This window comes from Ischnura elegans, chromosome 3, assembly GCF_921293095.1.
Source record: "Ischnura elegans chromosome 3, ioIscEleg1.1, whole genome shotgun sequence".
In the NCBI taxonomy this organism is placed as follows: Eukaryota; Metazoa; Arthropoda; class Insecta; order Odonata; family Coenagrionidae; genus Ischnura; species Ischnura elegans.
The window spans coordinates 58,600,277-58,672,365 of record NC_060248.1 but is presented as its reverse complement, the minus strand read 5'-3'; the positions used below and the strand labels follow the sequence as shown (position 1 = coordinate 58,672,365).

General features: G+C 36.9%; 1 protein-coding gene across 1 annotated transcript; it reads right to left on the bottom strand.

Moving 5' to 3' along the window:
• Positions 1–18,707: 18,707 nt before the first annotated feature.
• Positions 18,708–70,222, bottom strand: LOC124155860 (pancreatic lipase-related protein 2-like). Its single transcript, XM_046530013.1, has 7 exons — positions 68,898–70,222; positions 46,142–46,283; positions 44,520–44,683; positions 39,372–39,710; positions 25,766–25,957; positions 22,520–22,697; positions 18,708–19,984 (listed from the first exon to the last, which is right to left on the bottom strand). Exons 1-7 carry the CDS (start codon positions 68,938–68,940, stop codon positions 19,879–19,881), a joined length of 1,164 nt encoding a protein of 387 aa, XP_046385969.1. The 5' UTR covers positions 68,941–70,222; the 3' UTR covers positions 18,708–19,878.
• Between the last annotated feature and the right edge of the window lie 1,867 nt (positions 70,223–72,089).

Genomic DNA, 72,089 nt, shown 5'->3' with positions numbered 1-72,089 from the left:
AAGCCCTCTTCGCCTGAGCTTTTCTGCTGTCTATTTCTTTCTATATATTCAATTCCAAATTACGTTTTTAAGTTTCAATAAAAACTTCTATTAAACTAGTGACTTAGCTTCGATTTAATATTTCCGTGATATTGGAAGCTTACTAGTCTATCTAGGTTTTCGCAGGTTTTTCACGCCCCCCTTCTTGTGTGGGCGTTTTCCTGCAGTGGGTTTTTTCCAATAAGGACGACAGTCAATATCCTTAGGTTTTTCCCACGTTCACTAACATCTTTTTACACTTGGTCAATAGTAACTTTGTTAAATTATAATGCTAATTGTTGATTGAAAATGGAACTTCTACTTATTTTTATGTAATTTCTCTGCATTTAATTTCATGAGCAACTAGACAATGTATTTAACTGCATATATTTACTGTTTGACGAGGGGTTAGATGGAAGATGGGACTTTCTAGTCCCAATCTCGCCCAATAAAGACGTATTATTATTATTATTATTATTATCTTCCTGTTACTGGGCTTTGGGCTTCTACGTGGCATTATTTGTTTTTCGTATTTTCAGGCTTTAATTTGATGAAAGTTTTTCATAGGTTCAAATTATAGGCAAAATTAAAAGCTTACTTGTGCTATTTCACACTTTCGTTGTTGTTGAGATGGAGAACGATAGTTAGATTAACGGTTTTTCGGAAAAAAGATTACCTGGGCAACCAAGTTCTCTGTCTCGTTTTGAAGCATGGAGAAATTTTAAGTGGAGTAACAATGCAAGCAGTGGTGTCATGGTGCCGGAACGCACCGGAAAGCCGCTCCGGCACTAGTTAACAAAAGGCATAATAGTCAAATACACTTCAATTTTGTTGCATCAAAATTTCTGACATATACATTTGTAACCAGAACGAAATTTGTTTCCATAAAATGTGAATAATAACTTGTAATAATAAAACAGAGTAATGCTTCACTTCTAAAAAAAAGTTCAGGAAAGCGCGTAACGGCAGTGCTAATTTTTCCATGACGTCACTGGTAAGAACCATCTTTTGCTCCCACTTGTAGTTTCGAAATCTATTTTTTTTCGCATCAGCTGCATTATTTTGCATTCTTTACTTTCAGCTTTTGCTTACTGTAATTGTACGTTTTCTCACAATTGAATTCACTTCAAACCTTCGTGAGAAAGGCGGTGGATGAGTGCGTTCTCTCCTTTTGCGAGGCATTCATTTTTTTACCATTTTTTCTCACCTGGTGAACAATTTTTCTCACTAGTCATATGTGAATGGGATCTAAATTTCTTTCGTTATATCTTACTTTGTGAGGTAAATGCGGTATTCATCAAAATGACGCTGCTGGTGGATTTATTCCTTGGGCAATTCGCTTGCTTTCATCTTTGGCCTTTAGACATAAGATAATGCAGCTAATAATTTAGCTTTAAATAAAAAAATGCAGGATAATGCTGCTAATGAGCTAGATATATGACCATGAAAGTGGCAAATTAAAAACAAGTCATCATCAACATTAGTTAATAATCCTTAGATTGGTTTCACGCAGCTCTGTATTCCGCTCTCCTATCCGCTAAACTATTCGCATCGAAGTATTTCTTCTCCTTTGCATTATTTATAACTTGTCCTACGTGACTTATTCGGGGCTGTCCCTTGCCTTCTTCCCTTACACCTTTCTTTCTAAGATTGTTTTCGTCAAGCCATCATGCCTCATAATGTTGCTTACTAAATTGTCCCGTCTTCTATTTATGGATTTATTTTTAGAAGACTTCTCTTTTTTCCCACTCTTCTTAGCACCTCTTCATTACTTCAGTCGATCCATTTTATCTTCATCATTCTCTGGTAGCACCGCATTTCTATCACTTCCACTCTTGACTTCTCGGCTGCTGTCACGTCCAAGCCTAGCTTCCATTGAGAAACATGCTGCATGTGTAGCATCTGATGAATTGTTTCCTTACTTTTATGCTTGAATTCTCAACTGCAAGAAGTTTCCCCTTTTGTAGAAAGACCTCTTCGCCTGAGCTTTTCTGCTGTCTATTTCTTTCTTGCTCCGTCCGCCGTTGGGAATTCGGCTTCTTAGATAAAAAAAAACGCTTTCACCTCTTCAGGCTTTTGTTTTCCTAGCTTATTGTTTGTCCTAGCCACCTATCTTTTGCTGCCTACTAATATCTTAGTCTTCTTTTTGTTGATTTTCAGATGATATCTGGCCAATGTCCATCCCTTATTTGTCTTCTTCTTCAAATCATTCTTTGTAAAAACAATTGTGTTATTATTTTAGTTTCTTAGCGTAAACTGATATTAACGCTGAAGGACACTGGTTATGGAGTAAATGATTTATAAGACTTCAACTTACAAGTAGATCAATTGACACTTTCATCATAATTGACTGTGAAAATTTAAAGAAAATCACATAAGGAAAGTATGGTTGCTAAGAGTACATAAATAAATATGTTCGGTCGCCAAAGAAGGAGGACACAACGCCAGCGAATAAGAAGTAAACATAGAACACAACTGAACGTTACAAATAACAAACCCCCCTGTAATTGCAGATGTTTATGATTAACAATAAATTACATAAGTAATCTTCATATTAACGACTCTGAGAAAAATTAACATAGTATGAATTTAGTCAGAAAACATGCCGTGAATAGTAAATTATTTCCTGAACGTTTCCATCAACTGATTTACCAGTAATATTGAAATGACACTATTAAAAATTACATGAAAATAATTATTACACCATGCTCAACTCATAACTCCCTCCTCTTCGTAAGACATCGAACTCTGATGTGATTTGTAACACTTTCCCTCTCGTTCTCTGTGAAATGACGCGGCGCAAGCTTGAATGAAAAAAAACCTCGGATTCCAAGACCTTGACTTTGATCCATGAGTGTGCCCGATAAACTCGTCATCTATGCACAAATAGATTAAATGGATGGGGTGAAATATTGTCGTGATCCGCCTTGCGTGCTGCAAAAATCACTCATACTTTCTTATCACCTTATGACTCATGTATGTGGGTATCAATAAGTCATAGTATCTTTCTCGAAGCATTACGCTGGTACGGCATCATGAGTTGGCGTGTTTATAGAATTGATACATACCATATAGTGTTCATATTGTATAATAGGAAATGATAACTATAAAAATGTTTAACTCTAAACAATAAATAGTTATAGACAGTAGCGTAACGATGGGGGAATGAGGGAGATTTTTCCCCCAACCAAAGCCTCAGGGAAATAAAAAAATATTTAAAACTATTGTCTACTTTTGATATATAACAACATAATAATGATTGTAATGTAAATGATATGAAATATATTTCCAGGATGTCATTTTTCAAAATATTTTGCCCCCTCGGAATTCGGACCTCCGTTGCGTGGGGGAGGGGGTCGCCCCGACGGGGCCCCCAACCCTTCCCCAAGGCATATTCCTCGTTACGCCACTGGTTTTAGAAATGAGCAAATAAAGAAAAGTTTTGTTTAAATTTTAGGTTATTTTGTTCCACAGTACATAGAGTAATTATGAGCTATCAACCATGTTTTTACGTTTATTATATCGCGAAAAAATGTGACGACGAAATATTTATGTAAGAGAAATCCGCCATTCTTAAAATTGCCGTCATTTTTTTCGATTTTGACCTTATTTTCGAAAAAAACGCTTTAAATGGCATTTTTCATTTGTGAAGGCAAATATTTTTTCCAATTTTAATCAAGATCGGTGAGGTCAATGGTAAACTCCACTCGGAAGTGGCGTGATGTGATATATCGCAGAGAATGTAGTCTATTTCATTACTATTGGAATGCATTGTCTGAAAAGAAATCTCACTGTTATGGAGTCATATTTATGTATCGTGTGTAATCCTCAATTCTAAGTTGCGCTTTCACCTATCAATATCATTATAGCAAACGCATTATTTTTTGAAGCTTATGTTTCGCGTTTGAAGCCTATATATTTCATGCATATGCTGAGATGTCGTGACTTCATTCAGCCATTCTTTGTTTTTTATTTACTTTATTTAACTATTATCACTCGTTTTTCATCTTCCAATTACAGTCCTTATTTAATGAGTGTGTACCTAATAGCAATTCAATCACTTATATCACATGAACGCCAGGAGGTCAAATTTCCTAATGCAGCGAAACTTAACGATGATCTATAAGCAGTGACAAGGACTCTAATTTATTAGCTAATTGCACATGCTTACCGACTCACAGACATAAACATATTAATGAGTAATAATGCCTATGTGGAAATAGCTACGTTGAATGCATATTTGTGGAGGATTGTCGGAAGTAAGCATTTTGATGGCGACATAATTTCACCCGCAGGGCCAAATTCATTATCTTCAGATCTCCTCTTATAAGGTAAAAGAGCTGTTTTTAATTCGCAGTGATGCGTAATTTCTTATCTTCTTTCCAGTAGAAATATCCATCTTATTTTTCTGACTGCATCTTGGTAATTTGAATTTGTTTTTAAATCTATAACACGTACTCAATGCTCGTTAACTGTATTTTTATTGCCAGCAATGTGTTTTGAGAGCCAATGGGTTCCCGCCTAAAACATCTCCACGCACGTACCCTCGAATTCCAAGAGAAACTTAGTACCTATGTCGTTATTCTATTTTAAGTCAACAGTGTTTTCAGCTAATGCTCTGTCACTCCTTCAACCCAAAGGTTGGTTTGGATTTTTGAAGATAGAGGTCACAGCCGAACAAGACATAAGTGGAAAGTTTTTTAATTCTAACGTACGTTACCGAAAGTCTTAAATTTTATATTTTTCTGTCTATCATCAACCGTCTTCTGGAACTTATCACAATCCTATAATGCGAACTGGAAAACTGATGCTTATTATAAAGGCCGGATGTAAAGACTACAGCTTTCAGTTAAGATCTACGAATGGAAAAAAAATTTAGGTGAGCTTTACTGTATTGCGAAATGTCGAATTGAGGGGACATATTTTCCTATAATTCAAGCTAATACCATTTTTTTACAAATAAATATTCCTGAATGGTTTTCGAATTATTTTGGAGTAACCTGAGTCTTAATTTTAAAATCGAGCCGACGTTTCTCCTCCCTTACCATAGATCTCTTCAGCCTCAGCATAGATTCTGAAGTTATTGTGCCTCAAAATTTACGCAGGGTCAACTGCTTTATGATTTTCTTTTATTGTATTGCATATTTACTGTTGTATCTTATTGTCTCTAAAACGATGTGAAACCCCGATGATGTTCATTGTGAATTCCTGGAGAACAAAGCCATTTCTGTTGAAGCATTCGTACAATTTCTTTTTCGCGTATTTGGATTGTGTCGTAAGGAACGAAGTGAGATTTTCTGCAGGTAGCCATGAGGATTATAAAGATGGATGAAGGGGCACAAAATGCATGACCTCTTGGCCTCGAAATGACGTCGGTAGTTTCGCGGTGGTAATCGCTCTTACCGCTGGTAAAAATTAAAACTCTGTGAAGGTTGAGTCCGTTGAGTCATTGCGCTCTCGTTGAAAAACGTCATTATCGCGCATTCACGTGTACTCTAGGCGGTGAATTATTGCTAGAAAGCTGTCATAATCTAAATTATGAAGACAAAATGGTATTTGCATAAGCCTTCGCAACGTTTCTATCTAAGGTTTTACTCAGAAAACCATTTCTCAAGACCTTGCCTTCAAAGACTATTAATATTTTTCAATTTATGTTACCCAGTTTTCGTAGGAGTTCTTGTATGAACACTGATTGCACATAGGGTCGTTTATTCCAGCCTCAGGACGCCTTTTAAATTCTGTGCTCTGAGACATGAGAAGCGGAACAGCACAGATCCATCTATCATGACAAAATCTTTGAGAATCTGCTGGATAAACAGAGTCAAAGGCGTTCATTATTTATATTAGACTCTGGCCCTCATATTAGATGCGACCGGGAATAATGTGATTAGAGGACTTTATTTAATCTCCTCAGGTTCTGGAGTTGAGGATAAATATAAGGAATTGCGTTCTACGTTACTGGGCAGTGAACAAAATCCTAGGTCACAAATATTGCTGCGGTAGAATTTCGAAAATATTACGGGAAATGAAAAAGTCGAGTCAATTATAGCCTTTAAAGCAGTCTCGATTTAAATGCTCTCTGCTACTTTCATTTGTTAATTCAAACTTTTATAGTAACTAAGATTTTCACTCGACAATGAAATCTTGAATGCTATTGAAAGTCTATAATATCCCTTTCTTTAAAAGGCCAAGAATTATTAGTTACGCCCATCATTAATCGCTTTCTGTTAGAGTAACTTCCATCTTTTCTAGTTATCTGGTACCTCTAACAAACATCTAGGATTCTTTATCGCACAGATCTAACAATCCCCTTCAGAAGACCAGAGCTTAGAATAGAGAGACCTTTCGAGAGCTGAAGCTATTCTCTTATGGACTTGGATCTGAGATAAATCTCAAAATTATACGCCAGAAGACACGATTGTTTTATATCAGTATTGTATTTAAACATTGCTGTGTCACACCATCAGAATGAACCCAAATGATCCCCCCTGTAGCACTCCGTGAAATCGAAATTAATCTTTGAATAACAAGTAACAGTCACTTCAGCAAAGTGTCCAATTGGGTATATGCCGATCTCCCCGTTTTAAAATATTTCTGAATTAGCTACTGAATCCCTGTTCGCACACATATATTGTACCTTAATGGCATTTGGTTATCACAACAGTTCGAGCCACTAACATCACAAGGCCGTTATCTAAACATTTTAAAACCAACTGCCGACCTCTGACGTAAGTGACTGATTCCTACAAATGTTCGGGTTGAACGAGACGAGATACGACACAAAAGTCATACTTCGACCTGAGGACGCCTGATGGAATTCCGGCGGAACTCTTGTCACCCTATGACAAAAATCGCGGCGATAATCCGAAAAAATGGAGAGATCAACGAAAATAGTCATAGAATTGACCCCCTCTAAAATCGTTTGAAACTGTAGGACAAATTGTGGAAACAATAAATTTCCTATTTTTTTAATCTATATGACTCTGCTGCCAACTGCATCTACTTTTAGGGGGGCATTCGGGGGTCAAAAAATCTCATTTTAATTCCATTGTTCGAATATAGACCGCGTAATGCGCTGAGAAACCAAATTTCAGACCGATCTGGAACACTTTTAATTTTGGCAAAATAGTGGAATTTCACTATTTCGATAATTATTTATTTATTTATTTCCATTACCCCTTAAACAGCACATTTACGGCCTTTACAGTGGAGAGTTAACAATTAACAACGAAGGACATTGACACACGCCCATACCCTGAGTAAGGGTAAGGGTAACTTACCCAGGCGGGACTCGTACCAGCGACCTTCGGTTTGGCAGTCGAGGACTTTACCCCGCCGCCACCGAGACCGTATCACAGTAGCGGAGGGAGATTCGGCGCGGCATTGCCTTATATAATTGAACAAAGATTTTGGGAACTGGTAGAGTGATCTGTGAAGTCCGCCCGTCTTTTCCGGGGCAGAGCCCCCCAACGCATGAAAGCGAGAAAATGCATAACATTCGCCATCATTTTGTAATGTTACTCTGGAAATTTTTTAATTAATTTCTTTTCCATCGTTCGTTTACTATAGTGTTCAATTTTTTTGCTGGTATATTTTGTATTGTGGTCCGTGGTCCACTAGCCAATTGACGTGGAAGAAAACCCGAGACAAATGCAGATATAAAACAATCTCCGCGTTAACCTTCGTTTTAATACTCGTAACAAATACTGCCGTGACAACCTGATCACCTCTCCACCGGTGATGGTGCTGCCCTCATCGGCCATTCGATTCGCGAATTCCGTGATGCAGCAAATGGTGGAGATGCGCACGGTGGCCTCGCTTGTCTCATTCAAGGCCTCGATTAAAAACACCTTCCAGAGAGAGATATATAGTTTAGCAACATCATTGCGAGCCCTGCCCTGTGCGGTCCACTCATTTTTACCATTCTCCCATTCTATTCCTCTTGGAGTCCAAGGCCATTGATATGGGACGATCACGATGATACCTTCTGGCTGCTTGCAAATCCGAGGGCGTGGACAGAGAATCATGTTGATTGTTTCGTATTTTAATATTCTATTATAATAATAATTAATATAATGTGTATAAATACAATGAATATTGAATATTATATATCAAATGTAATGATATCATGGCACTTTTTCCATCTTCGGGGTGAAGCCGCATCGAGTTGTCACTGATCACATACCTGGTCGGCGTTTCGGAGGCGATGCAGCACTTCTTCTTCTGGGTACACCAAGCGTCAACAAACCACAAGCCAACTTAACTAGATCGAGAGATTGCAGTGATTCATTTGAACCGCGGAAACGTACCCTTTAGAATAAGAATATTATATTTAATAAATTTAATATGACATTATCATATTTTAAAGGGGCAGAATTTAGCTTTTACAAAATTCGGATGTTCATTATAGCGCAAATAACCGTGGTATAATTACACATTGTTTTCCACCGATCTAAATTTTGGCAGGGTTATTATCATTATAAGTTTCAAAAGTAACATTGGCTCTGCCTTGATAATGCCATTTAGATGGCTAAGTCTGCTTAGCATTTTGTATTTCAAATGATCCATACGTGATTTTTTTTCAAAGTAGTCAACTTAAAATTGATTTGATCTAATAATTAGTCAAAGACTTTGTGATGCAGTGAAACAGTTCAATAGACTTATTATTCGCGTCGTGTTGTTGAATCCTTCACAGTGTTCAGTATATTACAAATATTTGGGTGAAATGACGGAACTGAGGTAAGACTTAACCGGTTGGCCAACTTCGACGAATGCCTCATCGGTGGAAATGAATCTTCCGAGTATTTCGCAAGTGTATTTATCTATTCTTGATATTATTACGCACCAGTAAGCTTCGAATTTGTCGATTTAATCGTGAGTCAAAAAACTCCTATATAGATAGTTGATTATAAGTCTTTACATTGCTCAGTGTTCTAAGGATACTATTAATAGCTATACATAACGTTCAACGAATGTTATATCACTCATTGTCTGTGATTTAAAACTGAAGGTAGATTGGACAAGTGATGTTAGAGTTCACCTCTAAATAGGCCTCGGCCGGATGAAATTCCACGTCATTCACTCAGTGATTCAACCAGAAGGTTGGTTTTGTTTGGTGAGGGTAGAGTTCATCTCTAACTAAGCCTCGACCGGGTGAAATTCCGCGTCATTCCCTCAGTGATTCAGCCAGAAGGCTGGTTTGGTTAGGTGAGGGTAGAGCTCACTCCATACCAGGCCACAGACGTGTGAATATCACACATTCAAGATAGGGCGGCCGAGGTTTTTATTCGGGGGTGTCCGATGGCTTCACCCGGCCATGTTGGGTCAATTATCCTGAGAGTATTGTGGCTATGGCTTCGCTAATTTTTTGCTAGGCCCATGCGTTCCAAACAAAAATAGCTTATAGGACGAAGGTTTTTGACGGGAAACGGAGTTTTCTTTAGCCTATCAATAAATTAATTTCCGCTCAATTCCTTCAAATTTGAACACATGCATCGATACATTTGGCCATATTGTACCAATAAATATCTTTCGATTGCTTTCAATTCCTGAAAAATATTTCGGTATTTCAACCTTTGGAAGAGCTAATTCCTAATTGATCTGGGTTTCGAAAAGTTAAGTTTCATGTTAAGTGTCAAGAAGGTTTACTCTATCTTCACTCGTCAAATGATGTTTTTTCCTGTCGCCAGATCCGCAGTTTTCCATTGGATAATTGCCGAGGAAAAAGTGACGTTTCATTATTCACTGGTTCTCGTAATACGATATGTATACTGTTTCGCATTGCATTTGCTTAACTAATTATGTTTGCTTAATGTTTATCATTCATTTCAACGATTGGGACACGGTTTTTCCCTCGTCGTAGACAAATCCTTCGTTTAATTTCCATTTATAAATGTGATGGAGTTAAATATTTTGACTGTTAGAAAGATTATCGGTGGCTGAAAGTTTCTAAGGTGTTTTGAATGCGTAGGTACATGGAGTTTCCAATACATTACCTACACATTCACTATACTATAGTATAGTATATATACTATACTATAGTATAAATAGTTCAAGTTAATATCGATAAACACAGAGACACACAAAAGAAACACTTACATTGAATAAATAAACTCGTCGAAGCTATCGAAGCACTTCAGGCTTCTTCGTCAGCTGAAGTATGAATGGTGAGGAAAGGAGAGGGTTGGAAGAGGGAGAAGAGGGGTAAGGGGAGAGGTGTATGGGGAGGGGGAGTTAGGAATAGGGGTTATAGTATATGTATAGAGCTGTAATGATCGGTGATGGAAAGTATTTAAAATATTAAACTGTTGTCTTTGTCCAATCGAATGTGAAAGGTTATGTGTTTGCCTTGAGAGTGCAAAACTAAGTCAGCTATTTACATTCTTAGGATAAATTTATAATGACAATTCTCATTTCAACCTTGTAATCATGCATACATTTATTTTTGATCATTTTCAAGACAAGCATATTTTACTTGAAACCGTTATATTGTCTCAAAATTAACACCTCATATCTGGAAATAATTTCTGGAATCATTAATATCGATATTGAAATACTATCGGAATTAAAGATAACCCAAGTAATTTATTCATTTATTTATTTGTTCATGGTGTGTTTTTTAATGATCTTAGAATTAATGAGGCTCACATTTATAGTGGTAAAATTAATTATTTGGTGCTAGATTTCCATTAAATAATGTATTTTTGAATGCTCCGGTAATCAGCACCATCTTGCTCACTCAAGATGAGATTTAGATTGGGATTAAAGGGAATAATAAGGAAGTTAATACATGCATTTAACTTATGTATTTTCAACTAGAAATTATTTTCTGCCTTTGGGGAAATATGAATTCTTCCCGTACTAATTGAATTTATTTCAGACGTTCATAAGAAAGGCAGTGAATGAGTACTCTTGCAAGGCCTTCATTTCTTTAAAAAAATTTTCTCAGGTGTTGGCAAATTTTTTCCAGTAGCTCTAGTCAATTTCTTTTGTGGTCTTACTTTGTGAAGCAAGCGTTTGTCATCAAAATGACGTTGCTGGTGGATGTATTCTTTGGGGTAAATCGAGAATTTTAACCTCGGCTTCTCGACGCCATACGTAGGAGCGGCAAATTAAAAACAATTCATCATCGTCATTGGTCAATAATCCTTAGATTGGTTTGACGCAGCTCTCCATTCCTCTCTCCTATCCGCTAGCCTTTTCATAGTGACGTATCATAAGGGAGATATAATAGAGCTCACATCGGCTTCTGCGCGTGGCACCAAGATTGAAATCGCGAAGATCCAGATCTCGCGAAGGATCTGATGGGTCTCATTGGCTAGCTACAACAATACCTTTAGCATAATGCTGTTTGTTTCGAGTGGAAATTTTATTTCCCTTTTGTCAAATGCTCTCCAAAAAGAAAGCGCATCAGGATTTAAATAAAATCTATTTGATTACTTATCATCATTAGTCAACAATCCCAAGGTTGGTTTTACGCAGCTCTCCATTCCTCCCTCCTATCCACTAACCTTTTCATAGCGACGCATTTCTTCTCTTTTACATCCTATATAACCTGTCTTAAGTAACTCATTCGTAGACGTCCCTTGCCCTTCTTCCCTTCCACCAGTCCTTCTACGATTGTTTTCATCAGGCCATCATACCTCGTAGTGTGGCTACCTAATTTGCCCCGTCTTCTGCTTAAGGTTTTTAGGAGGATTCTCTTTACTCCCACTCTTATTAGCACTTCCTCATTAATTCCTCGGTCGATCCATTTTATCTTCATCATTCTTCGGTAGCACTACTTTTCGAATGCTTCCACTCTTGACTTCTCTGCTGCTGTCAACGCCCAAGCCTCGCTTCCATTGAGAAACATGCTCCAATTGTAGCATCTGATGAATTGCTTGCTTACTTCTATGCTTATACTCTCAGCTGTAAGAAGATTCTTCTTTTTGTATAAAGCCCTCTTCTCCTGCGCTATTCTACTATTTCTTTCTTGCTTCGTCCATCATTGGTATGGGGTTGTTATGTATGTTTTTTTATTGGATAGTCATAGACGGCTTCATAGAGGAACTTCCGGCAATCTTCTGAGTAATATTGTGATGCGTAGTGAAGTATGCTCATTGATATCTTTGGGTTTCTCTTATCCTACGTTATTATGAATCACCGAGATAAAAAGTTTCGGATGAACTCATACATTTTAGATAAGTCTTATTTCGCAAGTTAGTATGGAAACTATCACGGAATTAAATGTTTGTATTTACATTTTAACCAATGACTCGTGTTAGATTAATAGAGGACGTTTTTGGTGACTGCATTAAAATTCGTCATCCCTAGTTCTACGTATTTTCTCGCTATGGCCTCGATATTCCTCTATTCTGGTACCACTACCTAATGCACTTTTTAATATTTCAATTGGTTATGTTCCGAAGATTTCTCCCTGGACTGTGCCATCAATTTCTTTGCCAAAATAGTAAAAAACAGAATACCGCATTTACGCAACATGTCCACTAAATATATTCTCTCCTCCCTCTTCATTCTTAATCTCACTACCCATAGGCTCACCGCTGATTTAAAACTTATTTATAAGATTCTCAATTCCACCATTGACTGCCCTGCATTGCTCTCTTTTATCAATTTTGAAGTTCCACCCCGCCCTACCCGTTCTCATTCCCCTAATCGACATGCCCATTCCTAGACTTTCACCTACCAAACGTTCGTTTTTCTACCGCATTACTTCTGTGTTGAACTCACTCCCTCCACACATCGACCCCTTTGCACTTCGATTGAAATCCTTCATAAGCCTTTCCCTATCCTATCTGTCACCGAAGTGGTCTGTACCTGCAGATTCTTGTTGTCCTTTTGTTTTTGTAAATGTAATTATTGTTTTCTACTTGTTATATTGCGAATTCGTCCTCTAATTTATGTATTGTTACCTGGCCACTATAAAATGGCAACTATATGCTGTATGTGGTTCGCTTTCTTTAAAATAAAATAATAAAATTTCGGAGATTAGACGTGATTTCCAGCTTCAATGATTGGACTGCAACTGGCATCCGAGAGAATGGGGTTGCATGTGTGTATGTTTTTTTTAGGATAGTCATAAACAGCTTCAGAGAGGAAATTCCGGTGATCTTGTGAGTAATATTGTGACGCGTTGTGAAGTTTGTTCATTGATATCTTTGGGTTTCTCATCCTACGTTCTTATGAATCACCGAGATAAAACGTTTCGGATGAACTCATAAATTTTAGATAAGTCTTATTTCACAAGTTAGTCGGGAAACTATGACGGAACTGAATGGAGTATTTTAACCAATTACTCTGACTGACCTAATGACAACAATGGTACTATTTTCATTACTGTTTCAGGACATTTTTGGAGACTTCATAAAAATTCGTCCTTACTCATTCTATATATGATCTTTGAGAATATATGGATGTGTATTTCCTGCAAATTTTGTAGTTGTAAAATGAATCATCCATTGTTATATGTTATTCCCTTACGAAGGAATGACAGTGAAAGATGAACATAGTTTAGTAATACTTCATGGAAACATCCACTATATGATAAACAGCACGATATGTGTCCGGATTGACGTATTGACTCTTACTTATGGTGATATCGCAACATGGGAATATGGTATGTAAACTATCAGAATATTTCATGGATGGCAAAATATTTTATACAATTGAAATCTGAACTATAGCCAAATGATCCGATTGACTGAAGTGCATATTTCATTAGATCAGCATTATTGGATTATATTGTCATATTTTACGCTGTTTACTATGCTATAGTACATATCCTATAATATTCTTATATTTTTATTCAATTAAGATCTTTAGGTTAACTGTATGAAATAATTGAGCACGTTGAGTTGTGAAACACAACTTTAAACTTTTAAAGTAGCTTTAATAATTCTACGATAACCTTGACCTTGAAAATGACACAAGTGTCGAAACCATGGTCGATCGTTCAGTTTTAAATAAAATAGTGTGGAAAATACCACTTGTGTTTTAACCACGGTTTAATCTTTTTGTCCAACATCAGTGAATTAGGATTATGTTTGTTTTTCTACATCTACATACTACCTCGTAAGCCGCCTAAAAGGCGTGTGGCAGGGGTGTTAGGACACCAGCCATTTACACGTAAAAAGCTACTGCTCAAACAAAATCACGACTTGCATTTATTAAAGTCTATTATCGTTCGGGGCAAAAACGAATTCCCATACCTATCCGTTCGGCAAAATATTTCTCTTAATTTGTCGCTCTGTCGGACCTGGAAATATGATGGGGCTCTAAGATGATGTTCTCCGTGTCGCTCTTAAAGATATCTATTCTCAGTTGTTCAAGCAATCCAAGCCTTCGATTTTTTTACCCGACGTAATGGAATTTTTCGTACAAGTTGTACAGTTATCTCTGTTTTATAAGGTCCCTCCTAATATCGTTGTTGTACCAGCGTGGCAATTTACTATCAAATTTCAGTTTTTGCGAAGTATATTCCTTAATTCCTTGGCAGACAGTTTCTAAGACTTGTTTCCATGATACATCTGTTCTCTTATCCTCTGTTTTAGCCACGAATTTTGTGTAGGAGTCATTAAGCATCTCGCCAAAATCGATTAAGTTGCATTTATCTAATAAGTAAATAATGCGTCTTGGTTTTAGAGCTGGGTCTACATCAATTTTAATGCTGCAATAATTACTCTGTGATCACTTATACCTTCAATAATATCGATTTTTTAATCAACTTAGCCTGGCGTACTCCTAATAATCTAAAGGTCTAATATCTAATCTTTTTTTTTGCTAACCTTGAATTTTGTTGGAATACGATATGTGGGATCGGGTGGACATTGGTATAGAACCATAATCTTTGGTCAGAATGATTGAGTGATAGAAAAAGTGCGTGGTGATTTACATCGATACTTATAGAATTTAATCCAGAAAATTTAGAAATGGCTTTCCTGAACCCTATAGAATCTCAGTAGATCTCTAAATTGGTGTTCAAATCTTTTTATGGCTTATTTTTCTTATGCTTAACATACTTTTTATTTTAAGGATAATTGAAGACGATGGCAGACTCATCCGCTGAAACGTTGGAAACTATCACCCAAAACCACACCCTGTAGAAAACTCGAAGAATTTTCCTTTTAGATATATATGCCGGGAAAAACTAAAATCCTACTTTTAATTTATATTTTAGGAAATTAAAATTACACGCTCTCGCTTAAATTAAATGCCTGCTCCATGCGTGGTATCACGAGAAATTCATGACTCCTTTTAATTCTTACGTTATGCTTTTACTGGGTTGAAACATTATTGAACAGAGCATAAATACAAGAGGCAGTGAATAATAGTGATTGATCGTAATATTTCATGAGGAAGTATCTGCGTTACGAAAAGTTTCTCCGCTTATGGGAGTCAGGCAGACCAGGTGTTTAGCAATTTGGATTTTCAAGGTTGTGGTTAGGCTTGCAGTAAGTATTCAAGAGTCATCCACTGTGACCAACATGCTGTGTTATTCATTATTAATTTTTTTATAATGGGACTGTCTGGTGAGGGAAGATATTTAATTCCGAGTTCGGCATGTTTCATTCTTCTTTTTTTAGTCACTCTGCTATGACGCCGTAAAAGTTTCGCGCCGACTTGTCGCCGGGTAACCCTTGCCATTTATAGTGAATCAGGAGAATCTTTTGGTCCTCTTCCGTACACTGAATGTATTGAAAACTCAAGGACGCATACATTTTTAATAATCATCCCTATGCGGAAATGATTTTTGCTTTCTAAGTATTTATAAGCGTGCGATGATTATGCGTGACGCTTTTGAAAATCCAATTTTTTTATCCCTAAGTTATGGGGTTTAATATGTCAGTTTTTTCTTCCTGTTATCTGCCTCTCATTACTATTTAATCACCCTAGTTCATTTGATAATTCTTTACAATTAGGTTTATTAAATAATTGTGAAAAATTTTACTTTAATTGTTATTTTGGTTATATATATTTGAACGTTTTAAGTCATATTATTGTAAAAAACTGTCGGGCATTATCATAAATCGAGTTTAAAATCGATGTCATCATTGAATTATTTCAACTCACTCTAAAACAGTTATAAAATCTGGTCCTTTCTATTATGCAACGTCATATTTGGTTTTATTTTTTTGAGAAATTTTGAATGTGTGTGTATAAAGTACTGTAAACCATAAATTTTCATGTCTTACCTTTCTTCATTTTTTTCATGGATCTTCGTATAATCAATCTCACAATGAGCCGCCAAAATTTCGTTATGAAACCATTTAAGTTTGCGCAGATTCATTTGCCATGAGTTCTGGAGACCTTGGTATTGATAACAGACATTAGAGAGAAAATCATTGGCTTCACAGCTTTCATCTGATTGTGATTTTTTGCTGCATTTCAGGTGTTGGACGGACAAAGAATTGAGCTGGTATGCTGTTAATTGGCTATCAGGTGCTCATGCAGCCAGTTACATCGGATTGAAACCGTTATTCAGCATTAAAAGGTAAGTTTTTTAAAATTTTCTATTATAAAAATATTCACTTTTTCTTGCGTTCATGTCTTAAAATTATACTGGAATATAACACAGCTTCTTCTAATATTTTTTTTACTTCGTTTATCATCGATTTTTTTCGTATTAATCTGTTTGCGGTTTTCATTTTATGCACCGTATTTTTTTAACATGCTGAAATCACTCTTCAGGCTGACCTCGGTGCGGAAAGATCAATAAGGACAATTACTCCGAACAAAGGCATAGTATTTTATATCACCATGAAAGGAAATTCTCCGCCATATTTTCTCTCAACGCCTTTTTAATTCGTTATTTAAATCAGTCTCTTGTGCAGGTTTACTGTTATATTAAATGACAAAAGATTAATTCTTGTGTTATTTTTTGAACACGCGATTTTATGTGTATTAGCAGTTATATTTATGCGGATTACCAGGTTAGGCATGAATTCGAATGAAATTAAAACTTTCAGCGTTCAAAACCATAGAAAATCGCTGATTTTCCTGCCCAATTTTTGAGTCAATTATTTGTGGTAACAGGGCTTAACGCAACGGAAAATTATTTCAATGCCTGTCAATTACATGCTAATTATGAATGTGTGGAGGAATTGGGTGGTTTGGGATGGATGTGATACGGACTTATTATTCGCGAAATCACGTATCAGCAATGCCCAGTCTACAACCAAATCACTTGTGGTAAAAAAAGATCGGATTTTGGGCAGAGTCATGGCTTTACCTTCTCATTTTAATAAATTTAGAAGTAGTGAATTATGGTAAATTTCCCCATTCAGCTGTTTGTCATTCGTTCCTACTTCGTATTCGTTCAGAAACGTAACATGAAATCAGTTTTTGTTAAATTTTAATTGATGCTTGTTTTATTTTTACGCACGATATAGTGTAGGAATAAAGGTGAAAAACTAAGAAGAGGCAATAGAAATAGTATTTTCATAAGTTATCTCTACAATCGACATTTTCTTAATCAACGTTTGAGTCGATTTTATGTTTCTAAATAGTAGCCACTAGGCATTAAATCTCATCTCTCCGTCATAAATTCAGAGAAAGAAAAACTCCCAGGAGCGGGAGTGGCTTTTACAAGGAATTAGTTAATTTTAAACAAATTAGGTAGAGAGGTCATGGATAGTGAGCCGGAGAAATTTATTTCTGAATAGCTTTTTTTGGAATCCATTGTGCACGAGGGCGATTGTGAGAGTCATTGAAGTGCACCCAAAGGTCAAGGGGTGGCTTAGGCTCAAAAGAAAAAAAACATCAGTGATTTCATTATTTCAGAACACTTTTAAACGCTTCACTTTGTTCTTTTCGCCTTAAATTTCCATATTTTTATATTTTAATTACCATCTGCCTAGCTTGCTTTTTATATGCTAATAACTATCTCTACAGAATGGTGTAAAAAACTTGGATTTGAGAAAGAATAATTTTCAAATTAATTCTTATCAGTGCTTTAGTGAAGCGGAATTGAGTTAGCTCTCGTTGGATAGGTTTGACGGCATTAAAGGAACGGAATGGCATCGTGCCGTAAAGGAATTTTCAATAAAAACTTTCTTGACATTCTTGACTTTCGGCTTAATGCAATGCAGAAATCGATGGCCAAGTTCTAACAACACGTATCTCAAAATTTGGCCGGTATTAGTTAATATTACTAATACTGTTAATAAAAATAGTTCAAGCAAAAAACAACTCTTTGTTTGTAAATGTATGCTCCTTTTTTAGTTTGATGTATTTTTGGTTTTAAATTTTAATTAAAATCATACGCAATTTAAAAAATAAATCTTTTTTTTTTTTGCTCTCCTAAAAATTTGATATTTTTGAGATACGTGTTGTTAGAACTTAGCCATCGATATGTAACTGAGTTTTATGTTGCTTTGAAACTTTAAATTTGTTTTGTTGAAAGAGTTAAATAGTTCAGCTACTTCACCGTCAATTATATTTTGATTTCCACTGAATTTTTGTAATGTATCTGCTGAACTATGTTTTCGTTCGGGTGATGTTGTATGCTTTTTAAAAGTGATTTTTTTCTCATATCACTCACCGTTAATGCCAAATTGAACAACTTCATTTTGCATGAACGAGGTAAAAGTATCTAATTAATTCATGAATTTAACTCATAATTGATGAATTAACTAAACGAATGTTTGCGAATTACCTTTTGTTTGGAGAAAGAAAACAATGCATTCAAATGTCTCTATTAGTATTTATGAAATTTATTTCAATTAGAGATCATGTTTTTTTTAATTTGGAGCGAAACTAATGGAAATATCATAAGAAGTAATTGTGAACTTATTTTGAAACGAATGAGGAGACATTATCATATGATAATAATAAATGGTGCACGGAATTTTCACCGTGATATTTTCATAAAGGATGACCCCCTAAAAATTAATAAACACAAAAATGAAAAAAATATCTTTATTACACGGAGAGAATAGGACTAGATAACATAGTAATATATGTTGCTACCTCCCAAATAATACTTGTGATTTGTGATTCTCATCTCACGTGACCTTTGTCGACACTATGAATAATAATAACTTTCATATGACCAACAATTAAACACTTTATGGAACCTTTGGTATTTCCTTCGTCTTTGCTGTGAGATGAGCGTTGTTATGGAGAAATTTGTTGCATTATTATAGGCTCACTTACATGATTCGCTTGCTAGTGCCATTTGAAAAAAAAAACACTTCAGTAAGCTACTTTAAAAATACAGTTGCCTGTCACATTTAGATTCGGGGCTAACATGCCTTAAATCAATTCCTACTGTAATTATTATGTCCTTATTTTATTACAAAGGCATGAGCTCATCTATCACCACTCGTCACCAATAAAAGTCTATTTTGTATTTTTTCTGTTGCTTCACAGCGTTGTCCGAGTTGATTCGCGGACTAAGTGAATCGCTTAATCCTTGCGTAGAATAGATACACATTGAATTTTAGCGTTTACCGCCGCAATAATGTAAGGAATTTCTTTTGTCAGGAAAATTCCCAGTAATTGAAAAATATTATGCAAAATTTGCAAGGATTAATTTTTCGGTGGGTAATTAGGGAGGAGGTATCATGGTTTGGTGTATGCTCTGACAGTTGGCTTATCGGACAAGAGTTATTCAGATTACAAAAACCTGTTACAAAACATGCTTTCTGTTTCCGGTCTTGCGTCACTTTGGTATATATTATGGTAGCAGGTCTTCGTTTCCACTATACAGCTAGCATGCCTGAGATAAAGTTCCCTGGTGACATTTATTATAGCTAAAATACCGTTTTAGGTTTCACAATGCACTAGTATTCTTCCCTGCACATTCTTCCCTGGCATAATCGATTGGCTTTTCAGTTAAAGTCTGATTGGAGGTTGCATTTACGTCAATGATTTATTTCCTGGAATATCCACTGGAGCTTCCTCCACCAATGTCATGGAATATGGGAAAACTGGGGTGGTCCGTAGGAAGAACTTTCCTCTTGCACTGGAAAATGAAACATTAAAAAAATCAGTCAGGTGTACGAATGAATTAATTTAATGAAAAGCGTGAATAATTTTTTTTCTCTGAGAAATAGCTATAAGAAGGCATCCCAGGTCTTCCATCAGGATCAGGTATTTTATTCCTTTTCCTTATCGCGGTCCACCTCGTACTCCGTAGGTACTCCAGGCGTTCGCCTCAAGCCGATTTTATAATCTCTGGTTAGCGTTAGCCATAACTTGTTTCCAGGGCCGGTTTAAGCGGTATACGAATTACGGGGCCGCGTAGGGCGCCTAAAAATAGGGCCTAATATTAGCCTGGTTTATAAGCTCTAAAAATGTCACATTCAATATATAAGAGCAAGCATGTTATAAGTTCACGCTGATATTTAAGTCTCGACCCTTATTCCTCAAGTATTCGAATTTATTTTTAAATGTATCCAAAGAAGAACTCTACTACCTCTCAGATTATTTTTGAGGGGCGGGAAGCGGACTTTTGTTTGCATAGACTTGAAAAATGGCTAGAATCGGCCCTGCTCTTACAGCCATTACCAGTACTTGAGAATGGCTGAAAGCTACACTTAAGTAAAACAGTTAGGGGAAAAAGGGTCACTTGTACAAGTAGCATTAATTGGAAGAATTCGCCCACTTGGATGTTCATGCCCCTTAAATGGTAAGTAAATTTTATTAAACTGGCCTAGAGTGTAATGCATTAAAAATGGAGATATTGGCAGTACTTGAAAATTCCACTGATGATTTTCCCTGGCATGAACGGCGGTAAACTAGACGGTAATTATCACAGTAATAGTTACGAGTATTTGAAGACTCACTGTTCCTAAACTAACCATTACTTTTTGTAACTAGCTTCGTAGTTTAAATGCCTCCTTATCATATGAGAAGACATGAGAGTAGAGAAAACATGCATTGAAAGGTCCCATTTGTTACTTCCGAATTTCACCATTAGTATTGTCTATTTTCAAAGTAGAACAATGTTTCGCTGGTATTTGTAGACGTTAAAATTTATCTTTAAATTTTGTCAGTTAGGAGATATTATGATGAATTTTCCAATTATAAAATCAAATAGTTGTCTCCCTCTTTCACTACTCCTTGTAGTTGTTGACAAGAGTCTAATTCTAATTTTAGTGACTCAATTTTTTCCCAAAAATATCTTTCTGAATGGTGTAAATTTTATAACATATTTAATGATACCAAGGTGTACCTTTTACTTTGAGAAACCATCCTCACTTTCTATTTCTTTGCTAACATCCATCATATTCTGCTGCTTTAGGAATTTTGTTAATGTTGATTCTCCAACTATCGTTTCCGATAAAACGTATAGTATTGGCAACTTCAAGAATTTGCAATAACTCTTAGATATAGGCTAATATGGAGAAATTCCCATAAGAAGAAGTTCCCATGTGCAAAGAGCGGATAGATTGGCGTGCTATTGTGAGAATGCAATGCATTCTGAGGACTAAGACCTATGCCAGTGGTGTCAAATTTGTGTAATCGGAAGTAGATTTTTGTTAACGAATTGTAATTTGTTATTTAATCGCAATTTATATATTTCATCTCTCATCGTTTTATTTGGCCAGCACATTATGGAAAAACGGATGCAGCAGTAAGGACATCAAGAAGAGAATTTCGTTAGCAATGGAAGCGTTCATGAACAAGAAGGAGTTCATTAGAGGATCGTTATGTAAGAGCTTAAAGAAAAGGCTAGTAAAGTGCCTTATCTGGAGTGTAGCGCTTTACGGTGCGGAAACGTATACGGGTTTTAAACGGGTTTTTTGTTTTTTCTCCTCTTCGAAAATAAAAAATACTTTCGTAAAACACTATTGAGGTAGCTCTCTGATGATACTTCTGTGGCATTATGCTTAAGAGATTACTTCGTTCTCGTTAGAATCATTTTCTTCATTTTTGTTACTCCCCATAACGTGGCAAAGCACGTTATATATTTTTAAGATCTCTTAGTTTCCAAACAAATGTATTTTGTATTTTAAAGGGATTGGACGGCATTTTGTATTTCAAATACTCCTTAGTCTGTATTTTGCGGACCCCAGGTCGTGTATATGTTAAGAAGTTAAGTATAAGTTAAGGTCGTGTATAAGTTAAGAAGTGTTCATACTTAAGTAGCTAGTAATGATGTCACGCTCAGTGAAACCCTGCTCTCATCGTTATTGAAACTTTGCAAAAAAATTCCCGTACACAAAGGTGGGTAATCCTTTCTCCGTATCATGTAAGAATGAGCTAATATATTCCAAGCTTTGAAATATAATTAGAATTTGTTAAGCATTGATTGCCTAATTCATCGCGTTAAAACTATTTTGGATAATATTTCTTTTATGAAGACTATAAAGTGTACTGTTCCTTGGATGCATTTCGCCGTGGTCTGTAGGCAGAAATACGTCTGATACTCTGATTAGGGTGTTTGTAATAGTTTATGTTAATTTATAAGTGTTTTTTTTTCTCACTAGAATGTGGGAATTTTTGTGAAAGATTTAGGTTTTTCTGGTCAGTTGTTTTTTATCATACGCCTCACCTTCTCCTCACGTTGGTTCCCATGTGCACTTCACCCTTTTCCCTCAAATATGAGATGTACTTGTTGCAGTACCCCTTCTGGAATCTCGCCCAATTGCCGCAAGGGACGGCTTCAAAAGAGTCTGGATAAATCACTGACGCAGCAAAAAATCTCCATGCCTGCCAATGGCTGCAGCCAACTGCAAATCAGAAAAAAATTATAATTAGCGGTGTCAGTGTATCAACGAAAGTCGACCTAAGGTCAATGTATCCATGAATATTAAGATGCAGCTTAGTTAGGTAACTATTCACGATCGTGGAAATCAGAAAAAAATTCCACTTACAATTAGTATGACAGTGATTGACGCGCTTGTGTTGAAACTCGTCGTTCTATTAAAAATCAGAGAATAATGACAAGCAGTATTCCATGATTATTTTTTCTCTACTTTAATTCCTCTCTTTTGCATCATTAGAATAGGATTAGGTATTCAAGAGGCGTTATTATCTCATTTATATTTTTAAAAACTTTTTTGTCACTGGAAATATTTTTTCCAATTAAAAGTAATTTCCACAAAAACGACTACATAAGGGTTTAAAATTTGGTTCTCCCCTGCCATGTCATCAAGCTATGAAGTTTTTGTAGGTTTATATTTGTCACCTGAATACATTGGAAAAACTAATCATACAATAAACGAATGGGTATTTAAAAATCATCAATCGGAAAACATAAAACATCACGAAGGCGATTCAGAATATATTCTGCCGTGATGAATACCTTTTGAAGGAATAGGCTGTTTCATGCCACAAAGCATTCTCTCTCCAGTCGTTTAATAGATTTAGCACATTATTCATGTGAGAAAGATTATGTAAAGCCTAAGAATGAGCAATATTATAATGACATGGGAGTGAATTTAATGATAGCATGCAAGGAATTGTGAAAGCTCAGTTACCATAAAGGAGTGTGGAAAATTTACGCTAGATATGCTAATAAAGAAATGGCGAGACAACGTAATCTTATAGGAAAATTTCTCTCCCCTCCCCAGGTCCCTGCTTGCTACTTAATAAATAGAATTGTGTGGGAATACTTCACTACTCATGAGAACTGAGGTTACATCGGTTATTAACCACGATAGGCCGTAATATGACGATAATACATATGAATCCAACCGACTGACTGAAGACGAAATTAATGTGTGCCATAAATGCATAGACATGATCAAAAATGAAAAACAGGTAGTGCAACCCATATCAGCTGAAAATCAACAAAAAGAAGACTAAGATATTAGTATGCTGCAAAAGACAGGAGGCTAAGACAAACATTAATCTAGGAAAGCATAAGCTTGAAGAGGAGAAAGAGTTTCCTTTTCTGGGAAGCCGAATTACCAACGATGGACGAAGCAAGAAGGAAATAGTTAGGAGAATAGCGCAGGCGAAGAGGGCTTTCTACAAAAAGAAGAATCTTCTTGCAGCTGAGAATATTAGCATAGAAGTAAGGAAACAATTCATCAGATGCTACCTGTGGAGCATGTGTCTTTATGGAAGCGAGGCTTGGACGTTGACAGCAGCGGAGAAGTCAAGAGTGGAAGCATTCGAAATGTGGTGCTACCGAAGAATCATGAATATAAAGTGGATCGACCGCGTAAGTAACGAGGAAGTTCTAAGAAGAATGGGAGAAGGGAGAAGCCTACTAAAAACCTAGTGCAGAAGACGGGATAACTTAATTGGCTACATTCTGAGGCATGATGGCCTGATGAAGACAATCGTAGAAGGACAGGTGGAAGGAAAGAAGGGCAAAGGACGGCCTAGAATGAGTTACATAGGACAGGTTTTATGTAAAAGAGAAGAAATACGTCGCTATGAAAAGGTTAGCGGGTAGGAGAGAGGAATGGAGAGTTGCGTCAAACCAATCTTAGGATTGTTGACTAATGACGATGATGATGAGTGCAACACAGCACCTTTTTTTATTATATCATGCGTGGTACATTATAACTCACAATAACTAGTAAGAAGTCCATTCACCTTTTCTCCAGGACACCTTTATTACAGCTCTTTAGCGTTATTTATTGTGCTTTGATTGCGCAAAACGAATATTGGCGAAACTGGAGTAGAGGACTGTATGAAGCTTATAGGTATAGAGAACGATATGAAGGTGAGGAGGACCATTCCAGTGTTGTCATGGAGCACTATAAAGTCTCTATGCAACCCCAAGATCATTCGTGAGCAACCGCTCAGCAACCAGACACGTTAGCAATTTTTAATATTCTCTGTTCCCAATCTGAAGTTTACGAATACTTTTTCCTTAATGATGACAATTTCTCGTAAAATAAAAAATGCACATTAACTTCATAAGAGACGTCACATTCTTTTACATGTTTCAAGGCACGGTGTTACATCATGTTCCTAATCGGTGGAACTTCCACAGAAGTAAATATCACCTTCAAGTGGAAATTGGTTCGCGCGAGGAGGAAATGTCTTGTGAATCTTCGTTTATTTCCGATCGGCTTTCTTCTGGATCTTTTCGTGTCAGTCGCCGAAATACCTTCCAGGTTAAATTCAGTGGCATCCCATGGGAATCCAAAAAAATCTCCTCCGGAAGTGAGCGAGTGCATACCATTGTACTATTATAGAGGGATGTGTCAGTTTCAAGAACTTATATTATTCAAATTGTGCGAGGTATGTGGATTTGCGTAACGTCCTGAATTTACTGGTGCACTCCCTTGTTTGAAATAATTAAATATACCAACTCCTTAATTGAACTATCCGAAAAGGTTTTTTTTTCTGATTACGGCCTTGGTTTTCCCCACCGCCTTAAATTTTTGCTATATGACTGCTGTTGAGCGGAGTATTCTCTCTTGTGGTTTTTACCACTTTTTTTAGGAGCGAATCGTAATACTCGATAAAAGTTTCGTACTCGGGTGGGTATTACAGATATGATTTTTTTTCAAAATCTGTTAATATCTTCTGTTCGCCATTTTCTCTTGAAATTTCGATTTTTTAGCGAAAAACGTTAAAAATGTAAATAATTTAAATTTGGTTTTAGCAAGCACTCATTTTTTTCCAATAGAGTATAGCATTGGTATTTCCTTGATCTTTTAGACTAAAAACGTAAGCTCTATTGCTTTTAATTATCGAGAAAATGACATTTTTATCGTGTCCCCGAAAGCAGTTTTGTGGGGTAGGCAACCCGCAACACGCCGCCTGATTTTACGCCATGCATGCGATAAATGACGCGAAACGGAGATGTTTTTCACTCAAAAAAAATGTTCACCTTGAAGCAGTTCGTCCTCGCAACCTGGCTGGACGATGACTCCGCCGTTGGGATAGAAGTCCACGTGTCCGATGGCCTCCTGGATTCCCCACCTGGACGTGTGCCACACGTCGAGGAATTCGGCGTCCGCCTTGTCAATTCGCTCGGCGCCCGGCTTCAGCAGTTCGATCATAGGCAGCGCCGGATCCAGAGCTAAAGTATAAGAAAAAAAGTCAGAAGTTTGAGGTTAAAGGTCAATCGAAAGACACATGATGGCATTGTATTTTAAGACGATTTTTCTCAGCTTACTTCGGTTGTTGCATCCACGAATATAGAGGATCGTCAAGACGGCCTCTAAGTGAGTTGTCAACCACTGCGCGTTAATGGATTTCCAAAAGTCGCCGCTCGCGTCGCTGACGGGCAAATTGATCCGAGTAACACGGGGAAATTGGGTAGTATTAGGGGCATTAACCAAAATTTATAAACATGATGATGTGATTTATCAAATACTCTTCAATGCTATTCCTCGCAATAGGGTGGTTTTCTATTATTTTTTCATTGCCTAAAGTCGAAAGATTATTACTCCTGAAGTACGTATTTCACGCTTTTAGATTTTTAAATTACGATATCTATTTTTCGCTATTAAATGAAAAGTGAAAATTTTGAAGCGCGCGAAAATGCGACGGCTAAGTATGAATGCTGGGAAAACCCCGTGTGACGTCGTTCTGGTTCCCGCTGTCGCCAAGTGAGGTGACCTTGGGGCGAGGCTTTGAGCGCTGATACGACGCAGGATGCTAGCAGGTAGCAGAGTACCCCGCTAGCAGGTAGCGCTTGGCTTAAATAAGGATTATTAATACCTTATCAAGCGAAGGAAACTTTCCGACCATAGGCAGTTTTAATAAGTGATTATTAAGAGACTCTGCTCCTCATGCATGCATTGGTAATCTCAGACGATGTAAAAATCCTATCTACTCCCTGTCCCTGTGATGTCACGTGGAGTGGCATCGCATGGGCGCCAATCTTGCCTTTTTCAAATGAGGTTAAAATTGACCAATGCCATTCGTCTAAACTGGGAATTCTAAAACCAAATAATTTGTATATTATGAATACACTAATTATGGGTAACGAATCGCAATCAATGCCTTTCGTTTTCTTTGATGAAGGAAACTACCCTATTACAAACACAATACCACAACATTTGGAAAAAATGTGGATCGAATGACACTCATCACCGCGTCGCGGACGTTATTGACAGCCAATTAAAATGCGACTGAAGTGGCAACAGAAATCAGCCTTCAATGGTATGGAATTGGGCCTCCTTATGCAGTCCCCTTGGTTTCATCGATGGAATCTTGTAATTTATTTTAACCCACTTCTCATTATCGGATCTGCTTGAAAATGTTCACGCTCACTTGTTTCTGATGACAATACAATATCCAATAATCATCCATTTGAAATTTTGTTCTATTTTGCACTAATTGATTGACTAAATTTCTGTATGGAAGTATAGTTTTGAATTTTCTCAATAGATGGCGATAGTGATACATTTTTATTTCCAGAAATGTCTCTGCCATCTCTGGTTTATCGATTAAATGATTCACTGCTAACAAGTAGAAAATAAATTTGAAATAAAAAAGATAATTTAAAACCTCCAAAACCTATGGGCGCTATTAATCAGAATATTCAACGCAAAACAAGCACCTCTAGAAGAGAAAATACAGTAAAATTGCTTTTTGTATCTGTTAATGATTAGTTGCTTCCCCTATAAGGTGTTTTGAAAGGAAAATCCGTGGGTTCTCTTATACTTTCCTTATACAATAGCCTTAATATGCATATTCATTGAAAAGTTGCATAAACCAATATTTTTTCTGATGATTAGGAAGTACTAAGATAGATGCAGTTGCCCAAAATAGTTGTGGCAGTTCCCAGATGGGATTAGCCTTGGGGTGATTTGGTTACCCCTAAGCCGTGGGGTAAATGGGGCCAACTTAGACGTGAACATAATATCAATATAAAATATTGTTAGCTGGTAGAAATTACATTCAAGTCACATAACGTGCTATTCCGATTGTTGGTAAATCATTATGTGCTTTTTTCTAACCATCCATTGGTGTTATCTGTCCAAAAAAAATATTTGAAAATGATAGAGTACTATCACATTGAAAATAATGCCCCAGTTACCCCCGAGCACCTGTACTTGACTTGTGCCATTTCCATGGCTGATTGCTTTTTTTGGCATTGCGGGATAAAATTTATCAATACCTTTTTCCTTTTCATGCACGAGATATATACACTTGACTTGTAATGACAGGTCATTGGCATTACACCGTCGGTGATATCTCTGAGAATTACGTGCTGATAGCTTCAAAGGGGGTGTCTATATTTAAATACGAGTATATTGGGCGCTTGAATTCATCAAGCGGGTAATTAGGGGGGTGGGAACATAGTTGTGTCACGTGTTTCCGAGTCATGTGCCCATAAGTGGTTCAAAAAGCGAAAGAAACACCCCAAATATCGTTTAAATGAGTAAAATAGGCGGGCAATACGCTCATTCAATGTCAACAATACTTAAGTCCTTCTTAGTAACCACGGTGATCAATGCTTCGGGGAACCGTTTTGATATGAATGATTTACGCAATGTAGAAAAATATAAAGTGTTCGATAGATGAACTTATGAAATGTAGCCAATTTTTCTTATTTTATCCCTTACCCTAGGATTGTATCACCTCCATTTTTGATTTTTAACGTTTGAATACAGCAGACTTAATGAAATTAAATACATAAGTATTAGAAAATAAACGAACAGAGACTAATGAAATGATTATCCGAATAAATATGTCTCGAATAATGAAGTAATGTTCCGATTTCTCTGACGATGTATGTCTCTCAATGCTGTCATTTTTTTATATCTAAGGAAGGTTTATAACAACAAAACGCAATGATTACAATAAATATATTAATACGGTTATGAAACTTGAATTGGAGAAAGAATTGAAGAATGTTCAACTGTCCCCGTTGATAGCAGTTCGATATATTTTACAAAAACGTAGATTCGATATGTGTCGAATGGGAGAATTAAAAGCGAATATATTTCATAGGTGCAGCATGAACAATGCTTTAATAAACATATTCATAAAATTTCTTCAGTCTAACATCAATTGTAATAAAGATACGGAAATAAGTAATTTGCTACCATAATCATAACGAATTGTCAAGTATACTCACATGCGAAAATATAAATTCGCAATCCTATTGATTTATCTTCCCGTTAGGTCATCTACCCTATATTTCATGGTCAAATACGACCGCGGATGCAAAATCCTGCATGTTATAGCAATTCGATATATTTTCAGAAAACGCTGAATCGATATATATCTAATGAGACACTACATGCAAAACATATTTCCCTTGGGCTTTGTGAAGAATACCAGGCTGTACATATTCACCAAATTTCATTGGTCCAAAGGATATACGAATCAAGTTATGCCAATTTGCGTATTTTCTATAATAATCGATTCGATCATTCGATTACACTGCATCTGTAATGTAAAATTCGCAAAGCTTTTGATTTTAATTCCGGTCCATGGCCATTTACCATATAATTCCTTGTCAACTTTGCCCATTGATGTAAATTCCGATGTGTTATAACAATTCCATATATTTTAAGAAAAAGTATATTCGATATATATCGAATGAGAGACTACATACAAAAAATCTTCCCATTGGGCATAGTGAGGAGTACCAATGCGTACCTATTCACCAAATTTCAATGGTCCAACGCATATATTATTCAAGTTATGCCAATTTGCATATTTGCTATAATAATCGATTCGATCTTTCGATTTAACTGCCATCTGCACTGTAAAATCCGCAATGCTGTATATTTTAATTCCAGTCAATAGTCATCTACTCTATAATTCCTGGTCAACAATGCCTGTGGATGTAAAATCCTAAATGTTAAGGCAAATCGATATAATTGGAAAATGAAGATTCGATATATATCGCATGTGAGACCATATACAAAACATATTTCTATTTGTCATTGTGAGATATACCATGATAGACCAATTCCCAAAATTTCTTTGGTCCAACTTATATAGCAATCAAGTTATGCCAATTTGCGTATTTGCTATAATTATCGTATCGATCTTTCGATTATACTGACATCTGTACTTTAAAATCCGCAATGCTATTGGTTTAACTTCCAGTCTGCGGGTATTTTCTATATGATTCCTGGTCAACTATGTCCTTGGATGTAAAATACTATATGTTATAGCAATTCGATATCTTTTAGGAAAAAGTAGATTCGATATATATCGAACGTGAGACTACATACAAAACATATTTCCATTGGGCATTGTGAGAAATACCAAGATGTACCCATTCACCAAATTTCATTGGTCAAGCGGATATAGTCTTGAAGTTATGCCAATTTACGTATTTGCTATAATAATCGAATCGATTTTTCGATCATACTGACAACTATACTGTAAAATCCGAAATGCTATTGGTTTAACTTAAAGTCTATGGGTATCTACTATATAATACCTGGTCAACTATGCCCTTAGATGTAAAATGCAATTTGTTATAGCAGTTCGATATATTTGAAGAGAAAGCATATTCGATATATATCGCACGTTAGACTACATACAAAACATATTTCTATTGGACATTGTGAGGAATACCAAGATGTGCACCTTCGCCAAATTTCATTGGTCCAACGGGTATACTTTTCATGTTATACCAATTTGTATATTTGCTATAATAATCGAATCGATTTTTCGATCATACTGACATCTGTACTGTAAAATCCGAAATGCTATTGGTTTAACTTAAAGTCTATGGGAATCTTCTATATAATACCTGGTCAACTATGCCCCTAGATGTAAAATCCTATTTGTTATAGCAGTTCGATATATTTGTAGAGAAAGCATATTCGATATATATCGCACGTTAGACTACATAAAAAACATATTTCTATTGGACATTGTGAGGAATACCAAGATGTGCACCTTCGCCAAATTTCATTGGTCCAACGGGTATACTTTTCAAGTTATACCAATTTGTGTATTTGCTATAATAATTGAATCGATTTTTCGATCATACTGACATCTGTACCGCAAATACCGCAATGCTATTGGTTTAAAATCCAGTCTATTGGTATCTACTTTTTAATCCCTGGTTAACTATGTCCTTGGATGTTAAATCTTACATGTTATAGCAATACGATATATTTTAAGAAAAAGTAGATTCGATATATATCGAACGTGAGACTTTATACAAAACATATTACCATTGAGCATTGTTAGGAATACCAAGATGTACCCGTTCATCAAGTTTCATTGGTCTAACGTATACACTTATTAAGTTATGCCAATTTGCGTATTTGCTATAGTTATCGAATCGTACTTTAGACAATAGTGACATCTGTACAGTAACATCCGCAATCCTATTGATATCCCTTCCATTCTATGGTCACTGCGTTATCCCTGCCTTCTCTACTATCCCCGCTTTCAAAATTTAGCCTATGCTCTTATATTGGTGACGTAGATAGACGGGATGCGTGTATTTCTTACGGAGGCCTAATACAAAAAGGTATAAATTCATATCGATGTATCTTCATAAGGAAACATAACTCATCTAAATAATTTATGTGTGCGCATAATTCATTCTTTTCTTTACATATTGTTAAAATTTTTATCCCCGTAACTATGTAAATAAGCCCAAAAAAAGGCTCAGTCGAATACAACCTTGTATCGATCATAACTTCGAGTCTTATCAATCGATCCGCTTGATTTAACTTTTGTCGGATGAGTGACATTATCAGTTGTATTTTGTATGACTTTCATGTTCAAATCTTGATTAACAAAAAAGTTATTAGCGATTGAAGCGTATCCAAGGAGATTGGTATCGATATAACTCGCACGTGAATCGATCGAGCGGAATGGCAATCATTGCAAATGTTGACTATTTTAATGATGCTATTACCCTGAAAATCATTCATCTAGCTGAAATGGTTGCTAAGATATTCAAGATTGTATGCTCCACAAAAAAATGGCGACAATGATTTTTCGCTTGCAGGACATTTTTCGGAATTTAATTATGAATTAACCAAGAGGGTTACGGCGAAAGTAAGCTTAAACGTGAGGGTACGAAGTACCCTCTAACGGTTTTTCCAGAAGAGTCCAAATTTTCATATGGCACATGTCTCAAGGCTGAAATCCGAGTTTGAAAATTCGCCCTTCACGACAATGTAAAATCGAAATCGTTTATTCCTCGGAATTGTTTCGACATATGAAAATTTCAAGATAGCCAAAAAATCAACCAAAAAATCCTCCACCAAATAAGTCAAGGAATTTGTCGTACGATTATTGCAAGTTGGTCAAAAAAAATCCTAAACTTTTTCCATAAGAAAAGCATAGAAAACGTTCAAAAAATAATAAAAAATACTAAATATCAATTGGTCGCCATGACAACCGTACCAAAAAATCGACCAAAAAATCTACTTTATGTCCATTGATTATCATGTTCCTCAAGATTTTCAAAGTACAAAATAAAAGCGAAAATGTTTTAGTCCCATAAGGCTCCCATGTTAATTCAAGTCGATATATCTCGAAAACTAATCGATTTTTTCAAGTTTTAAGATTTTTCCTCCCGATGAATTTTTTTTCACTTTTGCGTCCAATAAGCCAAATATCCACACCTACCACAGTTTGGGCTGTGAATTTTGATGAGTCAGTCAGTGGTTAACCAATTTGCCATCTTATATTAGCTTAACGAGTCGATTGGGTGCTTGAATTCTTCAAGCGGGTAATTAGGGAGGTGGGAACATTGTTGTGTCACGTGTTGTCGAGTAATGGGTCCATAAGTGTTTCAAATATTCACAAATTTCCCTGCCGTTTTTTTTTAATGGGAAAGGAACCTAATTGTTTAATTTTAAAATTATTTGTTATTTTCATTATGATTTCATTTGACGGATAGTTCTTTATTTGAATAGGGTAAGTTTAGCACTGAGACATAATTGGAATAAGGTTTTTAAAATTTCAAGACAGTGATGATTTTGTGGTTATTTTTCAACTCTTAAAGTCCAAAAGCGTTGTGATAAGCGAAACTTGAAAATGAAACGCAGATTCCTTAGATAAATATATAAAGATATACCACTCGCAAAACATATGTCCATAATGTAGTGTGTAAAATACTAAATTGTAACGATTCCCCAAATTTCTTTGGTACTAAAAAATAGTTATTCTCAAGATATTCCAATTTGAAAAAAATAGCTTCGGCATATTTGCTATCATTATCGTATCGAATTATCAAGTATACTGACACGTGTATTGAAAATTCGCAATCCTGTTCCAGTCTTCGATCATCAACCCTAAAATTCCTGGTCAACTATGTCCGTGGATAGAAAATCCTGTATGTAATAACGATTCGATATATTTTAAGAAAAAGCATATTCAATATATATAGATCGTGAGACAACACGCAAAGCATATTTCCATTGGGCATTGTGAGGAAGACCAAGATGTACCCAATCACCAAGTGTCATTGGTCCAACGTAAATACTAATCATGTTATGCCATTTCGCGTATTTGCTACAATTATCGAATCGATCTTTCGATAAAACTGCAATCTGCACTGTAATATCCGCAATGCCGTGGATTTTAATTCCAGTTAATAGAAATCTTCTCTATATTTCCTGGTCAACTATGTCCTTGGATGTAAAATCCTATATGTTATAGCATTTCGATATATTTTAAGAAAAAGTAGATTCGATATATATCGAACGTGAGACTAAACACAAACAATTTTTCAATTGGGCATTGTGAAGAATCCCAAGATGTAACCATTAACAAAATTTCATTGGTGCAACGTATATACTAATCAAAATATGCTAATTTCAGCATTTGCTATAACTATCGAATTGATCTTTCGATTATACTGACATCTGTACTGTAAAATCCGCCACGATATTGATTTTATTTCCACGCTATGGTCATCTTCTATATAACTGCTGGTCAACAATGCCCGTGGGTGTAAAATCCTAAATGTTATAGCTATTCGATATAATTTGTGAAAAAGCAGATTCGATATGTATCGAATGTGAGACTACATGCAAAACATATTTACATTGGGCAATGTGAGGAATGCCAAGATGTACCCATTCACCAATTTTCATTGGTCCAACGTATATACTAATCCAGTTATGCCAATTTGCGTATTTGCTACAATAATCGATTCGATCTTTCGATTATACTGACATCTGTAATGTAAAATCCGCAATGACATTTTTTTAATATCCAGTCTATGGTCATCTACTATATAATTCCTGGTCAACAATGCCCGTGGGTGTAAAATCCTATATGTTATAGCTATTCGATATAAATTGTGAAAAAGCAGATTCGATATATATCGAATGTGAGACTACATGCAAAACATATTTTCATTGGGCATTGTGAGGAATAAAAAGATGTACCCATTCACCAAATTTCATTGGTCAAACGGAAACATTATTGAAGTTATGCCAATTAACGTATTTGATAGAATAATCGAATCGATCCTTCGATCATACTGACATCTGTACTTTAAAATCCGCATTGCTTTTGGTTTAACTTACAGTCTATGGGTATCTACTATATAATTCCTGGTCAACTATGTCCTTGGATGTAAAATCCTATGTGTTATAGCAATTCGATATATTTTAATAAAAATTATATTCGATATATATCGAGCGTGAAACTACATACAAAACAAATTTCCATTGGGCATTGTGAGGAATACAAAGATGTACCCATTCACCAAATTTCATTGGTCCAACGGAAACAGAATTGAAGTTATGCCAATTAACGTATTTGCTATAATAATCGAATCGATTTTTCGATCATACTGACATCTGTACTTTAAAATTCGCAATGTTTTTGGTTTAATTTCTGGTCTAAGGGTATCTACTATATATTTCCTAGTCTACTATGTCCTTAGATGTAAAATCCTATATGCTATAGCAATTTGATATATTTTAAGAAAAAGTAGATTCGATATATATCGAGCATGAGACTATATACAAAACATGTTTCCATTGCGCATTGTGAGGAATACCATAATGTACCAATTCCCTAAATTTCATTGGTCCAACGTATACACTTATCATTTTATGCCTATTTGCGTATTTGCTATAAAAATCGAATCGTACATTCGACTATACTGCCACCTATATTGAAAAATTCGCATCCTATTGATAACCCCTCCATTCGATGGCCATACCCTTATCCCTCTCTTCTCTACTATCCCCGCTTTCAAAATTTTGCCTATGTTCTTATATTGGTGACGTATATAGGGCGATGCGTGTATTTCTTACGGGTACCTAATACAAAAAGATATAAATTCATATTGACATATCTTCGTAAGGAAACAATACTCATCTAAATAATTAATGTGTACGCATAACTCATTCCTTCCTTTACATATTGCCATAATTTTTATTCCTGTAACTATGTAAATAGGTCTGAATAATGGCTCCATTGAATGCAACCTTGTATCGATCATAACTTGGACTCTAATCATTCGATTCGCTTGATTAAACTTTTGTCGGATGAAATACATTAGCAGTTGTATTGTGCATGACTCTTGCATTCAAAACTTGATTTACAAAAAAGTTATTAGCGTTTAAAGCGTAACCAAGGAGATTGGTATCGATATAACTCGCACATGAATCGATCGATCGGAATCATCACCATTGCAAAAGTTGACCATTTTATTAATATTATTACTCTGAATATTTCATTTCTCTAGCTTAAACGGTTGCTAAGATATTCAAGATTGCATGCTCCACAAAAAAATGGCGACAATGATTTTTCGCGTGCTGGACATTTTTCGGAATTTAATTATTAATTAACGAAGAGGGATACGGAGAAAGTGAGCTCAAACGTGAGGGTACGAAGTACCCTCTAACGGTTTTTCCAGAAGAGTCCAAATTTTCATATGGCACATGTCTCAAGGCTGAAATCCGAGTTTGAAAATTCGCCCATCACGACAATGTTAAATCGAAATCGTTTATTCCTCGGAATTGTTTCGACATATGAAAATTCCAAGATAGCCAAAAAATCAACCAAAAAATTCTCTACCAAATAAGTCAAGGAATTTGTCGTACGATTATTGAAAGTTGGTCAAAAAAATTCCTAAACTTTTTCCATAAGAAAAGCATAGAAAACGTTCAAAAAATAATAAAAAATACTGAATATCAATTTGTCGCTATGGCAACTATACCAAAAAATCGACCAAAAAATCTACTTTATGTCCATTGATTATCATGTTCCTCAAGATTTTCAAAGTACAAAATAAAAGCGAAAATGTTTTAGTCCCTTAAGGCTCCCATGTTAATTCAAGTCGATATATCTCGAAAACTAATCGACTTTTTCGAGTTTTCAGATTTTTTCTCCCGATGAATTTTTTTTTACTTTTGCGTCCAATAAGCCAAATACCCACACCTATCACAGTTTGGGCTGTGAATTTTGATGAGTCAGTCAGTGGTTAACCAATTTGCCATTATATATTAGCTTAATAAGATTGCACGAACAGTATGAGCTTCTAGCTGGAACGGAACGCTGTAATTCCCAATAAATATTCAATTTATGTGCATAGTGAGGGACGTATTTATTAGGAATTTTAAATACCGTAAAATATTAAAATACGGGTTGGGGAAGTAGTCCTAAAAGTTGGGGTTAGTTCAAGTTCAAAATATGTTCGTTTCACGAGAAATCAGGTACATAAAATTTGAAATAACAACAACAATAACAAAAAAATAGCTCGTGAAGCTGCTCTAATTGTAAGATTGCGCCTCTTCAGCGTTACTGGGAATTAATCACTGGTACGGGAGTGGTATTGGCCCGGCATTTGCCCTAAGGAAATCATCAATTTATTTATGCTGGTCTAAAAGTGCTTTAAAAAGGCTTAAGTCATTATTTAATTCTTAACCATCGCCTGTGAATCATTTCACGTATTATACCGGTTCAAGTACGTGTAAATAGGGCCTTTTGCGAATCAGTGACGCCCCCAGAACCCAGAGAAATTTTGAAATTCAATCCACCTTACTTAATTGGGTAAATATTACTCATAGAATAGTGTAAGTATTAAAAAATATCCCTCAGAAAGCCGTAAAACTCACGATTTTGAACCATTTATCATAACAAATTTCTGGGGGAGGGCACCCCCACCATCCTTATTCCATACCCCCAATATTAATTGCTCCTGAAACCCCATAGCCTTAATTCCTAGCTTCGCGCCTGTTGCGAATTTTCCCGAATTATTCCCCAGGCCACGTTGAACTTCCATGGCCTGGGGCAATTGTGTCTCAATAAATTCTTTTCTCTTCCTCCTAGTTCCCCCTTTGCCGAACATTCTTCCGAATAATGGAGTTTTTAGAATCTCCTTATTCCTTCGAAAACCCTAAAACTAAACTAGAAATTAAATTAGGGGGAAATTTTCTAATGTAATGGGATGGTTGGACTAAGAATGGCAATTTGTCCAGTTTTCTTCTGGCCTCAGGATAGGGGAGAGATTCGTCGTTGCCGACGCAGTCCTCTTGGTAGAGGTTGTCCTCATCAGATTATTCCCATTAATATCTGCCAAAACGATAAAACTCACTGCCCTACTGGGTAGATACCCTGATAAAAATAAACTCCTCCATTAAGGAGAGGTTTACCCTCCATTGAGGGTACAGGAAGGATAGGTGTACCCTTCCTGTACCCTTCAGCAAGGGTACACGAAGGGTATTTTAGAACATTGGTGGGTACGCCCTCTCCTTCCTCGAGGGTACGGGAAGGGTTTGGCCAGCCTCGATGAAGGGTACAGGAAGGATAAGTGTACCCTTCCTGTACCCTTCAGCAAGGGTACACGAAGGGTATTTTAGAACATTGGTGGGTACGCCCTCTCCTTCCTGGAGGGTACGGGAAGGGTTTGGCCAGCCTCAATGAAGGGTACAGGAAGGGTAGGATAAAATAAAAACTAAAAATCCATAAATTAACATAAAAATTAAAAAAATCGCTAATAAACTAAATTAAACGAATGGGGATGACTTGCAACAGTGATTTCTAAAGTTATGGGGCATAAAAAATTAGCCTTCTCATGGTCTTGAACCCAGGATCTACATATTATAGGATCACGAACTAGAGATTTAACAACCTCGGCTATCGAGGTACTTGACAGTAGTTGTTTCTCAACGGAACGTATACTACAAAATCTTAAGATGAGAATCGCACCCGGGCCTATGTGGAAGAAAGCTGTGACTTTTTTCTACCACACCTATTTCGTTTCAGAAAATAAGATCGGCATTCTAATACTGAACATCACTCTAGCGATGTCTCATTGTCAGCCACACAAATAGGTTACATCCTAAAACGTGAATGGAAGAACTTCTAAATGAGCTTTTTTCACACAATTACAGAAACTATTGTGTACAGTGGCGTAGTCAGGAATTTCGTTTGGGGGGGGGGGGTCCAAAACCAGGTGGGAAAAGTTTTGAAAAACAGGATAGTAAGTATTGGAATTCAACTTATTCAAACACTTTTCATAATCGAAAAAACTTCAATAGTCAAAGAAATATTTTTTAAATTCATTATTTTTCAATATTTTGATTTCTATTATGAAGGAAAATGATTGTGTTTTTATACTTCGGAGGGGCGGAGGGTCCGAACCCTACGGACCCCACCCCTGGATACGCCACTGAATATGTATATTATTGTTTTCCTTAAGGAAATTTTAAAGATTAGTTGTGTAGCCCGTCTATCTTTGCTTTCAAAGACTGCTTACGTTCTTGTACGGAACTCAATACTCTTTAGCAGGTGAAAGTAGCTAAGGAGACTCTTTCAGGATATGTTTTCTTCAGTTATAAATGCTAAGTCCCAAGGAAGGGTAAACGAAGGATTTTTCTCTCCTTCCCTTACCCTTAATGGTGGGTAGAGGAAGGGTACACGGATGGTAAGGGAAGGAGTTCCAAGGAAGGGTACACGAAGGATTTTTCTCTCCTTCCCTTACCCTTAATGGTGGGTAGAGGAAGGGTACACGGATGGTAAGGGAAGGAGTTCCAAGGAAGGGTACACGAAGGATTTTTCTCTCCTTCCCTTACCCTTAATGGTGGGTAGGGGAAGGGTACACGGATGATAAGGGAAGGAGTTCCAAGGAAGGGTACACGAAGGATTTTTCTCTCCTTCCCTTACCCTTAATGGTGGGTAGAGGAAGGGTACACGGATGGTAAGGGAAGGAGTTCCAAGGAAGGGTACACGAAGGATTTTTCTCTCCTTCCCTTACCCTTAATGGTGGGTAGAGGAAGGGTACACGGATGGTAAGGGAAGGAGTTCCAAGGAAGGGTACACGAAGGATTTTTCTCTCCTTCCCTTACCCTTAATGGTGGGTAGAGGAAGGGTACACGGATGGTAAGGGAAGGAGTTCCAAGGAAGGGTACACGAAGGATTTTTCTCTCCTTCCCTTACCCTTAATGGTGGGTAGGGCGTGGGTTGTGCAAGGGTAACTACCCACCATGAAGGATGCCACCCTTCCTGTACCCTTCCTGTACCCTTCCTGTACCCACCATGGTGGAGTTTATTTTTGTCAGGGTAGATATGGGCGTGCATACCTGTAATGTGTCCGATCCTCCCCGTTTTCAAGTGATGTCCGGCGATGCCCGCCACGTGGCTGCCCAAGCTGAAGCCTATCACGTGCAATCGTTCGAGGAACTTCTGCGACGGTCGCTTACGAAGGGACGCGTCCTCCGAGATGCTGTTCGACGACTCCTCGTGGTTCTCGTCGGCGATCGGCGCCATCTTGTCCATGGCCAGCGCCATCTTGTCGATGAAATGTGCCACGTGCTTTCCCGTGGCCCTTACGTTCAGCAATGCGGAGCGGTACCAAGGGGCCGCGGCCAACTCACGCCAATCGACGAAAATGACGTTCCATCGACCGCTCTTTGTTGTCGCTGCAAGTTAGAATGGTAGAGTTATACCTCATGCAAACATTGATGTGAAATATAACGCCAAGCTCCTATCCCGCATTTGGCCGTAAAAAAACGTTGGTATCCGCCATAATGCTTACCTACGTTTTCTCGGCTTCAAAATGTTCATGTAAATTTACTGCTGACTTAATCATCCAGTTATTCAACGCTAAGGTTGGTTTGAAATGGTGAGGGTAGAGCTCACCCCCTACTTGGTCACAGGTGCGTCATAATCAAGCATTCTGGGTCTCTCTGTGAGCCACCACCTCGCACTTCGACGATTTTACAGGGTTATTATAAATAAAATTTTACTATTTTGAACATGGTTTTAGGGAAAACAGAATTACTTACAGCGAATAGTATTTATTTTTCGCATACGTCTACTCGAGCAGTGAGTAATGAGTCCGTCGTAGAATGGACGCTGTTTAAAATCTCCAAAAAAGTTATAATAAAACGTTTGATACGGTGGCGTAACCATGTGGGGAATGAGGGTATAAATCCCCCTTTAATGCCCCAGAGAATAAAAAATTAATTAAAACTATTGTCTGGTTTTAACGCTTTATAACTGCATCTGATCAAAGTTAAATTTTTAGTGCCAAAATGATGTAAAATGCATTTCCAGGCATGTCTTTATTAAAAACATTTCCCGGAATTCCCATTGCCTGGGGAGGCCCCCCCACAGGTTCCTCCATCCCCCAAAGCATATTCCCAGTCAAGGGCGTACCCAGGATCATAACTAGGGGGGGGGGCAGACCAAGTATTGACACTAGTTTATGAATAAGTTCAACAGATTCAGGCTTCAATTGGTGGAAGTTAGACATATTTAAGTAAATGAAAGGTCGTAGCACTTTTCCACAAGAATTTTTAATTCGTACAACGCGTTTCAGCTCACTGAGCCATCATCTGGTACAAGACGCTTGAACACATGTGAAGATCCCTTTTATACCCTTGAGAGAGGAGAGTATTGGAGAAGGAGAGGATTTGACATCTTTGAGGATGGGGGGGGGGGTGGGAGCGGGTGTACAGAGTATAGACAATGGGGAAAGATACAACTACGGGATGTGGAGAACCCACGTTGGAGGGAGGGTTCTGGTCATAACTGTAAAATGACGACACGTGCGGAAGACCATAGCAAAACAGGAGGAGGGGGTGTTGAGAAGAGTGAAAAAAAGGGGGGCTTAGGTAACTAGTTTATGAGGTTATTTCCTTGAAAAATTAGTTTTATTTTAGTTACATATTTTATACTAATACATATCATTTTTCGTGGGTTTAAAGAAAATTTGTTGAATGCTTTCGTTTCAATTCAGTGCTGATGTTTCTTAAAGACTTTTGCGATTTTTGCTTGTAGGGTGAGCAGCTGCTACGCTGGGTACGCCCATGTTCCCAGTTACTCCACTGGTGTGATATATTTCATAGGGAGCTGTTAAATTTTTATGTGAAATTTCAAATCTCAGGATGCAGGAATAGAAAATTTCTGTTGGAGGCAAGAACAGTGTTATTTATATTTTATTTAATTATTGTCATACCTCATGCTCAGCTGGATATTAACTTGGCGTACTGCAGTAGGCCTTCATTGAGGTTTGTTGCTAAACGGTGTAACATAATGTCAACAAGCCACCATGTTGTTTGTAAATAATTTAAAACTAACAATGGTAGTGAGGGAGGGGGAGATTGTGGTGAATGGAAAAAGGGAGTTGTGTATGGAGAGAAGGAAGAGATGGACGTGATAGAAAGGATCGGGAGAAAAATTAAAGAGTGGTGTATTGTGCGACCGGAGGAAGAAATACGGCAGAATCCAGGATCGGCAGGAGGAATTAAAGAACGCGGAGAAGAAGGAGGCTTCTACGAGAGAGAGAGAGAGACCAGAGGAAAAGGATACGAAGAGCTGAAAACCCCCACACTGGTGCAGTTCATGGCGGTGGTTCAATGAGTGGTAGTACGGATAATATAAATGGGATTTTGATAGTCATGGTGGCTTTTTGATGTTGTTTTTTGCTCCCAAGTTTCAAAATATAGAGCTTGTTTTTGAATTGTACTGAAATTATTTGTTAAGTTAGTAGTGGGTATTTAAAAACGTTACAACGGAGTACATTTCATTTTCTTGGTTCCTCGGTAAACTATAGCAAATGTAGGTCAATAAGTCATTCATTGCTCGAAGACATAATGATGACGAGATGGAAATGAACCGTTCCCGTAGAGAGGAACTCTTTAAGTGAGCCGATACTCGCGCACTGTCGGCGGTCATTTGTTTAACTTCCAATCAATACCCCATTTGTCGAAATCTGTTGCGTCATCTGAACTTGAGCTCAATATCGGCAATGAAGATACCCCTCTAACAAGGGTGGATCCAGGATTTTTTCTGGGGGCGGAGTGAGGCGCCGCAAGGGTCTGACAGGCAAACGGTCTTCTGATATTTGAGATTAAGGACAACATGCGAGGGTCGTTCAATAAGTCTTTAGAGAAAGGTATAAATACAAATTAAATTGGGTCATTTTTTTTATATTTTTCATTGTAGCCTTCTTTCAGCAATATAAAATATTTGAAGCATTTTTCCAAGTACATATTTTAAGCCATCCAAAAAGAACAATTTTGGTATCTCCTCAAAATAGGCATTAGTTTGGGCGATGGCCTCCTCCATCGACTTAAACCTTTGTTCGCATAACCATTTCTTCGCGTTGTGAAATTATAAAAAGTCACCGGAGGTCAAATCTGTTGAATGCGGTGAATTTTGTGAAAAGGGACCTAGTTTCTATAGGAGAAGATAGGAGTTATACATCGTCTGAGGTTACCAATGCATGCATGAGGCGCAGAGCTCAGGGAAACATGTCTTAATAATCACCTATTAAAACTGGCTAAGGTCGGAAAGTTTTCTTCGTTTGATAAGGTATTAATAAACCTTTTTTAAGCCAAGCGCTACCAGACAGCAAGGTACTCAGCTACCCTCAAGCATCCTGCGTCCTATCAGCGCTCAGAGCCTCGATCAAGGTCACCTCACAAGGCGGGAGGGGGAACCAGAAATACGTCACACGGAGAGATTTTCTTACCCGTCGCGTTTTCGCGCGGTTGAAAATTTTCACTTTTCATTTAATCGCGAAACATAGATATCGTCATTTAAAAATCTAAAAGCGTGAAATACGTACTCCAGGAGTAACAATCTTCCGATATAGGCAATAAAAAAAATAATAGGAAACCACCCTATTATCCAATGTGAGAAAGCGCGGCAGCAATCTTGCTGATATTTTTTTCACACCCAATTTTTCGTGCAAAATTAAAGCAATTGTGCGGTGCGATATGCCCGTGGCCTTACATCTATCGCGCACTTTGATTCGTCTAGTACTTAAAACCATATCGTGGATTTTGTCAATCATTTTGGAGGGTAGACACTTGCACACAGCGTCCGGAACAATGTCCATTTATTTGGATGTACGATCTGGTTTAAACTCTTTTACCCAGTTATAAATATTTTCAAACACCAGAGCAGATCTTCCACAAGCTTTGTTCAAGTTAGTTTTGATATCTTTCGGCGTTAACCCTTTCATAAATAAGTGTTTGTAATCACCGCAAAAAAACTCAATTTTATCCATTTTTGTAAACAAATTAAAAACTAAAATCGGCAACAACAATGAAACTATGGGATGGAAACAGTTGAAGATTTAACAGCTGACCAGGCACGAGAGCTACTTTCTAGTCAAAATTAATTTTTGATACCAAAAGAGCAATATCTTGGAGGTTCTAAAGACTTGTTGAACGACCCTCGTACAACAATTGCTTATACGAAATATGCTCTTAATTTTAATATGAAAGCTATTAGTATGAAATTAAATGACTGCTAATTTTCGGGTTCTCCAGCCGCGTCTGTCGTTTATGGCTGACAACCGTTGTCAACCATAAACCGCGGAAACCGGAAACCTACGCACGAATGAAATTAAATGATTGAGGCTCCGTAATACGCAAAATAGCACAGACTTAAATGCAACCGTATTAACCCTTAACCGGTGACGTGCGGTCTGGGAGACCGCTACATTTCTAAAATTATTAATATTTTCAAAATGCTATTAAAAATATCTATAATCCTCGGGAGCGTCTTGATTTTGTATATTAAGGACATACCACTCTTAAAATTTAACGTTCCCATAATTTATTTCTGAAAATTTGCAACTGAATTTGAGTAGCGGTCTGTGAGACCTCACGGCACTAAATTGGAAAAACCGATAAACGTAATGCTGGTGGAAATGATTCGAAAAGTTATTAAAAACAATTGCTAGTGATTTTCAAAGAATAATAATAATTAGTAACAATTTTTAAGGAAGCATTTTTAGTTGCATAACGTGGATAATTAAGTGCTTAAATAAAAAAGTACAGTAGTAAAAATAATTACTCAAGTGTTTTTTATATCAGTTTTTTGATCCTGTTTCAAGCAACAATTTTTACTGCAAAAATTGGTGCGTATTGGGAATGCATAATATTAAATATAAGTTTTGTAATAGTTGAGAATTCAGTGAAAAGTGAAACCAAGCAATAAAAATGACTTTGCAACGTTTTACGAATTTTTGTTTTATTGCGGTCTCCCAGACCGCACGTCACTGGTAGTGAAACAAGAGTGGTACGTCACTGGGTGAAAAATCTTGTCTATTTTTTAAGCGTCTGGGGGGGGGGGGGGGGGAGGAAATCACGTTCCCACGTGCTTCCCCCCTAAATCCTCCTATGCCCCCTTTCCTTCGTCTCTCCTTCCCGTTACGATTGTCAAAGTGAAAGCGACGGATGGCGGAAATGGCTCGTCCAACCATACCTTACCTTTGATGGAATCGTCGATGACCTTGGCCCTGATATTCTCCATGAAGCCGTGGATGATGATCATCGTGGGCAGGTCATGTTGCATTTCGTGGACCGCGTCCTCCATTTTACTCTTGTCCACCAGCATGTACTCCATGCTCCTGGGCGTACCGATGCCTCTCCTCCTGTGCAATCGGAAGAGTTGGTGAATTTATCGTTGTATTGATTTTGTAATAGTTCTGGATAATTTTGAGTTTAGTGATATTATTTATATTTAATGCATTCATGTTATAAGAGAAGGATTATTCAATTAAACTCGTAATCGCAATCCATTGTAGGAATTCGGTAGATGAAAGGAAATGATAAATTTAAACGACTAAAAATTCTTCACAAACAGTTATCTGATTTGCTGAGGATATAAGGTTACAATCCGAGGTAACCTTAACGAGATCCCTTACAAAGGTTTCCAATCGGTTGGTGTATATGTTGCTGTGATATTCTTTTGCGACGAAGTAATTTTATTGTAAACTATCACAGGAAAGTATTTAGCTTGACGAGATTTGCCATATTTTTCGGCCAGTTGAGACCCTTTCTTTAACTGTTAATCTACAGAGGCCGTAGAGCTCATTTCCCTTAAGTTATTTATTTAAAAATCTTCCTTTAGCCATTCTCTCGTTTAAGTTTGAAAGAAAAAAACGCAGAAAGCCCATTTTTTCATAGTTTGGTGACCTCATTATAGTTAAGGCTCATTTCCTCGATCAGAGATAACTTTTCGCTGAGACAAGGAACCGTTCAAAAGAGTGAATGCAATTACAAACAATAAGATTCACATGCGAAAAGCGAGCCTCAGGCAAACGCATGTTTTATGGAAATACATAGTTTCCCTTTTCTAAATAATGTGGCCATAAATTGGATGATATGGTTGTGTATGAATTTGCAATTGTGCAAGATACAGTCATTAACCGATATCGTAATGCGAAACTTCTATTCTTACTGAATTCATTTTCTCTCACTTCGCGAAAGGAGAATAGTAGTGTTTTCGCTCGACGATACCATCATAATGAGCGGTAATGGTCGCGGTGGAAACGCCTAATTGCGATATGGGTTGGTAATTCTTTCAAGACCCCCTAGCAGCCTATGAATATTCGTTTCACTTCGCATGAAAATAAGCATGGCTGGGCAAAATACAGGTCGAGGCTTATTTGAAGTACAAAATACGTATTAAGACTGCTCCAAATGTATTTGGAATGCAAGAAACAAAACACCTTTGGCTTTGGTATTTGAAATGCAAATTAGTATTTTAAATGGTTTTCAAAATGCAAAAAACGTTTGTATGGTAACTAAGAGATCTTAAAAACATATAATCTGTTTTAGTACTAGGCAAGTATTTAACAAATGTATTATGTATTCTAGAATGGGAAAATCAAATGCTCTGTGTTTCAAAAAACAAAATACAAGATGCGTTCAGGTCATGTGTTTGGAATAAATACCAAATACAAATTGCGGCTGTATTTGGAATACTGCACAGCGAAAATTAGTTTATCCCGATTGGATGGATATGTTAATATCATAATCCTACCTGAAACCGTGAAGGTACTCTAAGCATGAGGAGAAGCGGTAAATAGTGAAAGTGGTTACGTTACCTCTTGAAGAGAAGGAAGTTCACGGGCATGTCCATGGAGTCGTTCTTTTCCATGGCTTCTGGGTCTCTATCTTGCGGGAACAGGGTGAAGAAGTAGTCCCCGAATTCGAACCCGAGAGCCGTATTCACGAACTGACCCCATGCTAGAAAGAGAAATTGAAATTGAGCGTGAGTATCCATGAGGTTTAATAAGGACTTGCCGCTCTTGATCCATACTTCAATTTTCAGGAAGGATTAATCACTCGTTGAAAACTTTAATGGGGACGTACACGTGTCTCTCGACCAGCGTTTTGGGTGACATATTACTCGCGTACAACTTACGCTATAGTAATGAAATTTTCAGGAAATGAAGACTAAGACCTGTTCACCATTTGCCTGTATATCAAAGCAATTACATCCTAGAGAATAATTTAATTTTAAATGTTTCAAAATTAAGAGTAGGAAAATAATACTGACAATTGTCTACTTATCATCATTAGTCAACAATCCTAAGATTGATTTGACGCAGCTCTCCATTTCTCTCTCATATCCGCTAACCTTTTCATACCGACGTATTTCTTCTCTATTACATCCTTTATAACCTGTCCTGCGTAACTCATTCGGGGCCGTACTTTGCCCTTCCGCCCTTCCACCCATCGGCGGATTTAGATTTAGGGGAGCACGGGGGCGCGTAGACCCTTAAAAAATAGGCAAGATTTTTAATATGGTCCCTTTATCATTGCGTTTGTTTTGTATTACGGGGTATCCTTGTACCCCCACAGAATAAATCCTGGATCCGGCCTTCCTTCCACCGGTCCTACGATTGTTTTCATCACGTCATCATGACTTATAACGCTGCCAGCCAATTTTTTCCATCTTCTCCTTAATGTTTTTAGAAGACTTCCCTTTTCTCCCTCCCTTCTTAGCACTTCCTCATTTCTTACACGGTCGATCCATTCTATCTTCATTATTCTTCGTTAGAAACATATTTCGAATGCTTACAATCTTGACGTCTCTGCTACTGTAAACGTCCAAGCTACCATAGTGAAACATGCTCCATATGTATCATCTGATGAATTGTTTCCTTTAAGTTAAGTTCCTTCCATAACGTCAGACCTTCGTGAGTAACTTTTAAGGATCCTTCTTTCATCTTTTCGATTATTCCCTTCCACCTGTCCTTCTACGATTGTTTTCATTAGGCCATCATCCCTCAAAATGTTGCCAATTTTGCTGTCCCATCTTCTTCGTAAGGTTTTTGGAAAACATTTCTTTTCTCCTACTCTTATAAGTACTTCCTATTTGCTTATTCGGTTGATACATTTCACCTTCATCGTTCTTCGGTAACTCTACATAACTTGAAAATTTCAAGATGATGGCTTAAATTTTAAGTGATTTATCCGTCACCAAAAAAGTTCCTTTCGAGTGGAAGAATTTCTTACTCTTACTGATATTACCTACAATTTTTCTAGCCGGATACACTTGACCCTTTGACAGCATTTGCCTGTATCCCTATCTTGAGAAAATAATACAAAAACATTTTCTAGTGTATAACGTTTTAAATGTTTGATTCGGGCAATGAAAAATTTAGAAAAAGGTTAACTTTACAATGCAATGCCCTTAAAATTTTAAGATAGAAACGTTTATTGTAAGTGAGCATTTCGTCACAAAAATAAGCAAAATATGATCAGTTCATAAGGAGTGATGAATCCTGTTGAATTTTCATTTTTGTCTCCTTCCGCTTGTTCAGGTTTGTTTCTAGGCATTAAAAGCAATGCTTTTATGGCCGTGTAACATTAGCAGGTTTTTTACTTAATAATACTGTCGCAACAAGCGTTCTAGATCTATGGTAGAAGAGAATAGAATATGAAATTTATTATTCCGGGACAAGTTTAGGAACATATATGGTTATAAATATCATAGAGTCAGACATATTACAAGAATAGGTAGATTTACATTATACATCGATTTCACAGAATGCGTCTAAATATATGACAGAGTAGAACAAAAAAAATACATATGTACATATAATTAACAGCGAGACAAACGTATGAAGTCATAAATACATCTGATTTTATTGAATGCGACTTAATATATGACAGGGTAGAACAAAAAAAAATACACATGTACATATAATTATCATCATGACAAACGTATGAATTCATAAATACATGTGATTTTATTGACTTTAACATCAGCACAATAATAAGTTTACTTCAGCATTAGCACAATAATCAGTTAAGTTACAATATTCAATTTACATGTAGCAATATTTCATAATATTTCCTTTTGAACTGTCTTACATTTTTAGATTTTTTTAAATCGCATGGCAATTGATTTGATTGATCGCATGGCAATTGATTGATCCATATTTCGCAGGAGGTGATATAGAAAGACCTAGCGAAAATGGATGTTCTATGGTTTGGAATGTAGAGTTCTTCCATATGGCGTGTCGGGCGTTTGGTAGAAGGAAGAAACGGATTAACAATTTACAGCCGAAGGCTGGATGTCTCAACGGGTACGTTATTTGAAACTCATTATATAAATGTAAGGTTTGATGTGTCATTTGTACAAAATACAAATATAAATAATTTTCCAAAATGCTCAGTTTCTTCCCAAAATACTGTTCAAATTATTTTAGGATTTTTTTCCTCTCAATTCAATGTGGAACGCGCCTCGGGAGTATCATAATAATTATTGCTGTGCTGCGAAGGAAAATAGTGTTTCGAAGTGTAAAGCAAGGCTAAGAGAAATCCGGCGTCTGAAAGAGGTCAAGGTGGTTGAAACTGGAAAATGGTTCGCTTTTCAGGAACATGAAAAAAAATTCAGTCTGAATTAGACTAATGTAAGGGTCACACCTTATCTAAAGGACTCAAAATTTAAACGATTCCTTCCCTACACGAAGATAAGAAATTGAATAATGTCTGCTCTGCATTTAGGCCTTCATTGCGAGGAATATATACGAAAACTTGGTAGTACAAGTGTAGTTAACATCTTTCGCGTATAAAAGATCCTACCTGATCCTACTTCGATGCTCCGTGATTTATTCTTTATGAATGGATGAGTTAGGTTGATCACTCTTTTTGTGCGCAGCTTTTGATATTGAAAATATTTATCGCATAATTTACTCTTAAATATTTTTTTCTGATATTAATTATGGCAGGCCTGATATAGGCAGTTAAATCTTAATTTTCACAAATCTTAGTTCCATGCGAAGTGTGTTCTGGTGCAGCGTGAAACTTCCAAACCTTGAAAATATTCCGAATAAATTTAATAATTTATACCCTCATCTTGTGGTTCAAAATGTTGGCTAAGAAGGGTTTGCATTTTATGCATTTTCTTGCGAAAGATTTTGATGATCGGTATCACTTCATTGATGACTCGCTGATCACACAGTATGAGGTTTTTGAACTGGAGTTCAAAATAAGTCGCGTGTGACCTAGTCCTCAGACGAGAAAACACGTTCCCGCTATCGGTGTTATGAATAGAGTAGTCGAGTCGCCAATCTGTTGCTAGTCATATTGAGAAAAGGGCCTGGTTTATATTCTGGCCGTTGATGAAAAAATTACAGACATCGATGGCTTACTTCTAACAACACGTATCTCATAATTTAGCCGGTTTTACACAGGTATGTTAAACAAAGTGTAATAACATTTAAAAAATAAAATTAAAGCCAAAAACAACCCTTTGTTGGAAAATGTACGTTTCTTTTTCAGTTTAATGAATTTTTGGCTTTTAATTTTAGCGTACAATTAGAAAAAATAATCGTTTTTTTGCTCTCCCGAAAAGTTGCAATTTTTGAGATACGTGTTGTTAGAACTTAGCCATCGATATTATCCTGTATTTTCGTGGTCATCTGGAGGCGGAAATCAACTTTTTCGGATAGGTAGAATATTTTTCAGACACTTATAAATGATTTTTGACCCACTAATTATCGAATAGATAGGATAATTTCATAAAATATTCAATTTGATTTTTTGAACGATTTTGGAAGGAGCATATGATAGGATCGCAATGCAAGAATTATAAATAAAATCCAGTGAAGAGTCTAATCTGAGGTTTAGAGTTTTACGGTGCGGAAAAATGGATACTTAGGAAGGAGGACGAGAGAAGATTGGAGGCGTTCGAGATGTGGGTGTGGAGAAGAATGGAGAGGGTGAAGTGGACGGAGAGGAGGCGGAACGACTAAGTGCTGGGCATGGTGGGTGAGGAGAGGTAGCTTATAGATGGGATAGATGGAAAATTTAAGTAATTAATTAGATCAAAATGAAACAAATTTCTGAATATTGGCTATTTTATTGCCGTCAAATCAGGTAAATGGGCCAAATTTCAAACCAATCCGACAATGGGAAGTGGGCTAATAATCAATTTCCAGATTTCATCGATGAAACAGACAAGCACATAGAGGAAGCAAGTCGGTAAAAAGCGTATAAAAAGTAATCTGTAGTTTCATTGTGCAGAAAAATTACCCGGCTTCCATCCGGTTGATGAGATTCACGGCTGCCGAGGCTATGACGGAAGAGTTATTCATCGGAATGGATTCGTCGGCAGTCATGCAACTCATCAGCCGGAAGGAAGCCCGTGAGCTCCTCTATATAAACATTCACCGGAAAATAGTATTCGTAAATGATGGAAAAAGGAAAATTTCAATAGGTAAGAATATTTAATGCGACTCGGGTTTCAACACGGTGTGTCATTGTCAAGCAGGTTTGCGGAGACCATTTTTGTCATATTGGACACATTTCTCTGATATACCCTGGAACCGTTCGTTTTACTCTTAGTACATGCTGCTACATTCTTTGCCTTCGGAGTTAATCAACGGCACCACTTGAGATACATCATTAATGACCGATTTTTACTGCGACCGAAGTTGTATTGTCCCAACTCCAATCATAGTCATGAGGAACAAGTCCTCAATCCATTCCTAACACCTTCACTACCAACACATTCTGATCAAGCATAATAGTTGCTAATAGTCTTCTACCACCTCACTCAACTATGCCGTTTTAACCAGGATTTACTATGTGTTTAATTATGTTATTTATCCACTAGCAGGCCATCCAGCTACTCTGAGAAGAGAGAAGCACAGAACTTGGAATTTATGGCAGGATTTATAGGTAACGGACCGAAGCAGGTATAATGACGGTATGCATGTGTATCAGCAAGCAATGGAAAAATAATTTCCGTACACCGCGCACGGGATGACCTTATACCCGGCTCCATAACATTGAACAGTATGTGTGTCCGTTCATGCGTGGACCAAAAACACATACCCCAGCAAATGGGCTTGAAGCAAGAACCACAGAAGTTTTGTGACGCAACAAATGGTAGTGAGATAGTGACACAAGGGATAGATCACGTGTCAGATACAACCAAAAGTAGCACTGCGGGCTTTGGGAGCACGAGATGCACCTATTATAGGCGCAAAAAAGTTAGAAGCAGTTTTAGGAAATTCTGCCGAAGCTCCATAGGGTCATGTCATATATCGTTTTACTCATTATTTATTTGGCTACAGCAATGAATCATTAAACATTGTTTAAACGTAAACGTTTAGCTTCTACGGTCGAAAGAGTGGAGAAGAACACGCGAAAAACAATGAGAACGGCGAAACGGTCGTCTTCTTCATCTCGTCACGGGCAAAATATTAAGTTAATGCATTTCATTGTATTTTTTATAGAGAGAACAACATTTTCGCATTACAAAGAGATTTTTTAAGATTAAATTTTACCCATTTTTTTGATTTTTAAATGGCTGAAAGGTAGGTATCAATATCCTAAGTTTAGAATAATAGATGAATAATGAAGTTACGTATGCTATATGTAAAAATATTTCTAAACTTTTCATATAAGGAAATGTTTATATTGCTCCTCTTACTTAAAATAAACGAAAAATACGATAAACGCCCCGCGGCAATGAACTCTACCAAAATGACGATTTTCGCAGCCGTATGTAAATGCATAGCGGACAGACAAACGGACATCCTCTTCAAGCCATTTTACACGGGGCACGGAATTGCGCAGGTTAGAGCTGCATTAATTTCTAAAATGGCGTGGAATTGCACGAATGCATGAACGAAATTGGAACAGGGGCTATTTTGCCGTCTCCCATCCACTCATTCTCGCATGTAATCTAGCAATTCACCGCTTTACACGACGCAATTTTGATTGCGCCTTCGCACGTACGTCAGATTGCGCAATGCTGTGTACCGTGTAAAACGGCCTTTATATCTACGTAGGCAGATGAAGAGGACGGTCCACTCGTTTTACTTTGTCGTTTTTTTTCGCGACGTAGGTAATACTCCTGAATAATTTAAAATATCATCTTAAAAATTTCAATATGTTTTTATAGTGGACTGCAACGTAAGACGTTTTTTTTGTTCCAAATTCCCTTTATTTTCCTCAATTTACAGTTTACTTTTGCCTTACTAATTCGAGCTACTTTCCCTTTTTTCTCTCTCCTCAACAATCCCCTTCTCTTTCCATCAATAACTCCTCATCAACAATAGCATCGATAATTACGTATCAAATCGATTTTTTTTCTTGACCTCAATTATTAAATCATGAAATAAGTCTCGGAGTACACGCCTGATATAATATATACTAAGACCTATATTCCGAGTCGTTGTCCATCATTAATTATCAAACGTTAAAAGACCTATTTCAAATTTAAATATTTTTAGAAGTATTTATTCATGCACAGTTTTTAATGTTGAGATTCGTTCAAGTATTGAAAAATCTCTAGTTTGAGGGCCCTAAAAATTTCAAGTTGACAAAGTAACTTTTAATCGAGTAATTTTTCCCGTAAAAAGTACAAAATACGATCAGTCGAGAGGAAGTGATGTGTAGAACGTGAGTCAGAGGGAGAACGCGCCCAGGGAAGAAATTGGACCTCCTACCCTTATATTGTGTGATACTCACACGCCTGTGGCTTAGTTCGGGATGACCTCTACCCTCACCTATCCAAACCAATCGTCGGGTTGAATCACTTAGTGAAATACAGTAGACTCATTCCAATTTAAAAAATTAATATCAGTACTTATTAACGTCTATTTTGTATTTGATTTTCGTTAAAGCTTTGAAAAATCTCTATGAGCCCTGAAAATTTCAAGTAACATAGTAACATTTAATCGATTAATTTATCCCGTAAAGAAATACAAAATATGACCAGTGCAAGTGATACGTCATAATAAGAGTAGTCTCCACTTGATGGGCCCTGAAAATTTCAAGCTGACATGTTATATTTTAATTTAGTAATATGTCCTATAAAAATACAATATTCGATCAGTGCGAGTGATACATCCTATTGACATAGAACGTGGGGCGGGGAGAGCGCATTGCTCTGCGCTTCTGCCGCATTAATTCACATTCCCACCGCCCCTCCGTGGGGATGTCGCTTCCCCGTCAGCGCCCGTGTTGGCTCACCTTAATTTCACTTTCCGTCTCATTCGTCCTTGCCGCGTGACCACGCGCCCGGTCCCCGAGTATAATCAACAGCTGGCGCTGCGCGACCTTGGCAGGGCGATGTTTATGCTTCTTTTTTCGTCGTTCAAAAAAAAAAAGGAAAGCTGTGTAATTTTGGATCATTTGTTCGAAGTGGGAGTGATGGCTGATGGGATAGAAGAGATAATCGGTGCAACGATCGATTAGCCGATTTGGAATGCTGCCAAATTGACTCGTTTGATAATGATTAATTCGCGGGTTTTAAGGTGGGATTAGATGTAGCCTCACACTAACAGGCTAAAAGCGAGCCTTTTTTATTCCATAGCTCTTGTCTAAGCTAAGCTCATATTTCATAGCTGTTGTTCTTAAGTTAATCCAAGTTGTTATAACTTATAGTTAGTTATTTTTAATTACTTATGTTAGTATATGGCATTTAAGGGTCATTGATGTCTCACTGGTATTCGATTTTTTGGTGCATTTTAATCCCAGAACATTTCATTTAATCTCTTATTTGTTTTTTTTAATTGCTATTTTTTCAATACATTTTTCGTGTCGTCGAGTAAATCAATACCTGTTAATTTTAATTCCTTGAGGCATTCATTCGTGCATAAAAATATAAATAGATTTTTTAAAGCGCTGGCCGTGAAATATTTAATTTATTAGATTGCCAAACTCAAGAGTGAAAAACCCAAGTTTTTTTTATGCAGATGAAAGGAGGCTAGCTTGTTCCTGCCAATTTAAAAACGGCCTAATTATCATTATTCCTTTTTTTGTCGTCATGACAGTGAATGGAGTTTAAGTTTTTGGTATCAGCATTACTTTATCTCCATGGCATAGGTGTACAGAGTTTTTCCCTTCTATTTTTTTGAATTTTTTTTGTATCTCCACTCTTGATTTTGCAATCTCCTCAAAATATGATGGAAAGCTCCATTCATCTCCATGCAGTTCTGATCGTGGCCTTCACTTTGACGGGAGAGTTGGAAGGGTAATTGCCCATGACAGTTGTTGCGCCTTATCACTTTCACAAATGCATAATACATTTCTTTCCCTTTTAGCTACCGATTGCTTAATAGGAATCGCCACACACTGATTCTGCAGCTGAATATTTCTATGCATTTTGTGGTAGAGATGAACTTCATTTAAAATATCTCATTGACCTACTTTAGGGATTTGGTCTGAACCTTTACCATTCTTGTTTCACATTTTATGTGAATCTATTTTAATTTTTTTGATATTGTCTCCTGCACTATTCTAAGGAACATTATCGTCTTATATATTGGCCAGATATTTTCATTACTTACTTAAAAATGAACAGAAATTAGGAATGAGATTTAAATTACGAAGTGAACTATGAGGACTTAGATATTAAATTTAACCATGGAAAATTCGGATCCCTTTCTTTGAATGTGTGAATTTCAGTAGCATACCTTTGCCTATAGCCCTAACCTAACCTCCTCCATCCAATTCAACGTTAGAGTTGAATTTCTGAGCGAAAGGAAGAAATTCAATTCTTCGCCTAGAAAACTTATAAATAAAAGTTTTCTTGATATATGTGTAAACCGATTGGTCTCGCTCAAAAGTTAAAATTGGAACGGAATGCCTCTCTTTCGCGATGTCCTGATTTTGGGCCATTGGTATAGCCACTCTATATATGCTACCGGGCCAAGGCAGTCATCTTGATGGATTGAAAGGGTGAAAAGAATCGGAGAGCGTTAATGAATTTTTTTATGGATTTCCACGTTTCCGTTACACAACTGTGCGGCTAATTGTACTCAATAATTTGTTGCTTGCTGCCCTGGAGGGGCTCCAGAGAATAAATTTAGCACGTACTCCAGGTCAAAACTTGGAAAAAAATTCATTGGTACAGGTCTCGAACGCTTCAAGTCTTTTCAAGTCAGCTTTTCAAATTGTCCATGCTTCTGATCCATACCCTTTGGCCGAATGATAGAAAAAATCGGCTTGGAGCGATAAATTTGAGTCGTTTTTCTTTCTTTTATGCATAAATACTCTACACTTATGGTACTACTAGCATAAGTACTCCACACTATACACTAACAGTATTATAAACAAAATTCACTAACTCTCGCTTTACTTTGTGGTATTCCATTATGAGTTATTCTGGATATACACGATTATTTAATAAATCATAATTTGCGCCTGAAGATGATGATAATTCATTGAAACCCGGGTCACGCTCTGATATAAAATAAGTGGTATAAGTAAATGTGTATATCCAGGAAAACTTAGTATTATAAACTTTATGCTCGTATGACTTTCCTCTATGCTCGTATAGGGAAGAATGCCTTGCCGTCAAATTTGATCTTGAAGTTCGTTGCGCTGTCGAGGAAAATCTCACCTGGCGCCTTGGTTGCGGATTCCACGAAAACTCTCTGAAGCTTTCGGAAGAGTCTTTTTTTTCCAGAAAAGTTTCTCGGGTTTTCCACCGGTTGACGTTTTTCATGTCTCCCGACGTTTCGAGCAGCGACTTGCTGTTCATCCTCAGGGGATCTTCCGAAGATTCGGAAGGAAGGGGATTCGGAAGATCTCCTGAGGATGAACAGAAAGTCGCTGCTCGAAACGTCGGCAGACATCAACCGGTGGAAAACCCGAGAAACTTTTCTGCACCTGATACGCCGGGATAACCTAAGATCATGCATTCTTTTTATTGTTTTATGATTGCTCTGCACTGCATACTGAATCTAAAAGAATAAGGTTCGGAATATGGAATTTTTGTCCTTTAATACGTACTTTTCCTGAAAGTTTACTTTTTAGTTTACTGTTTAGTTTTTAACGTGAAAGCGTTGTCGGACGAGAATGGTGTGGTACCACCGAGCCAGTCAGAATACTTAATACTTATTGGTAATAACTCGAAGATACTGACTAGTTAGATCGAATGGATCTTAATGAGCGGGTTTTGTTTGGGGGTTTTTTACTTAATGAAACTGCTAACAATCTTTGACTCATCTAAACATATTTTACACCAAAGTTTTTATGCAGTTGCATGTGATCATATTGCTGACGTCGAAATGGAAACTATTTGTTTATATTTCACCATAAGCTATGTTTATTCTTGTTTTGTAAGTAATGTTTTTATTTTAAATTAGACGAAACGAATTTCGTGTCATTAAAAAATACAAGGATGATTGTTAACTTGTGACATTAATCAAGTTAGGAGATATTTCTAGCTTATTAATTACCCACTGCGAGCAAGTCTGTCCTCTGTTCATCGTCTAATAGGTTCAATATAGTCGGTCAATGTTCCTTCAAAAAGAAATTTTATAAAAAAATGAAGTGCTGATTTTACAAACCCTAAGTTAAAATTGATTTCAAAATATAGTCTTTTTTATGATAACTAAAAGCATGTATTTTTTTAACTGCATTAAATTTCGCCATATTTGGCCCGGTCTTAGTGGGGTTGCTTTTTTTATCATGAAAGTAGGCTGAAATAATGGCTGATTATGTATCTGGGTGTAATTGGAAAAGACAAACGCATGTTATATGGGAATGCGTAGTTTCTTTTTTCTGAATAATATGACCACAAATTGGGTGACATGGATGCGTATGAAATTGCAGTTATGCAAGATACAGTCATCAACCGATATAGTAGTGTGTAACTTCGATTCTTATTGAATTCCTTTTCTCTCGCTTCGAAACAGGAGAATTGCAATGTTTTTGCTCTGCGATACCATGATAATTAGCGGTAATGGTCGCGGTGAAAACGCCTAATTGCGAGGTGGGTTGGTAATTCTTTTAAGCCTTGTGCAGCCTCCACCATGGATGGGAATTCGTTTCACTTCGCATGAAAATAAGAGTATGCAGATCTGTTGGATCTGGTGATATCATGATCATGACTGAAAGCTTGAGTCCTTGTGGCTAGACTGAACACCAAGCAGTTTGCTTTTCTGGGTTAATGAGATTTAAATAAAAACATTGTAGCTGCATTATCATGCTGAAAAATCAGTACGTTTATATTTAAATCAATGCTATTATCTTTTTTCGAGGTGTGTTCGATAAAAACATGATATGATATAAAATTAAGTTCCCCCAATTTTTTCTTTCGATTTTTCGTAAAGTAGTAACTTTTCTCACTTTAAAATTAAAATGCTTGCTGTTTTTCTAAGGTAAATTTAATGTCTGTGGAGTAATTTTGTGCCTAAGGATTGTGCAGCAAAAAAAGTTCCTCTGTGTTAATACTTATATTTTACGATTTATACTCCGTCAAAAGAGTAATGAGGTTAATTTTTAATTGAAATATTATTTCAAAGTTCCAATCAATTAATGTTTACTCATATTATTTTGTATATTATTTTATCACGCGTATAAACATCTTACCTATCATTATTTTTGTAGGACGGCATAGCAATTGCTAGTCACGACCATCGAATCTTTTACTGAATAGTGCATTCTTCTTCATTATTTTTACTGCCAACAATGATTCATCTTTAGCTTACATGTTCATTAAAAGGGACTAATTTTTCTCAGAGCGTATTTTAAGTTGTTATCAGTTATTTTCTCCTTGCCCAATTGCCGACATCATTTTTTAATCATTTCTAAACGAATGTACATGGGCAAATTTAGAGTTTTATTTTCTCAAGGGTTATAAGAAATATTTAGTAAGGTTTCCCAAAACTATATTCCTTCATAATGTAAGATTTAGTGCGGGACTTCCTCTTTGGTTGTAACTCATTTGAATACATTATTTTTAGCCACTCCAAGATCAGATTAATGGACCTTCCATGTATTCAAAACAACCGTGCAAAAATTTACCAAGCGCCAAACCTCATGCCATAAGAGGTTAATAAATACTTACCCAGACAGGAATGGAATGTTTCAGCTCTACCACTATGTGTCATCGTCGGTATTTCGATGGTCTCTTTCTTTCCTCACCACGGCTCATTCGCGGTCGCTTAGTTCTTCGAAGAATTTTCAACCTCTTTTCACCTTCAACCTTTTGAGGTATCGTTCGACCTTGAATCCTTCGCGTGCAGGCCGGCCGTGTATCCTGCCCATTAATTCAAAGCCTTCCAAAAACTATCTTCCTCTTGAGACGATCCAAAGGAAATTATATAGAAATCTGCGTCTAAATACTGGTTGGATTTGAATTTGAAGCATCTCTGTGGGTCAAAAACAATTTTACATGACTGCTCACTGTCTTTACGGGGTATGAGTATTTATTCTGCTGTATCAATGTAAGGTTATGCCGATTCTATTGCCAGTGTTATTATTGAGCTTACTACGTTTCTTCGTATATTATAACGGTTATATATCAGCAGATTTTCTTCAAATCGTTTACCGAAGACCTTAAGTTTTCATTTTTATCATCTATAGAATTAACATCTTTAATCTCTCCGGTAAAATGGCAAAGCACAACGTGAAATTATTAAGGAAAAATCCCCTAATGCTGCAGTTAAATTCAGTAAGTGAATTAAATAAAATAGAAGAATAATTTTATTTGATTCATATATTATTTGCTTTAAAATTTAAGTACATATTTCGATTTTTGCGGATGTAGCTTTTTTACAGTTTACAGAAGAGAGTTTTTGAGATGTTGTTCGTAAAAATCTTAGAGGTAAATGTTGAAAAATATTCAGCTGAGTAGGAAGAAAAATCAGTCGAATAATCATTAGTAATGTTTATATTTAATTGCTTTTTCTATCCTTATAACAACGTCGAATACCGCTGTAGTAAAGGCATTAAAATTTGAAAATTAAACTGTTATATCCCCAGTAACAAATAACTTATTTTATTTGCAAGGGACAATTAAAAGTCTTAAAAGACGGATTATAGTTATTAATAGTAAGCTACTGAGATCACGAAGGTGTGCAGTAATAGCGTTGGTGATTTGTACTCGTGCAAGAATGAAACATGCTTTAAAATAGTAACTATCACGTTGTGATAGACGCATTACTCGCAATAGGCCATGGTTCCCTTTCCTTCGATTATCTAAATAAGATTGACGTATCCGAAACACGTTGTTATGACACGATGGATACTTTGACAGCGTTATATAAATATCCTTTTTGTAACATCACTGCTAGTTGTAAAAAAGCGTTGCACAGATATCCAAGTTGAAATATCTGTGATATTAAAAAAAATGTTATCCCAAACTTTATTCATAGGTAGCATATGTTCTGTATAGAATTGAAGAGCACAACTGTTTTTTTTTGTATGTCTGGGGATTACCAGAAATCATAATAAGCACACCCATTCCCTACTCATTAGTTATTGTGAATATATTTAAGTGATTTTGTAATATGGACCTTTATGTCCATTGTTGGATATTGCTGCAACGTTGTTTGGCCAATACTTTAATATTTGATACATATCCATGCAACGTTAATTGGCTTACCATGGATATCTCACGGATGTCATACGTTAGCGCTGACAACGTTCACTGGATGTTATTGGGATATTTATATCTGCTTGGGAAGCCACCAAACTAAAACAATATCCCGAAAAATTCTTTATCGCATTGCTGTCGCGAAGCGGAAGAATAAGTTAGGCGTGTATACCAATGGTCAAGGTTATCTTGCAGCATTTTAGCGTCTCGTGCCAGCATCCGCTTCATTAGCCTACCTTAAGGATTATATTATTTATGTAGACAACTGAAAGAGAATCATTATTGGTTTGTACTTAAGTGTGTACGCGTAAGCCAGACGCTTTCAGTGAGATACTCCTTTGGTGAGAATATGACTGTCAATTAATATGTCCTCCAAATTATTTTGTCCGCATGTCTTCCTGTGGGGAAGCTTCAATGCCTTAGGAGCGAAGTCTCTCTGTTATATCCTCCCAGGTATGTATTTTCATTTTGCGGTCAAGGGACTTGCCAAATAATGTTTTCGAAGTTTTTTGTTCCTTCTGGTTTCGAGTTCCCAGCAGATTTAAACAGGAATAATAATTTTACATGATTTTTTTTGTTTTATTTCCCACTGAACCGAATTTGTCGTCAAGTATTGGCAAATTTATTTTATTTGGACAGAATCTTCAAGATCAATTCCGAGCACTGTAATTTTTAATGCGGATGAATTTATTCAGACTATTGCATGGATAAAGTTTGGCAGCTTATATTTTGCAGCATCCTCTTTCAATTTTTAACGAACTATTTCATGGAATATCCAGGTTAAAACAATATTCATTATTGTGAATTGTGGTTTAAGTTCATTTTATTTCCTAGACAATGTTCAAAACAGATAGTATCTTCAAATTCAATTCACCAATCAAGGAAATCCTGGGTAGAGGTCGTCTACATAACCTAATAACAGGGAAAAAAACGTTCTAGATAATAATACTGACATTGCAATTCCTTCTTTATTTGGCCCTTTCTTCATCTTTACTTCTTCTATCATAGTTTAAGGTAATTTCAATCAACCCAAAATGATAGATTTATGTCTTGATTTCTTCATTTTCCTTAACTATTTCCTCCAATTACAGCCTTACAATTCTCTCATTCCCTTTCGCTAGTTGCGTCGTGGGTGAATTTGATATATTATCCATGGATGGGCAATTCTTTATCGAGAGGGTACGTACGTAAGCAGAACTAATTTTTTCAAGGCGAGAAGCATTTTACTGGTTACACATTTACCCTTAGATTGCTTTAATTGTTCATTTGTTCGAACGTGAGAACGAGATGTGCCGTGAGAAAAAAAATCTGCTCACAGTTGAGACCGCTGACCCAAAACGGGCACACGTCACAGACTCTAAAGAAAACTGGCTGGTTTTGCACATGGTGCCTAACTTAGAGGGGAGCGTGGTTGCCTAGTCGATAGAGCGCTTGTCTAATGTTTGATGCCGGGTTTCAAATTCTCATTGAAGCCAACAGACACCCAAACAAAAACAATAATTCTCTCAGTGGGACTTTGCTCCCTACCCTGAATTATGTGACATTCACACATCAATGGCATAAAAGATGCAAGATACTGTCCGGCGTGATACGGTGGAAATCTTTGATATTCAGCTTATTAAAACAACTTATCTGTTTCCACACTTATTTTCACCGACGATAGTTTCGGCAACTTGTGCCTTGACAATGGCACAAGTTGCCGAAACCATGGTCGGTGAAAATAAAAGAGTGTGGAAACAGACAAGTTGTTTTAATAAGCTGAATATCAATGGCTTAGTATAGGGCGACCCAACTATCCAGACTCTACCCCAACCTATCCAGAGGAACCCCCGGGTTTAATCCTTGAGTGAATGATTACAGCGTTTTCGTGGTCACTGGACGCCAAATTAATGTCTTCGGATTAACTTCCAATATCTTAACTCATACACATCACTCGTTCAGGTACTTATTTTGTCGCATCAATTTTTCATTTTATTCAAACTAATCCTGTAATTAGGCTTTTCCTCTGCGATTAACAAAATGGGAGACCAGGCTATAGGGATCCACAGCCTGCAGGTTACTACTGGACACAATCAAGGAAGCACCAAGATCCAATTTCCCCGAGTGAATTTCCGGGTGAGAAATACTTGAAATATCTACTTTTCATTTATGATTTCAATTTTTATTTGTCTTCAAAAGAATTAAAATATCATCTATACGTCACAGATTATAATAGTGTCTTCCATTTTTTAGAATCTTTTCCTTCCCCTCGATATCACTTGGCTGAATTTCGGTGCATTGTTAAACTGAGAGTATCATATAGCGAAAGGTGTCATTTCCAGTTGTCATGGTGAAACACCGAAATATCCGTGCGGCTTTCTTTTTTCATGTAATGTATTCATTAGTGCGGAATTTTTGTGAACCGCCTTCATAATTTTGTTCCGGTCACCGTAGGAGAAGCTTTTCACTTTCGGTGCGAGGTTGAGTAATGTGTCACTTTGGTGATTGTGATCTTCCTCTGAGCAGAATGCTTCGATGCGTTCAAATCGACTTTGGCGACTGCTGCATGAAATCATTTAGTGACCGTTGTTGACATTTTTGAAAGGCTTTAAGGAAACGCATCACTTACGCTCGAACAGTTTTTGTTCGCAACGAATTTTTCGTGTAAAGCATTCTCAATCTTTAAATTTTCCAGCAATACAATCATTCAAAACGTGCCTGCATCTCAACAATTTTAACTCAGCTTTTTCTCAAACGTAATTTCATATTTATTTTTTGAGGTCCAGGAAATTTTTTTTAAAATTTGAAAAATAATTTGGAGATAAGTCTTCCTTAGATAAAAGGGAACTATTACTTACAAATGGAAACAAAATAGAATAACAGTAAATGTCATTATTAACCTTCGTAATGATCAATTTCACTTCTGAATCGTTTCAAAATATCGTCAAGTTACATTTGCAACAATTGGCAAAGAAATCGAGATTAAACTACGATAATTTGGTTGACAGCAATAGATAATCCACTCAATTCCCCCTGAAATTTTCAGGATAGCGGCATACATTTTTTTGAGTAATTTCTCGCGGAAAATAAAAGTATGACCAGCCGCAGGCAGTAATTATTTACCGTTGAGGGGAAAGGATTGTATGGATGAGATTTAATTCGGAAAAGTTAGCAAAAGATGAGTTTTTTCGTAACAAATTGTATGAAATCGAGATACCGGAAGCCTGTATTATTGTAGTAAGTGATTGATAAGGGAAATATTATACGGTTTAATGTCTTATTCTTACGGCAGTATTATTACTGTCAACCAAATTATCCTAATCTTTTTTCGATTTTTTTCCAATCGTCGCAAATGTAAATTGACGATATTGTAAAATGATTCTAAAGTGAAATATGTTATTGACGAAGGTTAATTAATACATTTTGTTTTATTCTATCTTTAATTCATTTGTAAATAATTGTGTTCTTTTATCTAAAGAAGAATTACCTCCAATTTTTTTTCTCCAAATTTTCAAGGCGTACATTAATTAAAAATGCGCCTGTATCTCAATAATTTTAACTCGGTATTATCTCAAATGCATTTTTTTAAAATTTGAAGTACAGGAAAATGTTGGCAAGACTCGACTCAATATACCGTGAAACTTTCAGAATAATGAATTAAATTTCAAATGAGTAATTTCACGCGGAGAAAGAAAAAGATATGACCGTTAGCAGGGAGTAGAGCGTCATCTTTACCATTTCTGATTTTGAAAGGTTTTCACATTAGAAGAACTTCATAAAATATAAGCATGCTCACTTCCAATGTGTTTTTTGGGGGTAATAGATATGGTATTAAATACATATCTGTCAGCATTTATCTACTTGCATCTCAAATATGCAAGTTAAATTTCAAATCAAATTAAAATTAGAAATCAAATGCTAAAATAAAATTTATAAATCTATAATAAATGTAAGCCAGGATGCACTTCTTGTGTTCTGAACATTTGAAAGTTGTTGCTTATTGCTGGAACTAGTTGTACGTCCTGCAAAATGTATCTTAAGATGACGCGCCACTCTCGCTTTTCGTTACGTATCACTAATTACTCGTCAAAACTCATAACACCATCTTTATAATTTCAGGGTGGATAAAATGAACATTTTCCAACATTTTGCGATGTCTCAAATTTAAAAATTATACCTCGTCATTTTCTTTGACGCATATTTTTAAATTTGAGATGCAGCCAAATTTTGAAAATGGCCTATTTTATATGCTTTGAAACTTGCGTTACGACACTATTAGTTATTAACGAGGATTTTTTAAGAAATAGGGTGGTTTCCTTTTATTTTTTATTGCCTAAATCGAAAGATTATTACTCCTGGAGTACGTATTTCACGCTTTTAGATTTTTAAATGACGATATCTATTTTTCGCGATTAAATGAAAAGTGAAAATTTTCAAGCGCACGAAAACGCGACGCGTAAGTAGGAATGATGGGAAAAAGTCCGTGCGACGCATTTCTGGTTCCCCCTCCCGCCTTGTGAGGTGACCTTGATCGAGGCTCTGAGCGCTGATAGGACGCAGGATGCTAGCGGGTAGCTGAGTACCTTGCTGGCTGGTAGCGCTTAGCTTAAAAAAGGTTTATTAATACCTTATCAAACGAAGAAAACTTTCCGACCTAAGCCAGTTTTAATAGGTGATTATTAAGACATGTTTCCCTGAGCTCTGTGCCTCATGCATGCATTGGTAATCTCAGACGATGCAAAACTCCTATCTACTTAAGTATAGTTACTAGATCCCTGCGACGTCACGTGGAGTGGCATCGCATGGGCGCCAATCTGGCCTTTTTCAAATGAGGATAAAATTGACCATTGCCATTCGTCTAAACCGGTATTTCTAAAACCAAATAATTTGTACATCATGAATACACTAATGGTGGGTAACGAATCGCAATCAATGCCTTTCGTTTTCTTTGATGAAGGAAACTACCCTATTGGGGGGAAAAAACTCGACAGTTTGACTGGGCGTGGTACACTCTCTTAAGCAGTAATTCTTTTTACCATTCTTTCAACTGAACGATTAGACCTACACAACCAAAGAGGCATGTTATCCGTCAGATGTTAGAACCGTGGAAGTCACCCAGCAGTGAGATAAAAAAGTGTCTGCCGTCCTCAAGCGCAAGAATAAATCTCATGACGAACCAGTGACTCGCCAACAATGGGTCGTCTTTCAATGTTCTCTGGTGGCAAAGTGTCGAGGGAAAACTTTTTTTTTAAATAAGGGAACATGGAGCATCTTAACTTTTGCCGTGACACGTTTTCTCTATTTGGAGTTTTCTTTTTTCGTGGATAAGCGCCAAAGAGTTGCTGTCGTTGAAGGTAACGGTATTGCACTCTCTGATTGCTTTCAAAATGTGACGCCCGGGTGTCTGGAGTAATGACGAAGGTTAAGTAAGGCTTCTTCCGTGGAGAAACCTGAAGCAAAATATCGCTAGAGTTCTATGTGAAATTGTTTTTTTTTTCCAAAAATAAATTTTTAGTTAGGGCTCATCTCAACCCGGTTATGAATCAATTTTGGGCCGACTCTCAAAAAATCAAGTATGACTTGCAGCGTCAGTGTCTTTTATATATTTTTAGACAAAGTTAAAAAAATTATATTATCCTATTTGTTTGCAGAAATAATTAAAATATCGAGGAATTTTTCCCTAAAAATAACAAATAAGTCATATGAGCCGAAACTTTCATGCGTATCCATTTTTTAAAACTTGATATTTTCATACCCTACTCTGAGCTCCACAGCACTGATCTGCGTGAATAACAGGACGCATACCAGGAGATATTTTTTTGTCGATGGGTCATTAGTACGAACGTAATAATGGAAGACATACATTGTTTCACAGGTGGATACAACAATCAATTCAATTATGAAATTTTCTTAGGCTGGATTTTCTACTAGTAATACGAACGTCACACTTGTGGTTATTTGTCATAATTTAATTACTTGAAGTCTTGTCCAATATGCTGGGGTAACAATCGAAATATTGTTTGCCTAAATAACTTCACAGAGTATTTTTATGAATAAAATATGGCAAAGGAGACGGGGATTCATCAGTAAAATCAATATGTAATTGGGAAGTAATAGTGTTAATTACTGGCATTCTTAATTGACGGCAACGTACCTATTGGTTTATTTATTTCTATTATGTTTCACAGCACATGAAATATGTTCGTAAATTCTCAATTTCGTACAATTGCTTGGTGAATGAGCTCCTGGTTAACAAACCTCGGTCTGAAACGTGCCATAATTTTCAAAAGATAATGAACAATTAAATCAGCGCGGGATACATGTTTTCCCATGTTTGCTACCGGTTCGTCGGGAGTGCGGATATGTCCTTCCCTTTGACCGATATGCTTGCTTATCACTGCATAATGACTCCTGAAGTTCCTCAGTCTTGCTTGAGAAGGAGAAGGTAAACGTCGACGTAAGTGGGCACAGTGAGGAGAGGGTTAATGAATGATATCGGGTGGGTACGTATTCAAATGTAAGTTGTTAGTAGGTCTTTATCCTCCATTACCTTTGCCTTGTGCAAAGGTCGACAGAAATAGCATGCTATTAAAAGAGTCCTCATCTGCCATAACTTCATCTTTACCGCCATACAAGTGTATTTGCTTAATAGGACGCATCCTACCGTCGACCGTTTTTTCGCGACTATTTTCTTCTTCAAAACTTACGCTAACATCTTCCAATTTTCACGATATAAAACTATTATTTTTATGAATGAATCACTCAGTTTTAAAAAACCGCCAGTGTAGCTTTTGTCAGTTTTCCCGGGGTCCTGTGAGGTTTTCTCATTTTTTGACTCACTTTATCTCACTTATGCACATAAATTAAACCTTATATCTCTTTTTTCTGTTCTTTTGATAAGATAACCAATTGAACTGTTTACGTGTCCTGGCAGAAGCGGCATAATCCATTTTATATCCGTCCAGGGCTATAAGTGTTCTCAACAAGCTCTGTTTTTATCTGTTTATACCTACTTAGAACTGGTAGGTGTAATTTCCTGTCGTGAATAGTTTCCCTCTCAGTTCTTAGTTTGCTAGCGTGTTGGTAATAAAGGTCTCAAAATCCACTTCTAACCGGAATGAGCTTTTTGTTCGCTAGGCTATGCCGGAGCTACTAAGTCGCTGTAAATATTTGTTAATGGATTTAAGTATAAGCGAATCGTTTACTAATTTGCCTACATTATTTGACGTGACCGAAACTGTTTTAAACCCAATAAAATATTTTAGTGCCTATTTATGAGAGAATTCCATGTTTTATAAATTGACTCCCTTTGTTTGATTTTCCAGTGTGTAAAAATACAATGATTAAAGTAGAAAGGGGATCGGGTTGGTGTGGTGGCTGGAGTGTTGGCTTCCCAACTCGTGGGATTGGGTTCCAATCCCGGCGAGAATTTTCAGAGACTGACCTATCCCTGCTTGAATGTGATGGGGAGGACATTTCAAGCGCAACACTTCATCCATCGGATGGGGCGTTAAGTCGTAGCCCCCTTGGCGCCTTTCGTTAAGAGCAGGCAAATGCCGACGCCGGGTTTCTATCCACGCTTCCCTCCATAGCCTTCCCTATGGCGCAAATTACCTCGAGTGTAGGTCGCCTCCACCAAATGCCGATTAGTATAGAAAAACAACAGAGCATTTTTTCTTGTAACTTTTAGTCCTGATATGTGAATGTTTATCCCTCTTCTCTGATAAATAAAACTTCCTAATAAAATCACTAGATTAACTGCTTATGCTTGTATTGACTGAAGTTTTTGATAAATATAATATTAAATTTTAATAACCTATATTTTTCACAAAATATGAAACTTTATCTCAAAATAACGAAATATTTATTGTACCGAATTAACTCTTCTTAAAGACAAATTTACATCTCTGGGAAATTAATCAGAATGCATAATTCTTTTTGAAGGAAAAGAGAAGCGAAGAGAATATTGTGACCGTAAAATTTCTATATTGGAGCGGTCGGTAGTCCTTGAGATATTAGATCACAGAATGTGTTTATTTGGAAAGTATAGTAAAGGAAAGTACCAGGCTTTAAAACTATTTACAATGCCATGGCATTAGTGGTAACAGTTCTTTACGTAGTTCCTCTCCTGGCAGAGTGGGCTCGAGAATTTTTTTTGTCTCGATGTATTTAGGAAATCATATATGTAAGAAATTTGAGATCAATGCCTGTTGATTTAATTACCCAGTTTAAAAAAGTAGGTCAGTTGGTAATAACATGCTAAATAGTTTCAAATGAAAGAAATTAAACAAATGTCAATTACTTATGTTTCTTTCGATCTTATTTCCCAAAAATTCATTCTATTAAATTCCATTATCGCCAAGGAAAAAAATTTTAAACAGCATTGTGCTTGGTTTAGAATATCACATTCATTGATCTATGTATTCTGCCAGTTAAGTAAATATTTGGTAAAAAATTGACAGAGCCGGATTTATTAAATAATTATATTTCATCAATCGATTTTTGATATAACGTATAGTTTGTAAAAGTTAGTGTAGCAATAGTCAAACTCTTTCATCGTAACAAGTATTTGGATTCCTTATTGAAAGAAAAATCATTGTTCGTAGCTGGGATACACCGCCAGTTACTTGAGTTCAATCCAAATGTGTAATTTGGACTACATAATAAGCAAATTATCGTGATCATATCCTCCAGTGACCGAAATTTCAATTTCTATCCATCTGGTTTCCTCAGGATGGGAAATCAAGAAGGAAATCTGGCCAAAGCGTGGCGATCAAAGCAATATACACGAAGGAGACCCGACAGAATGATTGGTGTATCCGTCCAATCTTGAACTAACGCTACAGCATTTTAATTTATGCTCAAAAAGTCACGCACTTAAACGTGTGTCTTTTGTCAGTTTTTGTGGGCAGTTACGCCGGGGCAATTAATAGCTCGCGAAAAACAGAAGAAATCATTGGTGTGCATTTTAGAGAGTTTAGTTCAATTGCATTTCTGATATTTTCAATTTTTGGACGACTTACTTTGAATCAGGAGCAGCAGACTCAACAGCGACGTCGCTTGCATGTCGACAGCCCAACTCTTCGTATGCACCTCAGATCTGCACCGTGGAGTCTGTCAGTACCTCGTATGATTTCATACGACTGCAAAACAATATCTCCCTGGCCACTTTTGAACACTATCTCTCCCAATAACTTTGGCAACCCCCAGACCTAATTATCAACAACACAGCTTCTTTTCTATGTGGAATGCACCTTTGTACTTCTTAGTCGCCTCCCTATTATGCTTGCCCTGCGCGGTTATTTCTGCTTAGCTTCTTCTACGTCGAGCGTTGAAGTCTCCGGAGAAGGCGTGTCCTCTCAAGGTTGGATGTCCTCCTCGAGAGCTACTTGTAGAGATGATATTACTCCGTCAACTTCTATCTGCTTATGATGATTGTAAATCGGTGTAAATATGGTCGGGTCTGCCTGGTCAATTTAAATTGCTACCGGTGAAATGAATCCATCGGTAGGGCTGAACATTCAATCGTTGAAATCTCCGCCGTAATAAAAAAATGTTAACTAAGAGTAAACGTGGGTGGATGACTAACGTAATCTCCTGGAGAGGAACAGATGAGATCAAAATTTCTCCTAATAATTCTACCTATCCCGCAACTCACATTAATCACCGATTGTGTGCCTCTCTGGGAGGTGCCTTGTGGTCAGTACGATGGCTCTCGTTTGACTAAATCCGGTGCCCGCCGGTTCCCTCCCGGCAAATTCGGCGAAGCTTCCACTTCACAAGGTAAACCGCGGTTGAAGGTTGACGGGCTCACAGAGAAAGACAGTCCTATATACAGGGGGGGATGATTGGATCGGTAACGGAAAGCTTCGAGGCCTGCAACTCGTTTTTCCCTACCCCTTGAGCGAGGAACACCCCGACGATTGTTTGGAACGGACTAAGAGTTCGCACGCTTCAAAGTGTCCATTTATTCCGGCCCGGGAAGAGAGGGAAAGAGGAAAAGTATGGGTGGAAGTTGAGGAAGGAGGGGAAGCGGGGGGCGATAATCAAGGGAGGGAGAGGAAAGGGGGACAGCGACACGGAATGCTTTTTTTTTTTAAGTCGCCCCCCTCCGCGCGAGGTGCCTAACCGACCCCGCAGAAAATTACCGTCGCCTTGACCACGGAGAGAGGCGGAGCCATGATAAGTGAGGGAGCATTTAAAACAAAGGATGTCCACCCTCGACCCCAAAAAGGTGACCTGGGACGATATGTATTTCCCCGCGCTGTGTTTTTTTTGTCTGTATCTACACCCGCACCTTCCTCATCCTCCTAAGGGATCGGAGACCTAGAGGGAGCTTCCCGTCACCCCGCGCAGCGCCACCGGTGACCGGAACGCGAATGAGGTCCCACCGCTAGTAGTGCGGCTTACAGAACGTTGGTCTTTTCGTATGTTTGAAGCGCGGGCTTTCCCCTCCTTTCCCTCCGGCATGCGCCCATCCCCCACCACCTTTCCCCACCCCCCTCCATCTCCATCCTCCTCCAACCCTCACCATTAGATCTCCCCCGCTTTGCCGATTTTAGATTGCCCATCACCTAGACCAGTGCGATATGGCGATCTCTCTGCCTTGCAGACCGACCTCTACTTGCGATGCAATGGAATGTCTTGAGTCGATTAGACGTTGTCGATGCTCTGAGTTTATGTACTAACTTTTTGTTAGCAATGCTGACATCAAATCGAATATTTGTGGTAGTAGATTTAATAAAGGGTAACTTCAGTGACTGTATTTATTGTTGTTATTATTATTATTAACCGACGGAAATTTAAACGTAACTATGTCATTAGAGTTGTTTCTAAGCATTTCTTGATCTGTCTCTAGCCGAAAAACAATATCAATTGGGGGTTTTCAGTGCTTAAACATTTCTCCAAAGAGTGTGAAAAACATTTTACAAATCCCTAAAAAAACTCAACATGCTACATTTTTATAAATATTTTTTATTAGGCCTGTTGTTTATAATTCTCATAGTTTTTGTAAATGATTTTCATATTGACTGCTGAGCTCTTCATGTAAGAATATATTCAATTTATCATTAAATATAAAACTTATATTAATTCCTTTGTTGCATAACTTATGCTAGGAAAGTATTAAATAATCTTTTCTTTGATATTAAAACAGTTTTATTTAGCAAGGGATTTCAGTAAAATGAACCAAATAACCAAATTCTGTTCCAAGTGCATATTGATTTTGTACGAGAGAAATTTTTGTGTCGCATTCTATAAGAAATGTCTAGTAAACTACTCTCGCGTGAACTTCGCCGCGAAAATTTCTTTTGGCCTGGTCGAGGTTCGGCCCCATTTCTCCCAATTTCCGGTAAGATATGGTACTAGTTATATTAATGAGCCGGCTTATTCTAAGGTTAGTTCCAGACTGGGGAAATTCGGGAAACCCAGTGTGATACGCCATGAAAGAGGATGGATTGGCGGTGTAATTGGTAGCATACCTACCTGACCAGCAATCTGGAGATTTGGGTGCGAATCCCGGCTAAGCCTAAGGATTTGGACTAGAAAATTATTTATAAAATCTTTCATGAAGGAATTTATTGAAGAAATCTATTTAAGAAATCATTCGAAAATTATTTACAATATATTTTATGGATGAATTTATTTAAGAAATCTATTGAAAAAAGTTTTAGGAAATTAACTATAAAATATTTCATGGAAAATTTTTACTTTGATGTATATTTTTATATTGAATATTTATATACATATTGTAAATAATTTTCTAATGATTTCTTTAATAGATTTCTTCACTAAATTCCTTCATGAAGCATTTCATAGATAAAAATGTGTTGAAGAAATTATTAGGAAAATAATTATAAAATATTTCATGGGAAATTTCATTCTTGATGTATATTTTTGCCCGTGCGCGTCTCTGCGTATGAAGTCACTTGTTTCATGCAGTGCTTTCGTCTTGTAAAGTGCTTAGGATTTCCATCATCGGTTGCATGGAAAATTGCATCCTCCACGATGCGGGTGATCGTTTGAGTTTCATATTGCAAATCGTGCATCCCGCCATTGCCCCTCCGTCATCGCCCCCATAACTCGCGAGAAAGAAACCCCTTCGGTACGCGCGTCCATTCCCCCCTTCGAAATCCATCCCGCCGCTGGAAACTGGGACTACCTCACCATTTCCGAGACCTCAAGGCCTGCAAGTTCTCTTGGTTTTCCATCGCCTC

What these genes read in the sequence shown, in the direction of transcription:
- LOC124155860 (XM_046530013.1), bottom strand. Translation starts at nt 68,940, where the DNA reads ATGCAAGCGACGTCGCTGTTGAGTCTGCTGCTCCTGATTCAAA. An exon ending in AACTTCCTTCTCTTCAAGAG is followed by an intron (nt 44,684 to 46,141) that starts GTAACGTAACCA and finishes CCGATTGCACAG; the next exon opens with GAGGAGAGGCATCGGTACGC. An exon ending in GGAACCAACGTGAGGAGAAG is followed by an intron (nt 19,985 to 22,519) that starts GTGAGGCGTATG and finishes TTCATTTTCCAG; the next exon opens with TGCAAGAGGAAAGTTCTTCC.